The 69,515-nt window shown below is 38.1% G+C and overlaps 1 protein-coding gene across 1 annotated transcript; it reads left to right on the top strand.

Annotated features, from left to right (window-relative positions):
* Window positions 1-13,512: 13,512 nt before the first annotated feature.
* Window positions 13,513-60,586, top strand: ENPEP (glutamyl aminopeptidase). Its single transcript, XM_026698213.2, has 20 exons — window positions 13,513-14,471; window positions 20,022-20,163; window positions 23,496-23,627; window positions 26,512-26,632; window positions 26,841-26,995; window positions 28,473-28,586; window positions 32,806-32,940; window positions 35,327-35,392; window positions 40,549-40,614; window positions 41,146-41,297; window positions 42,075-42,154; window positions 46,012-46,151; window positions 46,263-46,318; window positions 47,515-47,665; window positions 50,186-50,259; window positions 53,009-53,110; window positions 53,218-53,388; window positions 54,465-54,605; window positions 55,963-56,044; window positions 58,014-60,586. Exons 1-20 carry the CDS (start codon window positions 13,840-13,842, stop codon window positions 58,155-58,157), a joined length of 2,856 nt encoding a protein of 951 aa, XP_026553998.1. The 5' UTR covers window positions 13,513-13,839; the 3' UTR covers window positions 58,158-60,586.
* Window positions 60,587-69,515: the final 8,929 nt, after the last annotated feature.

The raw sequence follows: 69,515 nt of genomic DNA on the forward strand, positions 1-69,515 counted from the left end.
CACTGGGTCTCATACAACACTGAATTAAAAACAATAAATATATAAAACAATAATGATTAAAAATATAAAAAAGCAGAAGACCCAAGCAGAAGATTTATAACTTTGTTATCTGCAGTAAAGGAACCACATCAAAATGTCACCAATTTTGACCCTCTGATGACATAGCCAAGTCATTTTGGAACATTAACAGGGATGGAGCCAACCTTACTTCTGGGGGAGAAGGCTCAATAAAACAGGAGCTCACAGAAGGACCATCTCTGTGTTGTGGTTCTCTGGCAATCGGTGCAGACGGCAGTGGAATCAGAACAGTGGGGGAGAACAGGAGTCTGGAGAGGACTCAGACAAGGATCTTGTGTTTGATGCAGAGATGGGGCTAGGATCATCTGGGAATGGTGTGCTTCCTCCAGAACTTCGGAGTCCAGCAGTAGCAAGGCAGAGGACCCAAGGCAGCCTGTTTCCGGTGTGTGTGTGTGTGCGTGCGCAGAGCTGCTAGAAGGTGAGAGCAGCTGAAACAAAATGGGCGACTCAGGAGTAAGGCTTGGAGGTGATTGCCCCTCCCATAAGGTATAAAGGTCAGGCAAAGATGATGAAACCTTTGCAAAGTAGTTGGTTCGGTTCAGATTCATTCTTGAAGCTCTTTGTACTTGGTTGTTTTTTTTTCTAGTTCACTTGATACTTCTGTTATTGGCAGCAGTACACAGAAAAGAAAGGTGTGTGCTTATCTCAAGGAACTGTTTGAGATTAATTCCGGATGGGAATGAAAACAATTCCCAGTGTTGCAATAAAATAAGTCTTGTTTTTAAAATAAGCATGTGCATAGTTATGGTCTAGGAAGCCTTGGTCAGAACACTCTGTGACCTGCCATATTAATTCCCTAACAGAAGGGACCAGTAGCATACCTTCGGTACCAGATCTGATGGGATGGGCAGATTGGGGAGAGTCTGTCCTTCATATAACCTGGATCCAAGTCATGGAGAGCTTTAAATGTTAAAACCAGTATTTGAAATTGAACCTGAAAGCTAAGTGACAATCAATGTAGCTCATGGAGTACAAGTGGTAATCTGCTCCTACCTGTGCTGTGCATCCTGTACCAGCTGAAGGTTCCAGATATTCTTCAAGGACAGCCCCATGTAGAGTGCATTAAAGTAATTCAATCAGGAAGTTACCAGGGCATGACTGATAGTGAGCAGGTCACCCAAATCTAGGAGTGGGCACAACACAAAGTTCTGCAAGGTTCTCCTAACTGCCCGCAGCTCTTCGAGCAGGAGTCATGAGTCCAGGAGGACCCACACATGGTGCACCAGTCATGAGTTAGAAAATACAATCCCACTCAAAATATTTAGATCTGGCAATTAGAAGCAGCAGTCAAAAGCCAGGACTCTTCCTATATCCAGGCCCATCAAACCCCAAGATCAGGAACTTCCTAGTGTCCTCACCAGTCATCCTTGGGAAGAGAACCAAGGTACCCCAAGCCAGGCATCTCGAGTTTCACTAGTTTCAGGACTATCAGGGTACACAGCAAGCACCTTCCCACATTTGTACAACACACACACACACACACCCCACATGTTCACAGATACCCTTCCCCTGCTGCTTCAACCAGCAAGTAGAGGAATTCCTTCAAATTCATCCTTGACCAATTTCTCCTTAAGGTGTCACACAGAGGAAGGAGAAAGAGGGAGGAATCAATCCTCATTTTCAGTGGGAAATCCACAGTCCAACACTCAAAGAGAGTTAATAATTAAACAGCCCATGTGTGGCGTATCCTTTAGCCTGCTTTTCAGCCCATTCTTCCAGGATACAGCCTGAAAGGTCCTATAGACCTGCTTGAAAGACCCTGACCAGGTCTTTTAAGCAGCAGATCCCCCAAGATCAGCCTAACAAGTCAGAAAATGATCTTCCTTAAAAAAAAGAGAGAGAGAGAGACAAATCCACAGATGCAGAAAACACAGTCAGCTCGGGAGATGTGGCCAATGCCACAAGACAGCAAGCGCAACCATTTTCACTCCACTCCCTTGGCCCGAATAAATCCAAATTGTTCCAACAAATCCAAAAGCCTGGCTTTCATTTAGCTGACACCCCCCCAAAATAAATCCCTCCAATACAGAGGATAGCAGCTGCACAGCTCCCACTCCTTTTGACCTTAGTTTCCTGATTCCTGGTGATGATAATCCCCTGTTTAGTATATAGGTATCTATTCCTAATCATGATAATCCCAAAACAATGAAAAAGGTGCCATGACATCATGACACAAACTAGGCTTTTTCAAATTTGCAATGTGATGGCACATGCAAGTGTATAAGGGGTGGCGCTTGCATTCACTATCTCTCTGCCATGGATGCCTATGAGTGAGATCTCCATCTTTTATTGGATGGTGAAAGTTCATAGAGTGGTTTGTCATAAGCATATACGTCAAAACAGGGAAGTCAAACTCAATAATTCTTCATTTACTCAAATTTCACTGGAAAAAAAAGCAACAGAAAGCCATTGTTTGAGGGGACCTGGGTATTGATTGAGAAAAAGATTACATTTTTTGCTTGTTCCATATGATAAATTGTTGAGTAATTGAGTAAATTGTTGAGTAATTGAGTAAGTGGACATGCATAAGCATACCAACATGCCTACTGTTCCTGTCCTATTGGTTTTTTTCTTATATGTATCCATTTCATGTATTCATAACTATGTTTATTCTTATACCTGTTACCTTTTAATCACTTGAATTAATTAATTAATTAATTAATTAATTAATAAGACGATTGTCTCTTTGGTAGCAATGATTTAACTGGAGCCTGTACTGGAGCATCCTCCTGGATGCCCTCCAGATACACGAGATGTTATTTTCTGTCATTCAACATTGCTGTTCAATACACAAGGTCCCCAGGTTGGGAAAGGTTATGCTGGAGTTTCCTGTTTTTTGCTGTGAAGTTATTTGCTTAGCTGATTCATTGCCTTTTCCTGGAGATGATATAACTCGTTATTTGGGGAATGAAAAAGGGTTGGGACAGAAATGAAAATAATAAGTATGATGAAAGGACAGCCCAAAAGGAAATGCAATACATACAATACCTGCATCACTGAAACCATTTCATTTAACTCTTCATTTGCCTTTCAGTTGCTTTATTTCCCTATGTCAAAATATCATTACGGAATTGCACCTGTTACAACTGATAAAAAATATTAGTGGGTGTGTGAAAGCAGCTGGATTAACAAGAATATGAATAGGATAAAGCTGTGTTAAAAGATTAGAGGAGCCTAAATTTACTAAAATCCACAGAGAAAACTCCACAAACTTAGCTCATAATTAAATCTCTGTAGAGTGCCATGGGCTTACAAGACAACAACATTCAGAATAAAAGAAATTCTTCTTAGGGGGAGAGAGAGAGAGAGAGAGAGAGAGAGAGAGAGAGAGATTGTTCCAAGTATTGTGTATTATAACATACTACAATATTTTTTTTATATTAGAGTCAGTGCTTCAAGTTCAAGTAAGGAAAGTAAAATGAATGAAGATGAACTTTTTCCTTTTCTTTTAACTCATAGTTAAAATCTGGTATGAAACCTTCTGTGGAATGCAAGAAGATATTCATAATGTTGTCAAGATTCAGTTAGATCCACCCGAAATAGACATAATTGTTCCTTATGAATACTTTTTTCCCATCTGTATAAAACCCATTCGTTTTACATAATGTCCTAATAGAAATAATAGCAGTAATAAAAAAAAACAAAAGCTCTTATCTCATTAACAGAGTTTCACATAATGCAAATAACAATCCAGAGAGAAGGTTACACGATTGAAGGAATGAAGGAATGAATGGGTTGTGGGGAGGGAAGGGTGAAAAGTAAAGAGGTTAGAAGCAGCAGGCAGGCAGGCAGGCAGGCAGGCAGGCAGGCAGGCAGGCAGGCAGGCAGGCAGGCAGTTTTCCAATGCTCCCTACCAGTGTCCCACAAGGAAACTCAATGGGGAAGCCAGCAGGATGTTGGAAATCATTCCAACTCCCACTGCTTTTTTTTGCTGGCCAGTATCTCTGAAACAATGACCCAATGGGACACAGGTTGTTCTAGTAAAAATCTAACAATGCTTACTTATATATTGGATCATTACAATTTTGAAAGAATCTTCAGAGGCTCATGCCTGCTTGTTTCACATGTTGGATCAACATACTGCTTTTTATAGCTAAATTATACACTAGTTGTTCATATGCAATCTGTTACTGAATAGCTGGATCTGCCATGTTTTCTGTGTACTATAAACGTCTCCAAAATATCTGGTTGACTATCACTGGAAGAAAAGTGGATGGATTAATTTTCCAATGAAGCTGGATCATCACACTGTTAATTCAGTGAACTTCTTCAAACATAACATGTCTTTGTAAAATATATTGTCAAGCTCAAGTTACAGCATTAAATCAATTTGCCAGCATTCAGTATGAAAACTAGAGTGGCTTTCATTTCATGCATATAGCTTAAAATCTTTCTATTTCCATAATGACATTGGTTACAAGTGAGAATGATGGCAAACACAACCTGTTAAGTAATCCCGTGTTCTCCATAAGTCAGCAATGTTTACACACTAGGCAGCTCTCAGAATTAATTATCATTTGACAGCATTAGAAGCCAAGATGAAGAAGTCAGGGTTTTTTCTTCTTCTGCAGGAAATGAAGAGCCAGAACAGTATTTACTATAATAATAGTTTGGTCTCTTAATTTTTTTCAGGGCAATCACTCTACATTTCTTTTCCATTTTTACAGGTGTTTACATGTTTTCCTGCATCATTGAGAAAAGTGAAATAGCCAATTAGTTAGGGCACTTGCTATATGTGCCTGGAAGTGACAGATCTGAAATTACTTGCAGTTTGTATGTTTTGGAGCATTTAAGCAAAGTCAACATTTATAATGGTTAAGATCTATTTATGTCAAAAAACAAGCACATACACAGACAAGTCTGGTTTATATAGAATGCAAAACCATAATAAAGTTCACTGTGGTTTATTTGGCAAATTATAACTAAAGAAGTCATGGCTTAGAATGAAGTTAGAAAACCATAATAAACACAATCAGATTCCAGAATGAATGGAATATTGATTTTTATCAGCTATCTATGTAGTGTTAGGACTACTTTATTTCAGTGGTCACCAGCTAGTGGGCTGAGGACCACTGGTGGTCCATGAGAAAATTTTGATGGTCTGCAGAGAAATGTCACCCCCAAAGCATTCCACAAAGCAATTAATCCAGGCTGTGCAGCAACACAAGGCTGTGCCACCCACATGACCCATTGGAACAGAAGCCTTGTGTCACTTGCATTGCAAACAACATGAAGTAGTGAGGGGAGGGGGGAAAGGGTGGAGGGGGGGAACAGGGGTGGGTTTCTACCAGTTGGCATCTATTCACTAGAACTGGTTGTCAACATTCTAAGCAGTTTGGAGAACCGGTTGTTAGAAGAAATTACTGGCCTAATCCTGTAAAGGAAGGCAGGAAGGAAACATTCTGGTGTTGCTTACAGAAACTGTCTCTCCATTAACCCTTATTACATTCTTGACAGGACTAGACTTCCTGTCTCAGGAACTTCTCTGGAGTTTTTCCCCACTCCTTTGCTGGTACTTTGCTTGTGTGGAGTGACCATTCAAAGTTACAATAGCACTGAAAAAAGTGACTTATGACCATTTTTCACACTTACGACTATTGCAGCATCCCCACAGTCATGAGAGGCCAGGCAAGGAGATGCATGCCTCGATGTGAGTGATATTGAGTTGGCCACACCCAGCCAATAACATGACCACCAATCCATGTCCACCCAGTCACATGACCACCAAGCCACACCCACCACCTAAGCCATGCCCATAGAACCGGTGGTTAAAAAATTTGAATCCCACCCCTGGGGGGGAACTTGCTTCACTCACCCCACATGCCTTGTCTGGCCACTGGGATGCTTCTTTCCACTTCTTCCTTCTTCTGCTTTTAGCTACATGCAAGGAAAGCAGCAAAAGTCTTTCTTTCTCTCCCCCAAACTCTGCCAGAAATGAGTCTTTGGGACCCTGCAAGGCATCCTGCTCTAAGAGGCTGTGCTGGCAAAGACTCATTTCTGGCGGAGTTTGGGGGAGAGAAAGAAAGACTTTTGCTGCTTTCCTTGCATGCAGCCAAAAGCTCTCTCTCTCTCTCTCTCTCTCCCCCCCCCCTCTCTCCCTCTGAGAATGAAGCTGGAGATGGTAAAGAATGATTGATCGGTAGGAAAATGGTGTGGGGGATTTTCCTGCAAACTTTTTGGAGAGGGTGGGGATGTGTGAGGGACCTGTGTGTGTGTGTGTGTGTGTGTGTGTGTGTGTGTGTGTGTGAGAGAGAGAGAGAGAGAGAGAGAGAGAGAGAAAGAGAGAGAGAGAGATAGGCTGCTCCTACCTTTCTAGGTTTATGGCTTTTAATCCAATTGCATTCTTTCTTACTGGAAGAAGTTAATCACAAATCTCATTGAAGACTTTTTAAAAAGTAAATGAAAATACATGCTTGGGTTTCCTGTCATTATTCCACTAAGATTATAATTCATACAATCCTTACTTGAGAAGAGATGTAAAAGAAAATTGGCATGGATTTCAATGAAGTTGATGGAATCCTTCAAAATAGATTCCACCATATGTACAGACAGAAATTCTATCATTCTTGTCTCATAAATCTATGCCCTGCCAATCCCAATGTGTATTTTCTTTGTTTTACCTTTATGCTATCTGTTCCTGAATAGTCTAGACAGCAAACAATCTGATCATAAAATAATCTTCTTTCAAAAAAACCCAAATATACATTTAAGACATTTATTTGAGAAAGATGAGACCAAACATGAGTATATATTTGAGAAAAGTAACTTTTAAAAAGTACGTATAAATATACTTTCAAAACTTACATATTAGAGATAAGATAAAGTTTTCTTCAAGCTGAACTCAGTTCTTGGTGAACTCTTGGAACTGTCTCCATAGCTTCTTGGCAGCAATACAAAAATTATTTGCTTGGGATGTTTTTTTTTTTTAATTTCTCAGTTTAGCCTACAACCTTCATATTCCCCGGAGAAGTCCCAGCCACATATTATCCCTGTATGACCAAGGTTTTAAGCCCAGAAAAGGCCAGTCAGATGCTGCCACCCACAGAGTTCCATATTAAACGCAATATATTAGGGAAAGTTGCAAATAACAACAAAGAATGCTTTCTCAGAACTCAGAAGTTAAAAGTGCAAAAATGTAAATTAAAAAAAGGATAACAAAATTTATATCACTTCCACAAATAGTCTCTTCAGTTGGTATCAAAGTCATCCAGCTGCCTTCCATGATTAAGACAGAACTAGCATGCGGGTTTCTGCACTACTCAAGTAATGTTTAACTGTTTGGCCAAATTGATTCTCCTGACCATGTATAATCCCAAATAAATTCTATTAGGTTCATTGCTCCCCGATAGAAATGTGGTATTGAATCAATTGAACCTAACAGAATTTATTTTTGATTATAGATATTCAGGAGAGTCAGTTTAGCCAAACAGTTAAAGCATTAATTGAGTAGTGTAAAACCCCATGTGCTAGTTCTTTTTTCTTTCTTTACATTTTTATTAGTTTATCAAAACATAAATACAAAGAGAAATTCAAAAAAGTAATAGAAATCTAGGAAGGGGGGGGGAAGAGGAATTGTTATATTGCCGTTTTGCTTCCCAACAGCACAAATCTTCTAGCATTGTGGTTCAGAACTACTGGAAACTTCTACATTCTTCTTCCTGTTTGAGGTTAAAATGAAATGAAGGAAAATACATTTTGTTTATATGTGGTAAGGGAGCTATTAAGGAATTAACAACAATGCTGCGTCAAAGACCAAAAATATTCCATTATTATATTGCACATGCAGGTCTGCTTACAAATACCAATTTCATCTATCAGTCTGGTCTTGACAAGTTAATTTTATTTAACGCAGCCTCCAAGTGAGCAGGTACTGTATGTAGTAGAATGCCATAACACTTCTTTTTAGACAGACCTAAAAAAATAAAACCCACAATCTAATAATGTTCAATATAATTGGGACTGACCTAATTTGAATTTAAATTCTTGTCATCTGCCACTTGGGGTAGTGTCCTGAGAAATAGTATGGTTTTTATGGTTTTTATGGTTTTTATATTGCTAGAGTTGTGGATGGAATCCAAATATATGCCAAATAATTGAAGGAGCAGTTGGACCTCTTCCAGCTTCAATGATTCTAAGTCATTAGATTAAGTTATCACAATTACTAAGATGATTGAGTGTATTTTGGCACCATAAGTGGTTTTAAGGACTTACATAATTCTGTATACTTGCATAATAGAAGTTTCTTTTGCTTTTCTTTACTCTTCTTACTAATTTTTCTCTGCTTGGAAAGGGACCTCTTCCAGTCTACTGTATTAGTCAAAAGCCTTCTACAGCAGTTGCTTAACGATGAATGTGGTTAACTCCAGACGTTCTGGAGTAGCTGTAGATGTTGCTGCTATAATTGCATCTTTGTTTTTGAGGGAGAGATATCATTGCATATAGCTCTGATTTTACTCAAGCTTAGTTTGCCCACACAATTCCTCTAGTCTTCTTAATGCCATAAATGACACAGCGCCCTTGTGAATTGTTACTCAGTTTATTAAAGATTTCTATATGTGCACTGGTATGGCAAAAGATAAAAAAGTAGTTTACACCTGCGGTCAGACGTTCAACTGCATTAAAAGCTTTGTTAGTTGGCACTTGTCAGACTATGCTACTGACCATAGAAGGTTCTGTGCCACTGATTTTATGTTTATTGGAATGAAGCTTAAAGGATTTGAACATAAGGAGATTACCTATGCCTGATGAGTCCAATTAGGACAAATGGTTCACACAGTACCTCTTCTTGCTCAGTAGCAATTTTTGGTATCTGTCAAAACTACAAAAACTCCCTCAGAGAGTGAGGGAGGGTGAGGCTTCTAGTATGAGGTCTTGTAGCTCTCTAGTCTGAGAGTGCATAAGGCATCCAAAATACTTAATACAGGTAAAAATCTCTCTGTCTCATCAGTAAAATTAGAGGGTAAAATAATAGAATCAGAATATCTTCAAGAACAAAACTGGGACGATTTGGACAATTCCAAACTTTTCTGGTCTAGTAGTTTTTCATAACAAAAATGTTTCAGTTGTTATTGTTTGGTTATTTGCTTGGAATAAAGGACCTATAAAGGACCTGGCTCAGGACCTATTTCAAATTAAGGAAGTTATTCTGGATTTTTCCTGCACTTATATGAGGATACAGTTTGTTTATTTATTCCTTGTAATTGGTATCCTTTGTTTGATGCTTAGGTTCACAGGCAAACATGGGCACACTTACAAATTATTTAAATAATTTACTATAGAGAAATACAAATAGCCTTTCTTAAAATTTCAGATTGATAGTGTTCAGTGATGGGTTTAAATCCCTCCCAGAAAAGATACAGTCTATTAAAATTATTTGAAATACTGAATTTGATGACAAGAGAACCAGGGATGGGAAATCCAGCTAAATGTTAAAAGAATTTTCTTAAATATGTTTTCTCTACAACATTGGAGTACAAAGAACAGAATATTTTATAGAGCAATTGTATCAATTGCTAAGAATTTTCCAATTACTAATTGCCAATATAACCACCTTTGTGTCAAAGGTTTTATCTATCAATGTAAATAACTTTCTTGTCATTAATAAATATGTGTATTTTTGATGTGCTGTTTTTCACCTTCTTACTTCCACCAGCTAACACCCACAATGAGCTGAGAATGTTTAAGATGAAAAAGTGTGATGAAAAGTTATAGTTTGCACAGTACTTGTGTTGAGTCAATAGGCATGTGATGCTCAGCTTCAATGATTCTCAGTCATTAGATTAAGTTATCACAATTACTAATATGATTGAGTGTATTTTGGCACCATAAGTGGTTTTAAGGACTTACATAATTCTGCATACTTGCATAATAGAAGTTTATTTTGCTTTTCTTTACTCTTCTTACTCATTTTTCTCTGCTTGGAAAGGGAAACAAAATTCTTATCTGTCATGAAAGTCCTTACTAATGGCAAACCAACACTGCTAGAGACAATTGAATGTCTTCTGTGTACTATTCAGGTCCTACTTGTTTGTTGTAGAGGTTCTGTGCTCTTGTTCATCATCAATTGCACTTCAACTGTTGCTTCCAAAGTAGTAAATCCGAAATGAAAAGAATTCAACCATTTCTCCTTTTGGTACAGTAAAGCCATCTTCCCCAGTTTGAGGTTCTCCAAAGCTGTTGAGGTTAAATTGCTTAAGATTTCAAGGAAGTATATTTGGAGGAAATCAGATTGAAGAAGACAGTACACCTTTGTGTTAAGATGACTCTTTTCATTGTGTTTTTAAATCTTTATTTTTCCTCCAGATTATTGTTAAGTATCAACAATACTTAAAGCCACAAAATGAAAGCAAAAACTTTCATTTTTAAAAATGAAATCAAGCTAACCTCTGTCCCTTTCTGCTGCCTGTTACTCAATCTTTATAAAATTATAATGTTATTACAATTGTATATAGTGTGGTTGCATCACATAACTTTTATAGTCAAAGGAGAGGGGAAAGGAATAGGAAGGGGAAAATTTGGATATCAGTCTCAGGTTCAGCCTTAACATATTTATTACTTTTGAAAATTAAAAAAACATTCTCCATAACTCTATTCTTGCTTTTTGGTGCACACTTTTGTAATAGATCTATTTTGCCTCAATTTGAAGAGTTATTCTGGGACATTTTATGACTAGAGAATCCAAACTTTACCCATATTTTGATAGCTTGTCCCGAGGACTGTAGAAATTGCTGATTCCTGTTCAGGTTTTGTTGTGTACTACATAATAGAATGGATTATTTTTTCAAACACATATTCATAAGCTGTAGCCTCATTCTTGCTTGCTTGACTTTAAATCGATTCTCAGGCCAATATTATACAGCTAAGTTCAGATATGTTTAGGTATACCCATCATGCTATTCCTTTTCAGAGTAAGCATTATGTGGGGGAGTGTAGAAAAAGAAACAATAAGGCAAAGAAATGAGTGTATGATATAAGAAAATGAAGAGCTGAAATTGCTTCACACCAATCCCATTAACTGTATTTGCTGAACAGTCCTTGAACCCTTCTTTCTAACATGTGTACACACAGCTTCACTAAATGCCTTTTATTCTGTTAAGTCACTCCATTTCTATTTTTTTAGGAGCTAATTTTCCTCCTCCAGCCACAACTTTCTCAAAGGCCTTGCTGTCAATCCATTCATTCATTCATGTATACACAACTGATCTCTTTACTACTCTGTAGTCCCTATTCAGAGTAAAGTCAGGGCTATTGGAAGGAGCTGAGCATTTACTGGCTGAATGCCCTTCCCAATGCCATGTGGAATGCACAGCAGAGATGTTGTCTTTGTGCTCTCGGAGAGAAAAAACTGCCACTACCTAGGATGGAACTCTCAATTGTCTGAGTGTCTTTACCAATAGGCTACCACAGCGTTCTACTTCCTTCACGCACTGTTGCATGTAAATGTTTAGGCACCATTTGTCAAGCTGTACCTTTCAATGAACTCATAAGAGGACAATAGCTGTCCTCTACATAGTACAGGTAATCTTTGACTTACAACAGTTCATTTAGCGACAATTCAAAGTTACAACGGCATTGAAAAAAGTGACTTATGACCATTTTTCACACTTGTGCCTGTTGCATCATCCCCATAGTCACGTGATTTATATTTGGATGCTTGACAACTGACTCTTTATGATGGTTGTAGAATCTCAAGGTCATGGGATTACCTTTTGAGATCTTCTGACAAGCAAAGTCAATGGGGAAACCAGATTCACTTAACAACCGTGGTACTAATTAGGAACTGCAATGATTCCATTAACAAAAAAACAAACAAAAAAACAATTACTACCTACCTGCCTTCAATCGAGGACCTGTGAGTCAAAAAGAGGGCTGTGAAAATATTTACAGACCCCTCACATCCCGGACATAAACTGTTTCAACTCCTTCCCTCAAAACGACACTATAGAGCACTGCACACCAGAACAACTAGACAGAAGAACAGTTTTTTCCTGAAAGCCATCACTCTGCTAAACAAATAATTCCCTCAACACTGTTCAACTATTTACAAAGTCTGCACTACTATTACTGTTAATCTTCTCATCACTCCTTATCACCCATCCCCTCCCACGTGTGACTGTATGACTGTAACTTTGTCGCTTGTATCCTTATGATCTATATTGACTGTTTCCTAGTATGATTTGTACCTTATGACTATCATTAAGTGTCGTACCTTATGATTCTTGACTCTTGACAAATGTATCTTTTCTTCTATTTATACTGAGAATATTTGCACCAAGACAAATTCCTTGTGTGTGCAAGCACACTTGGCCAATAAAGAATTCTATTCTATTCTATTCTATTCTATTCAAATGTGGCAAGAAAAATCTTCAAATGGGGGAAAACTCACTTAACAAATTTCTCACTTAGCAACATAATTTTTGGGCTCAATTGTTGTTGTAAATAGAGGACTATCTGTAGTATTAAACATGACATCTTTCTGCAAAATTACTATTTATGAAAAGTGGTATACAGTTGCAAAGTGATTTCATTTAGTAACAGATCCCCAGATCCATATTCCTGCAAAATGTTTTGATTCAGACATTCCTTCTTGACGTAAGAAGGACGGACCTAAATGTGCAACCCAGCTGCCCCATCCCTCCAGTCCTGAGGTTATTCTTGGCACATTCGCTGGAATGCAAGAATAGGTTCTTGGAAGTGCATAGTTTTCAAAGATTGCAAAAACTATTCATGCCTGGGATAAGAACCATGAATTTGAATGTCAAATTTCTTTTTCATGCATTTGCTCTGATATTTGTAACATGCAGACCAGCCCACAGAAACCATCTTTGCTCCAAGTTATCCCAATTATCTCTCTGAACAAACAGAGTGAACCAGAAATAGCTAAATCAGATGTGTATGTCCACTGCCGCCTGTTTGCTCGGTATGCAAATTAGAGTGGATTCTTGGGGATTACATTTGGCTTTCTGTAGGGGGGGCGGGTGGGGGGGAGAGCTGACATTTACTGTTTGAAACGGACAGTGAAAGAGAAAGAAGAAAAGAAAAGAAGCTGCTTTAATATTCTTTGTGTAACCACACGGAATCACAGTGTAAGGGAACTGAAAGTAAAGCTCATCTATTTGGAAAACCCAGATAGAAACTTTTTAAGAAGTGGAAAGGACTTTTTTTTGGTTTTCAAAATCAAGAACGTGGACTCTCCCCCCCACCCCCCCTTCCACAAATACGTGAGGTGGAAGTCCGGGGAGAATCCTGCTCATAAAAGAAACGGGATGAGAATAAAGGTAGAGACAAAGGTTGAGATTTTTTTATCAGTGACACCTCTCGAGCAGTGCACTGTCTTTTAAAAATCTGCTGACAGAGCTTGGCATTTGATCATCTTCAACTGCTGATTAACACAGCACTGTTTTATATTTAACTCTGACCAGAGCAGGAGGAGTTGGGGGTGGGGTTATGCTGCTTATAAGGCAAACGGGAGCAGCTATAAAGGTCTTCTGCATGCGTTTCCTCTTTCTTCTCTCCTGAACCGATTCCTGCTTTACCGGTCATTTTTCTTGGGAAAAATCAAACTTTTTGTTTGTTTGTTATCTGTGTAAAAAGGAACGGAGGGGAGGGAGGGAGGGAGGAGAGAGGCAAGCAAAAGCAGATGAAGAGGAAGAAACAGCTTATTGAATACAGCGTTCAGCCAGAGAGAGAGAGAAGAGAGCGAGCAAGTCACTGCACTCTTGCTCAATGTGTCTGTTTTACGTTTGGTAAGCACAGTGGGAGATGCAAGGAATGGACATCGAAGACAAGTCATCCAAAATGCATTGCATGAAAGGCAAGCACGTGGCCATCATTTGTGGAGTAGTAACAGCTGTGGGCTTAATTTTGGGACTCGGATTAGGTTTAGGATTAAAACCTGAGGCCTGCTCAGAAGACAATGGGCAAGTGTCAACAAAACCACCTACCTCCATTACTCCAGGGGTTACACCACCTTTAGAGACCAGTGTGTTTTGCAGTGCCAAAAATGATGAAAACGGACCCTGGACGAATTTCAGGCTGCCCAACTATGTTCACCCAGTTCATTACGACTTAGACTTGACTACTGAGATGGAAGATGAGGTGTACACCGGAATGGTAAAAATCTCCATCAGCTTGGAAAAACAGACAACCAAGCATTTGTGGCTTCACCTGAGAGAAACAAAGATCACAGAAATACCTGAACTCAGGACATCCTCGGGCCAGGACATTGCGATAAAGCGTTGTTTTGGATATGAACCACATGAATATGTGGTGATAGAGGCAGAAAAAGACTTACATCCTGGCAACTATTTTCTGAGTATGAAGTTCAAAGGCTATTTGAATGGTTCCCTGGTTGGATTTTACAGCACAAGCTATAAGGAGAATGGAAAGATCAAGTAAATGTCTCTTTTAACATTTTTGCACTATTAATTTTTGCACAAGGCTCTCCTCTCTTTCTCTCTCCATCTTACACCTTCTCTTTCCTGTGGTCTTTCATGTTTGTGCATATATATATATATATATATATATATATATATATATATATATATATATATATATATTTTTCTAAGCTTTCACGGTACTTACATGTATGGTATTCAGCTTTGTTCAGGTATTTCACGGGTACTTACATGTATTGTATTCAGCTTTGTTCAGGTATTTCCCCACGTCATTATAGTTGTGCTTTCAAAGTTGTAGCAACGTTTCAGCAGAATCTCATCTTCCATCATCAGGCTTTTGTATAGTGTACACACACACACACACACACACACACACACACACACAAATTAATATCAAGGAATGGAATAATGGGATAATGATAGCTACAACACAGAGATGGTGGTTCTGGGAATATAGTTTATTTTTGCTTATGGATTTACTACATATTTACAGAATGCAAAGGGAACAAAATAAGCACATATCTCTTGGGCTTTTGTTCTATAAAGTTCTTTATCTTATCATATTTTTATGTTGTTAGACAGAATGTTCCAAGACAGGAAACATATGTCTGGTAGTTTAATTTAAATTATTATGATATTATAAGTAATATTCATTATTTATACAATGATGGTCTTTCTATATCCAGGAAGCCTTGCTTTTTTTTTTCTTTTAATGCATAATTTCTTCTGTTTGTTGCCTCTAAGGTATGTTTATGTATAATTGGTTGACAGCATCCAGATTAAGAGCTGATTACTGTTAGATAAGTAGAAATATATTAGTGGAAGGCTAGATAAGAATCTGGTTGTTGCTTCTCGTCCTCCTAATCACAACTTCAAAGTGCAGTGATCTTTGAAATAGGACTTTGGTAGTGGGGTGTCCATTGGGTGTGACAAAAAATCTTAAGCTGTGGAAAATCTCAACATCTCAGTCCGTATACAGAAATCATTTTTATTGGTTTTAAAATAATAACAAAAAGAAAAGGAACAAAATGCAAAGATTTTTTTGGAAACAATGTTCTTTATGCTGTAAATTTCTACAGTTATTGCTTTTTTAACAAGTAAAAAAATGCAACAAAGAAAAAAAGGAAAAAATATACAATATGTTATATCATAACAGCAAACAGTTACAATTCTATATAGGTAGTCCTCTACTTACAACTACAATTGAGCCCAAAATTTCTGTTGTCAATTGAGAGACTTGTTAAGTCAATTTTGCCCCATTTTACAACCTTTCTTGATGCAGTCTTTAAGTGAATCACTGCAGTTAGTAATACGGTTGTTAATGGGGCTTACCCATTGACTTTGCTTGTCTGAAGGTTACAAAAGGTGATCACATGACCTCGGGACAATGCAGTGGTCATAAATATGAGTCAACTGACACGCGACTGAATTTTGATCATGTGACTATGGGGATGCTGCAAAAGTTATAAGTGTGAAAAATAGCAGTAGCATTCATGCTTATATACTGCTTTACAGTGCTTTACAGCCCTCCCTAAGCAGTTTGCAGAGTCAGCCTATTGCCTCCAACAATCTGGCTCCTCATTTTACCCACCTCGGAAGGATGGAAGGCTGAGTCAACCTTGAGCCTGGTGAGATTTGAACTGCCAAATTGCAGGCAGCTGCCAGTCAGCAGAAATAGCCTGCAGTACTGCACTCTACCCACTGCATCACCCCAGCTCTTGTCGTGGTCATAAGTCACTTTTTCAATGCTGTTGTGACTGTGAATTATCACTAAATGAACTGTAATAATTCGAAGACTACGTGTACTTAGCTAGTACAAATATCATTCAAGTATACATATATTTCTAATACATTTATATAACTGTCATGTTTTTAACCTACTGGATTTTGTAAACATGAGCTCCATGTTTCATTATACTTGTCCACAAAAAGTCTTATAGGCACTCCAATCAGAGGTGGCAAATACAATTAGGTCTTCAATCCATGGAGTGTATAGGGACATGTGTTTCTCTTTCCAATGCTGCAGTAGCAGTCTTTTGGACATAATAAGGGCACAGACAATTCATTTAAACCCATTTTCAACCCAACTATTACCTGGTTGGTAAATTCCATGTACTAGGTATGTAGCTTAGGAGAATATTATTCTCTGAATTTTTTTAGCTTTTGTATCTGTGCTCAAGTCATTAAGGCTTTGAGAAATACTCAGATTTTGAAATAAGGCTTGCTTTCTTACGCTCCAGAGGGCTGAGCTACAATCAATGAGTGGAAATTGCAACATTAGGGAAACTTCAAGGAAGAGCTGTTAGATGATGAAACAGAGCACTCCAGGGAGGACCTATTTAAGCAAAAGCTGGACAGCCATATGTTAAAGATTCTGTGGTTGCAAGTTCCCTGCACTGAACATAATTCTATCTTGCAGGCTTTCATAACAGTCTGCATTTTCGGTACAAATTAACAGCATAGAGAACTTCGTTTCCAAAAATCTTACAAGCTATTGTTTAATTGGAAATTCGTTTCATCACCGTGAATGTTACTTGGGAAAGTACAATCAATATTAAACCAAAAGTTTGAAATTCTTCCATGCCTAGTCCAGCCTTTCCCAATCTCATAGTCTCCAGATGCATGACTACAACTCGCATCATCCAGTGCTATTTGGATTTATTGCCTGGAAGAGTTGACAGTTGTAGCCTGAGTGAGTTTCATCCTTCATTCCCATGTTTAGTCAGAATTGTAACTAGGAAACAGTGTGGATTGATGAAGCATTGTTAGTACTGATATAGTCATTCTTTGTATCTAAAGCCTACGGTAGAACAATCAGAAACAAATAGTTTTCCAAGGACTGATTCAGATATACACAATATTTATTGTTTTGTTTGGCCATGTTTGTATTGAGATGCTTGTAGAGGCTTCGAAACTAGGAATTTGTTTTCTTAATAAAATGAACTTTAATGAAGTATTCAGAAGAACAGGTCAGGCTGAAAATTGTGTAAGTGCATGGTGCCACAAGAGCTACAAAGACCGTACTGTGGATTGTCTTCTGACTTTTGAAATGCTGTAGAAATGCCTTAAATTGAAGTCTTAGTCCTATATGTTTCTAGGTAGTTAGTGAGCACTATCTGGTTCCATCCACAAACTCTTTCAGTTTCAAGTACAAGCCATAAACCAGTCTGTATTTTGTGCAATGGATAGAGATTTGAAAATCAGAAGAAACTCTGAACTCTATGACTACAAGAAGAGATTAGAGTAGATGAAGATATGAGTCAGGATTGTGGGCACAGAATTGCCAGTGCAGAATGTTAACTAAAAAACAAAAAAGCAGGATTGCTTTCATTATACTCACTCAGCGTATTTGTGGCCAAGTCTCTCTTGCATGTGACAATTAATGGACTATATTAAGAGACAGTAGAAGTGGGAACATCTGTTTTATATTCATCTGCTAAATAGATGAAAAGGAGTTGAAAAGCAAGCCTTATCCATTTGTTGATCTTAGTCTTCCTTTCAAAACCATTAAGGGATATGTACTTAGTAAGAGCACCAGTAAAGAATCCTTTTACCCGAACAAAGCTGTCATACACTTGAAAGTTAAATAATGTAAAACGTGCTTTCACCATGTTTTGGTATGTACTAATGGGTACTTTGGAATATAATTCTTGTCTACATCAGCCTTCTCTAATCTAGCACCCATGAAATGTATTGAGGCTACAGCTTTCATTATCTGCTTGCTGGGAATTCTAGGAATTGTAGGGTAGGGAAAGCCTGGGCAATATTATTTGGAAGGGGTAGTTTAGAACTTCAGCTGTTCCCCAAACCAACTGATAAGAGACACTACCTACTAGTCAAATGTAGCTACTTGGGAATTGAAAGGAATGTACAGCCTCATATATTTCTTCCATATTCAAAATATCTATTTGTTTTCAGTATTACGTGTTATTTAATTCATATGTACACATAGCAAAGAATAAATTGAAAAGTATGATTGATGTGATGGCTTGTGATAAAAGGCATCAGCAACAAGGACATGGAAGTTATTTGAAACAGAATGAAAATAATGGTATTATAGAGAGCCCCCAAAGTATGTGGAATTGTATTAATAGCAAGCATAAAAAGAATGGTTTTTGGAATGATGAAGTGAAAGAGGCTGTGGATAATGAACAATTTCAGCAATAGTACTTAGACTTATATACCACTTCATAGTGCTTTATAGCTTTCTCAGAGTAGTTTTAGAGAATGATTGCTGAATAAAAAAAATAAGAATAAGAGAAAGATAGGTTTGAACAGCAATCAGCATTTTTCAGAGGAAGTTCTATTTTACCTTTCCAGTATCTACAACATTACTCTGTCCTTGGAAATGGCACAGCATTTTTATGGTCTGTCTCTACTGTGATTATCTACTCCAAATATAATTTCTAATTCATTTTCTAACAGGTCATCATTGTTGGGACCATAGCGATAAAGGTAGTGTTCATGTTGGTGCCTGAATTTCCAAATGCATTGTTGTATTTTATCAGTAAATGATGAAAATCCTAGCTACATGTTCTAATCAAAGTTTTAAGTCCAGTTTTTAAATTTTAAAGAATTTAAAGAACTGAAGGATCAAGTCAGGGACTCTGACAACTTGATTCTTAATGAAAACTTACAAAGTTTTCAGAGAAATTATAGTCTATGATTTTTTTCTTTATTATTTTTTCTATATTTGTTCGGACCTTCCTTACTTCCTTACTTTTATATAGTTGACAGTATTTCTAAACATGTGGTTGAAAAGTTATCAACATTTTGAATTAATTTAAGAGACAAATGTGGTTGTAAGTTCACATTAATCAATTGCTACAATTGGCGATTGTGCACCATATACACAATGCAGTTAATAAAGCATAATTACCTTTACATGAAAATGGTTAATATTAATTTTTGAAACCATTTTAGTGGCAGTTTACCTTGGTCGCTTAAATTATCTACATATCAATTAATATAAGAAACGTCATCATACCGACTTGTTTCAGTATTTTCTGGGTGAACTTCTGCAGCCCAATATTCCAGGTTATTCAAGAATACTGTTAGATTGTATTTCTTGAGCAATGGACAAAGTTATACCAGGATACTCAGAGGGATGAATGATATTATTATGAATATACTAGTTCCTGGTTGTTTTGACAAGTTGCTAAAACTAATTCTAAAGACACACACACACACACACACAAACACACACACAAACACACACACACACACACACACACACACACACTGAAGGCACTTGAAAGACCTTAGCACCTGTTTTTTGAGTGCAATCTTGTTTGTTATATGCGTTGATCAATCAATCAGTCTCTCCATCCATCCATTCATTCTCCAACTATTACAATCAATATGTGTTGAAAGTTTAGTAATATTACTTTTATAGACTTAACTCGTTGTCTAATTTGGACATGTGACATAGATATCTGATATCCTTTTTTATTCAAATGAAATAAGATTATCCCCATTCTTCTTACAAATTATTCCAACTATCCACAAGTAATGATTTAATTCAATCATGTTCATTCTTTTCCAAAGATACATAGCAGCAACTGATCATGAGCCAACTGATGCACGAAAATCATTTCCTTGCTTTGATGAACCTAACAAAAAAGCAACATATAGTATATCAATTACTCATGAGCATGTTTATGAAGCCATATCAAACATGCCAGTAGAGGTATGTATATAGACTGTTTTGGTTTTTTTTTTAAATATCTGCCAGCCTGCCCGCCTGCCTGCCTATCTGTAAATATAGCTTGCAACTTGGATCAATGTGTTAGCATACCCTTTCCCAATCTGACTCATCTATCTGTATGTACATATGGTTCCCAGGGAAATAAATAATCAGACTATATGCATACATGCGGCCTACATGTAGATGTGGGTATGTCTGTGGTTCTAATCGTAACTGCTGTGTCTCTGTGAGTGCATTTATGCTTTCCTTCTGTTTTATTTATGTGTTTGTGTATATACACTTACAATAAGAAGTAGATATGGGCTATACATTTTTACTATGCTTCTGTTCTGACCAAGGCTTCCAAATTGTAATTACGCACACACGTCTTTTCAAAACAAGACTTATTTTATTGCAACGCTGGTAATTGTTTTCATTCCCAGCCGGAATTAATCTCAAACAGTCCCCCGAGGTAAGCACACACCTTTCAGTTCTGTGAAGTGCTGTAAATAACAGAAGTATCAAATGAACTGGGGAAAAACCAAAGTACAAAGAGCTGCCAGAATGACTCTGAACCAAATGAACTATTTTGCAAAGGTTTCATCATCTTTGCCTGATCATTATACCTTATGGGAAGGGCAATCACCTCCAAGCCTTACTCCTGAATCCCCCCTTTTGTTCCAGCTGCTCTCGCCTTCTAGCAGCTCTGTGCACACGCGCACTGGGAACAGGCTCCCCTGGATCCTCTGCCTCGCTGCTGCCAGACTCCGAAGGCTCCAAAGGCAGCACCCCACTCCCAGATGGTCCTGGCCCTATCTCTGCATCGGACGTGGGACCCTAATCCGAGTCCTCTCCAGACTCCCTGTCTGGTCCCTGTTCTTCCCAACTGTCTGATTCTGCTGCCATCTGCACTGGCTGCCAGCAAACCACAACAGTTCCATGAATATTTTAGAGGTGAAGAGTTGGCAGCATTCTGAACAACTGCCTGTTTGGTTTTCCCAGAGACATTTTGGAAGAAATGTTTCCAAAACCATTTTTCTCTCTGGATTCCCTTGCTCAGTGTTTCTCAGATTTGAGGAATTCTGGGTGTTGAAATCCATACATCTTAAAACTGGACAGCTTGAGAAATGCTGCCCTAGACATTTTGGATCCAATGGTCACTTTCAAACTTGGTATTTCTTTTCTTGGCTTTTCCCACAGCCAAATTTGACTCCTCTGTGTACAGTTTTCAAAGAATTGTCACACTGGTGGAGACAGTTCTGAACCACTTCCCAATGTATTAGAAAGAATAGAAAAGAATGACACAATATATTTTTCATATTAGTATTAAAGCACAATTTCCTTTGAATAACATGATGTCTGGAAATTCCACAGTGTAAAAGGGTAGGATCTAATAGACAACTGTGTGTGACTAATTTATTTATTTCAATTGTATTATTTCAGTTATGCTTATGTATTGCATTGTGGCCAATTCATACTTGCTGTATAGCTTCCAGATGTCCCCTTCTCAATAAATACCAATGGGTATTTCTGGTATAATCTTCTATGAATAGGGAACTTCCTCTTTCTCACACACAAAACATCAAAAGAGTATACATTAATTAGTGCTGATTTTAATGCCTTGAGAGTCTATTTACCTGGAAATAAGAGCATTTGAGCTCAATGGAATCTGCTTATCAGCAGGCATGCTTAATTAAGCGTGGTTGGGTTCCTATTTCTTGAAACAAAAAAGTTATGGTTTGCATATAGAAATGTTTTTGAAGAAAATTGAAATGAAGTTACTTTGAAGACTTGATTCAATTTATGGTAAGCTAAACGTTTCCTAACCACTTTTGGAAATGTGTTTATTAACCATCTTCAAACTATTAAGAGACCTTTGAAATGACAAGTTTGAAAATTCTCCATCGGGTGAGTTTATCTGCAATTCTGAACAAAAGAAAGATAAGACATAAGGCTTTTAAAGATTTAAGCCTAAATTTAAATTTTGAAATAAACAGCAAAAAGCTAAGTAAGATTTTGAGCTAAAACAGTCATAAATGGATTAAGAGTCCAGTTAATTTATTTTTAATATAAGATTTTAGAATTAACTTTAAAAAATAAACAACTTTCTGTGGGAAACAGATTTGTTTTGGCTATCCTGGCTATTGTAAGTCATAACACAAGATAAGTGATGACATTAGAAATGAGATCCTAGAAAGGACTTAAGATTTAAGCAGGATAAAAAAAATACAAGCCTGTTCTTGATGTTAATTGATGATAGAACTTGTTATAATATGACACAAAATGTTATAATATTGGAAACATTAATGGGGGCTCAAGACAGGAATTAGTAATTGCAATATTGACACTGTTTGTCTGCTTTTGTGGATAGACTGTTCCTAAAATATGTAATGAAGGAATTATCTGACAAGTCAGAGAATGTATGGAAACTCAAATGATAAGCCAAGAGAATACTTTAGAAAGGGTGCTTTACTGGATATGCAAAAGAAACTGGCTAAAGGGTTTACTAGGTTTACAAAAAAGGTTGTTAAAATCTTGATGAAGCCCATGTAACAGAATAAAGACAAGTAAAATTTTACACCAATATTTGATTGAATTAAAGTTTCAATCTGTTGAAGTAAACTACTTCTTAATAATAAAGGAAAGAATATACAGTTGGTTGAATAATCAAGGTTAAAATAAGACTTTATTTCTTTTCCTCCTTCCTTCTTTCTCTCTCTCTCTCTCCCTCCCTCCCTCCCTCCCCCCTCTCATCATTTACGGCTTTTTTAAGGACTCAATGAATGAATTGATGTGTTTATAAGTAAGGAATTATATATGTGATGAAGAGATATCTGTTTAACCTTATACTGGGTGAAAAGTTATTAAATTTGTTTATACTTGTGATGAAGGTTGTAAGTCATTTCTTTATATTTTTCTTAGTTTTCTTTTTCTTTTTTTGTGCACTTTTTATTCTTGCCTTCCATTCTTTTTCTCTAAGTTTAGCTTGTGCTGGTTTCATTATATTCGGAAGAAGACAAAATTATTGCAAGATAGTAAGAGCAATCAAGTAGGAAAAATCTGCTCAGCAATATTCCAGCAATAAAAAAAGAGATAATTTTGGCTCATCATAAATGGGATGCAGAAATCCAGAGGACAACAAGATGGTAACAAAGAGATGCAGAAAACTGGATTAAATACAGTTCTTATAGTCCAAGAACTTTAACAGTAAAAAATATTGAGTTTCTGGATTTCATTCTGTACATAAAAGAATCATAACAGACAATTGTTTACTCTACAGAAATGCTTCATTTGTAAGCATTTCATTTATTTTTTCTCATATCTTTATTCTCCAGGAAAGAGTTTCATTAGATAGCAAATGGACAAAGACAATATTCAAGAAATCTGTGCAGATGAGTACTTACTTGGTGGCTTGGGCTGTGCACCAGTTTAAATATGAAGAAAGAAAGTCATCTCGTGGAATTCCAGTAAGTTCTATATTATTTTTGCAATTTCTCAAGGATGTTTTGCTTTGCAGAATGAAAAGCAAACTATAGCTTTTACCAAAAGTAATTTTCCTGTGGTTGGGTTTCTCTGTCTGCAAAAAGAGACATCCTATCATTTTCTGCTTAATTGTGCTATTTCACAAAGTTCTCTTACATCACGTTATAAAGCTTTAGTAAAGACTTTGTAATTTTGAAGCTTGCCTTCCTTCTAATTATGTAATTAGGTTACATTCTGAAAAGATACTTGAAGTTATATTTTTTATCTAAGGATCTGAATGAAATCATGTATTCAGAGTAAGTGTGAAATAAAATTTCATCCAAACATAACACATTGTGGAGAATGTTGCCATACTCATCCACCAGTTTTGAAAAAAAGCCACTCCCTTCTGCGAACAATCAAGCACACTACAACGTACAAGATATGTGTAGTGGTTTGACACAGCAGGTGGCAGCATTTAGCCAAGTTTGGCTAATCATCAACCCACTACCCATCCCCATTCTCCACTTCTACTAAGTTAGGTATATCAAACTCAAGGCCCAGGGGCCAGATCTGGCCCATGGGGTGCTTAGATCTTGCCTGCGAGGCCACCCTGGAAAGATCAAAGGACTGGCCCGCAGTGCTTCTGCCAAAAAAAACAGAGCTTGGGAAGGCTGCAATGGGCCCTCTGGAGCTCCGTTTTTGCTGGCAGTGGGTTGCAGGAGGCCGTCGCAGCCAAAAACACAACTTGGGAACCTGTTTTCGCTGGCAAAGCGCTCGGGCCTACAACATAAGTGACATTGAGCTGGTCACACCCACCCCGCCTCCCCAAGGTCAAACAAAACCCTGATGCAGCCCTCAGTGAAATCAAGTTTGACACCCCTGTACTAAGCAGACTCTGCCCTGGTTATTTGGATCGAGAAAGCCATTAGAAAGGCTAGGTTGGAAAATTGACAAATATCTCAGAAGAAGGCAAACCATTCTTATATTGGCAATAAATATACAGGGATGGTCTCCGGTACACAACTGAGCTCCACTGAAAGGGAATATTTATTTTAAATGCTCTGCATGCTTTCCAAAGGGAACCATTCAAAGTCCTCATTTTAAGCTTTCTATGACTGAGGTCCAGATATTTTCATCACCCACATTTGGGAAACACAGCTTCTCCCTGTTGGCACTTACTCCTGCAGCCTTCCAGAAAGAAACTGCAATGGAACTCTTTGATGGGGTCTTGAAGTTATTGTTTGCCTCCTGATCAAGCTTGATTACAATAATAAGGTTATTGTTACTGATGTTTTATTATCCTACTAATATTGTTGCTTGCATTTTTAGAATAGAATATAGAATATTTTTTTATCGGCCAAGTTTGTTTGGACACAAAAGGAATTTGTCTCCAGTGCACAAGCTCTTAGTGTACATATAAACAATAAAGTGATAAATCATAAATTATCATGAACAATAAGATGCAAACAACAAAGTGATAAGTCATAAGATACCAATAGGAGAGGTAATAGGAAAGATGATTATAGGATAGATAATAGAGTTAATAGGATAATATTAGTATTAATATATAATAGGAACCTTTAAATCAGAATTTATTTATTTTTTTGTTTTATTTATTGTATTGTAGGCCACCAGAAGTTAGTATGAATTGGTAGCACACCTTTTGCTATTTCTAGCAGTTATTTATCAAGGCTGTGAGGGGCTACCATCTGAAAGAAAAACACATAGTAACTTCCCTTTCAAATAAAATTTGATTCCATGTGACCTCATGGTCAAATGGAAGCTATTGCTTTTAAGCTGTTGTTTAAAACCTTGGTATCTATTAATAGATGTGTGTATAAGTGATGCATGCTGGTCATAGAAATTATAGAATAAGAGAGTTGGAAAAGTCCACTCCCTGCTTCAGTAGGAGATCCAGACAAATTCCAGACAAATGGCTGTCCAATCTCGTCTTTAAAAAAAGAACCCATGACTTCTGCAGGCAAGCCATTCCACTGATTAATTGTTCTTACTATCAGGATGTTTCTCTCTAATACTAGGCTGAATTTCTCTTTAATAAACTTTCATCTGTTACTTCTTGTCCTGCTTTCCGGTGGGTTGAGGAATTGGTCAACCACCTCTTCTCTGTGACAGCCCCTCAAATATTGCATATCATGCTATGCCTAATCCTTCTCTTTGCTAGACTAGACATAACTAGTTCTTCCATACGCATTTTGCTTTTCATGTGGGAGTTGAAAAATTGACTAGAAATTTCAAAGAATCAAATTTCAATGAAATAATAAGAAAAACCTAATATGTGGCTCTGCTTTGGAAGCTCTTTCAATATTAAAATAGAGATTTACATACAGAATGGATCAGATAAGATGACCTTCACAATCCCATGATTCTTTATTCCAGACTTTAATGAATAAACATTTGCCACTTGAGACTGTTTTCAATTCACTTCAGATTCACAGTTTGTTCAAAAATTTGAATCCCACCTCTGCCTCTGTAAGTAGTTTACAGAGATAGCATATTGCCCTCAATAGTGTGGGTTCTCATTTTACTGATCCCAGAAGGATGGATGACTGAGTCAACTTTGAGCCAGTGGGAATCGAGTTGCCAAATTTGATGTACTTTCCTTAGCCGTCAGCAAAATTAGCCTGCAGTACTGCAATTTAACCACTGTGCCGCCATGGCTCTAAATCAGGGGTGTCCAACCTTGGCAACTTTAAGACTTGTGGCTGAGGAATTCTGGAAGTTGAAGTCCACAAGTCTTAAAGTTGCCAAGGTTGGACACCCCTGCTCTAAATCATATTAGGAAGGTTAGTATTTAGAAGAAGTAACTGAAGACATATGGTATCAAGGTGGAATCTCTCTGACAACATCTTCTACATTGTTTTACAGCTCCGCATTTATGCCCAGCCACTCCAGATAAAAACAGCCAGCTATGCAGCAAACGTAACCAAAGTTGTATTTGATTACTTTGAAGAGTACTTTAGCATGAACTATTCTCTTCCAAAACTGGGTAAATTTCTGTTCTTCATTTTTAATTAATGTTAACGTTTTGTTTTCAGTTTATATGTTCTTTGAAAATTGTAGCTAAGATTAAGTTTAAATAATTGCCTTTTTGTTGCTCACAGTTGTGTTTTATGATTATACAAAAAGGGAGGTGCAAAATGACATCATCTGACAGAGTTTGAATACTAAGTAAACATCTCTCTTGTTCCATTTAGACAAAATAGCAATTCCAGATTTTGGCACTGGGGCCATGGAGAACTGGGGGCTGATCACTTATAGAGAAACTAATCTTCTTTATGATTCAGAAGAATCTGCTGCTTCAAACAAGCAAAGAGTGGCAGCTGTGATTGCCCATGAACTTGTCCATCAGGTATAGTTTGTTTGTTTGTTTATTAAATTTATAGGCCTTGCTTCTCACTATGCAAAGCACCTCTGGAGATTTACTGAATATTGTTGTCAACAAAAAACCAAAGTACATTATTATATTCAAGGAATTACAATGTGCTTATCGTATAAATCATTTTTGACAGTAATTTTATCTATATCCTTCTGAGCTATAAAATAATTAGGTTAATTTGATGTTTTGGATACATTTTACAAACAGGTTTTATCTCATCCTTTATCAATATTTTATTTTTGGATGGGGCTCTTAGCAGCTGCTTCAGCATAAAGGTGTAGCTATTCTTTAGTCTCTGTGTTTATCTATCTATCTATCTATCTATCTATCTATCTATCTATCTATCTATCTATCTATCTATCTATCTATCTATCTATCTATCCGGGTATTTTCCCCACGTCATTATAGTTGTGCTTTTAAAGTTGTAGCAATGTTTCGGCAGAATCTCATCTGCCCTCATCAGGCTTCTGTATAGTGTTCGTCTGTGAGTCAGACTTTTACAGTTGTTGTTCAGACGAACACAATACAGAAGCCTGATGATGGCAGATGAGATTCTGCCGAAACGTTGCTACAACTTTAAAAGCACAACTATAATGATGTGGGAAAATACCCAAACAAAGCTGAATACTATATATATATAGTATGCTAAAGAGTTGTGCTCTTTGTAAGAACTCTTATTCTCTTGCCCCTTCTTCTTACAAAGAAAGGGAAAAGAAAATGTGTGAAAAAATTACACTGATTTCAATATCTCAACTTAGCAGCAGAATTTCTTAATTTCATTTCAATATCTCAGCTTAAGCAGCAGAATTTCTTCACCAAGATGGGACAACTGCTTCCAACAATATTTACAATACTAGCACTCATTAAAATTAAAGTAAAATATCATGTGTAACATGTACCATTTTCAGATAAATGTGCTCTAGGAGACCTCATCAGACTTTTAAAGGATGACATTGTGTTTTCAAAATTACAGTCTCTTTCAATACTTTATCTAAAATATTTTTACCCACTTTTTGACAACAAGCTTTCAAAGTAGAATATTTCAGCTAAGTGTTTATTATCATTTTTAAATGAAAATGCATTTCGAAAAGAAACTAGTTGGAATCATGCAAACATAAAGCTTCAATAATAAAGCACCATAATTATAGCTGCTCAACATATGAGCAAGTTATAATGGTTTAGTTTGGTATTTGAGAAGAGAAAGCAGGAAATTTTCATTTCAAATGATAGAATTTTGCCACCAAGAATGTCCAGTCCTCAGTTATTACCCATCTAAACACAAAACTGAAGCTCTTAGAAAAAGAGCCACAGTTTGTGTTGCCTTTGCATTATTTTCCAGCAAAAAGATAAAATCTCTTGTGCAATATCTAAATAGTCCATTTATGGACGGTACATTTCTCTTCCTATTTTTTAATGCTGTTTGTTTTTCTTTCCTTTTTACTTATTATAGTGGTTTGGAAATATTGTGACCATGGATTGGTGGGATGACTTATGGCTAAATGAAGGATTTGCCAGTTTCTTTGAATTTATGGGTGTAAATGCTAAAGAAAAAAATTGGCAAATGGTAAGAATTCTTGTCTTTGTATAATTATAGAATATGAACAAAGGAAGTATTACTCAGGTTTATGGATATTTTTTAGCCCAAGGATGTTGTTTGAAATTTTTCCCCTAAAATGCAAGAAGGGCTGTTTAGAATAAATTTTGAAGCCCCGTGTTCTGCACCCCCCCCAACCACTGTATTTTTAATGAATTTATTATTAGTATAATCAGAGGTGGTATTCAGCAGGTTCTGACCAGTTCTGGAATGGAAATTTTGAATAGTTTGGAGAACCGGCAAATCCCACTTCTAACTGGCCTCGCCGCATCTGCCTCCCGCGTCCCAGCTGATCAGCTGGTTCTTCTTTTGTTGCCCTGCACAGAACAGAGCTGGAAAGCAGCTTAGGGGGGGTGGGGAAGGAACGGGGATTTTGCAGTATCCTTCCCCTGCCACACCCACCAAGCCACACCCATCAAGCCATATCATGCCCACCAAGCCACGCCCACAGAACCAGTAGTAAAAGAATTTGAATCCCACCACTGAGTATAATGCTGATCTTAGAATACTGATCATTGTTAAAAATCATCTTATATTAGAGAATACTTCTGCTTCTCAATCATCCGTCCAGGATTATAGGAAACAGGCATTTTCACAGAGTTGTTGAATCACCAGCATGGACTTGGAGAATAATGTAGGACAGACTGCTGGGCTGTGGGCTGGATGCGTCATATGCTGGCCACACCCATACCCATTTTAGCAAAGGGGGAAAAAGTCACAATATGTCACATGATGCCACCGTGATGTCGCAAGTTTGATACCCCTGTTGTAGGTGATAGGATGATAGAATCAGTCTGTGGAGGGAAAAGCGGGATTAGCTGAGAATTCCTACATAGCCACAAGAGAACTAAGTGGAATCCCTCCCCCCACCTGAAGTGCTGTAGTACTGTTTACCCTTATCTAACTTTAAGCAGGTTGCCAACATTTAGTTGAGAAGATTCCTGTGCACAAGATTTTAGCTATAAATCAGTTTAATTGAGTCATCACATGTGGACCTGGTTTTTCACTCCTGCCAAATAGTTGTAATAGGCTTCCCCAGTCTATGTGTCCTCCAACTATATGGACTCCATCTTCAGAATTCTTATAAGCAGTGATGGGATTCAATGTCTTTTACTGCAGGTTCCTTGGGTGTGGCTTGGTGGGTGTGCTTTGGTGGGCGTGTCAGAGAAAAATACTGCAAAATTCCATTCCCTCCCCACCCCACCAACCTGCTTTCCAGCTCCATTTCCTGTGCAGGGCAACAAAAGAAGACCCAGCCAATCAGCTGGGACTTGGGAGGCAGAGAATAGATGCGGGCAGGCCAATCAGAAGCAGCCCTTCTGGTTGGTGAATTCTGGGAGTTGAAGTCTACAAGACTAAAAAGTGGCTAAGGCTGAATGCCTCTGATTTAGAAGCTTCAATCTATACATTTTCCTCCTTGTCAAACTTGATGGTAGAAAAACAGCTTAACCAAATATTATTTATTTTATAATATATAATGATGATATATATGATAGATATGCCAGTTCTCTGAACTACTCAAAATTACCACTACTGGTTCTCCAGCATTGGTCAGAACCTGCTGAACACCACCTCTGCTTATAAGTGACCATATTTACTAAGGAATTTTGAGACTTTAAAGTATCAAGGCTACTCTAAAATATCTATAGAAGCATTCCTTTCTAATAATTTAAACAAGATACACCTGCTAAATATTAAGTATGGCTCCTCCACAGGTGATAGGTATTAGCTGACCTTATTTCAAAAGCAAGGCAGCATAAGATTTGGTTAGTACTTGATTGAGAAGATACTCAGGATTTCAGGCATGCAGGATAAATCAAACATCCTGGAAGAAATACTGTTGAATTGCTGCCAAATAAACTGAATGGTTTTGTCTTTTTTTTAACAGGAGTTGGGCTTCGCTGAGGTATTTTTATTTTTAGCGGGATAGGTTTCATTAAGTTATTTAGCTTTGAGATATGAAATTTATAACTGGGGTGTCCAACTTAAGGCTTGTGGACTTCGACTTCCAGAATTTCCTGGCAGCCCTTCTGGTTGGTGAATTCTGGGAGTTGAAGTCTACAAGACTAAAAGTGGCTAAGGCTGAATGCCTCTGATTTAGAAGCTTCAATCTATACATTTTCCTCCCTGTCAAACTTGATGGTAGAAAAACAGCTTAACCAAATATTAATTATTTTATAATATATAATGATGATAGATATGATAGATATACACTGCTCAAAAAAATAAAAATAAAGGGAACACTTAAACAACACAATGTAACTCCAAGTCAATCACACCTGTGAAACCAAACTCCCTACTTAGGTAGCAACACTGATTGATGATCAATTTCACATGCTGTTATGCAAATGGAATAGACAACAGGTGGAAAGCATAGGCAGTTAGCAAGACATCCCCAATAAAGGAGTGGTTCTGCAGGTGGTGACCACAGACCACGTCTCAGTTCCTATGTTTTCTGACTGATGGTTTGGTCACTTTTAAATGCTGACGGTGCTGTCACTCTAGTGGTAGCATGAGATGGAGTCTACAATCCACACAAGTGGCTCGGGTAGTGCAGCTCATCCAGGATGGCACATCAATGTGAGCTGTGGCAAGAAGGTTTACTGTGTCTGTCAGTGTAGTGTCCAGAGCATGGAGGTGCTACCAGGAGACAGGCCAGTACATCAGGAGATGTGGAGGAGGCTGTAGGTGGGCAACAAGCCATCATCAGGACTGCTACCTCCGCCTTTGTGCAAGGAAGGATAGGAGGAGCACTGCCAGAGCCCTGAAAAATGACCTCCAGCGGGCCACAAATGTGCATGTGGCTGCTCAAATGGTCAAAAACAGACTCCACGAGGGTGGTATGAGGGCCCAACGTCCACAGGTGGGGGTTGTGCTTACAACCCAACACCGTGCAGGATGTTTGGCATTTGCCAGAGAACGCCTTGGCAAATTCACCACTGGCACCCTGTGCTCTTCACAGATAAAAGCAGGTTCACACTGAGCACATGTGACAGACATGACAGGGTCTGGAGACACCGTAGAGAATGTTCTTCTGCCTGCAACATCCTCCAGCATGACCGGTTTGGCAGTGGGTCAGTAATGGTGTGGGGTGGCATTTCTTTAGGGGGCCGCACAGTCCTCCATGTGCTCACCAGAGGTAGCCTGACTGCCATTAGGTACCAAGAAGAGATCCTCAGACCCCTTGTGAGACCATATGCTGGTGCGGTTGGCCCTGGGTTCCTCCTAATGCAAGACAATGCTAAACCTCATGAGGCTGGAGTTCCTGCTGTGTCAGCAGTTCCTGCAAGATGAAGGCATTGATGCTATGGACTGGCCCGCCCGTTCCCCAGACCTGAATCCAATTGAGCACATCTGGGACATCATGTCTCGCTCCATCCACCAATGCCACGTTGCACCACAGACTGTCCAGGAATTGGGGGATGCTTTAATCCACGTGTGGGAGGAGATTCCCTCAGGAGACTATCCGCCACCTCATCAGGAGCATGCCCAGGCATCGTAGGGAGGTCATACAGGCACGTGGAAGCCACACACACTACTGAGCCTCATTTTGACTTGTTTTAAGGACATCAAAGTTGGATCAGCCTGTAGTGTTTTTTTCCACTTTAATTTTGAGTGTAATTCCAAATCCAGACCTCCATGGGTTGCTAAATTTGATTTCCATTGATAATTTTTGTGTGATTTTGTTGTCAGCACATTCAACTATGTAATGAACAAAGTATTTAATAAGAATATTTCATTCATTCAGATCTAGGATGACTTATTTTTGTGTTCCCTTTATTTTTTTGAGCAGTGTATATTTATATAATGCTTAGGTAAAATTCTAAAGAATCAAGAAAGTGAGCTACACTAACTACATCTTTTTGACTATTTATTTGCTCTCTATCCTGTTAATTAGCATTCAATTCAAAACTCCTTTTATCCTATTATAGGTGAGATTGACATTTGGCATTATTTTATTTATGCTAATCATTTTTCAGGTATTAGCCTGATTTAGCTAATTAAATAAATCATTTTGAGCAATGGGTTCTTTTTTCTCTGGTGGGACCGGACAACCTGGTCTGCCCAATTATGAGATGGAGCATACCATTTATTTATTATCTCCCTTTATTTCTTTGTCGGTAGAACATAAATTTAATATTTTGGGGAATAATGACTTTTCTTCCCCCAACTCTTTTTTTCTCCACAGCTGGACCAAATTTTAATTGATGACCTATTCCCAGTGCTGAAGGATGATTCTTTGGTTTCATCTCACCCTATTACCGTGAATGTGTCTTCTCCTGATGAAATAACATCTGTGTTTGATGGCATATCCTACAGCAAAGTAAGAACTTCCCCCATAGAACTGGGATTTGAGCTTATTTTTTGATCTTGGAGAAAAAAAAAAAAGGAGATGAACGTTGTGGGATATATATTTTCCACTTCTGTTATATGTGTATATCTGTACTATGTGGTGTTACAGTTCAGAGGCAGAAAAGATGGAGAACTTGGTTTCCTTGAATAGCAGAGGAGCAGATTGCAGGTAGTCCTCAACTTACAATCACAATTGGGACCAGAATTTCTTGTTGCCAAGGCCTAAATTTTGATCACATGACCATGTGGATGCTGTGACAATTGTAAATTCAAGTACTGGTTGTAACTCACTTGTTTCAGTGCTATTGTAACTGTATAGAAAGTATTTGAGGCGATAATTAGACAATTGTGATATCCTGCACTGTAATTTTCATCACTTAGTGGTTTGCAAGAACACAGCTGCCCAAGTCAATATCTATTATATGAAGTGATACACAGGAAATGGTTTTGGTTAAATAAATTAATCATTATCTTTGCCCTAGTAATGACTTGTGGGTATTGTTCCTACCTATAGATTTTTTTATAGTGTACTCTGGGTATTTCTACAGTAGGGCTGTCAAACTCGCGGCCAGTGGGCCAGATGGTTACGTGCTGGCCACTCCCGCACCCGGTTTAGCGAAGGGGGGAAAAGTCATGATACATCACATGACGATGCCATCATGACATGAATTTGACACCCCTGCTCTACACTGTATCAATAATGAATGATACTTAGATGAAAGTGGCCTTGTCTCTCTGCAATAGCCATGCATTCCTATCACTATTGCCTTATATAATTCAGGGAAAGTTGCTATTTAAATGGATTTTCACTTTTATAGTCAGCCTCTTGAATACGTATTTGGGACTTTCATAGTCAAACTCAAGTTATGGAAAAAAGAGAGAAGGAAATGGTCTGAAATTTACAACTGATAATCCCAGCTATGAAATTTATGTGATGCAGACTTCACCTTTGCTTGCAGAGTGGTACTGTTATGGTCCAAATCATATAAGATTTACTCATGACCAGGCATGAATTGCCAATTGTGTTTGCTGGATCACCACATATTTTTAAAGGCTGTAATCACACATCTGGATTGAATTGTGGCAAATAAAGTTTGCTTGCAATCTATTTATAAATTAGGAAGATGTCTTGTATCAAATCAGAGTGTTACTCTACTTCTGTCAATGTTGTCTTGGTTGATTATGAACAGATCTCCAGACTCTCCAACTTAGCAGTGCCAGTGATTGAACTTGGGACCATCAGTATGCAAAGCATGTATTTGCTATTGAACTCTGACACTTTTCTCACTGGATTGCTTCAAGTTGGAATGGGAATGGGAAAACAAATAATAATAACTGTGTAAGTTGGCACAAATCACATGAATTGGCATGCCAAATGGAGCTGGCAAAAATTTATCAGATAATATCTTCATTTGGCTCTAATAAATCCTCAGTTTTCCAGATGTTTTCTTCCCATTTCTGTTTTCTGTCTCTCTTTCTGAGGGTGTACTTTAGTTTCTTTTTGTGGTGCCTGTGCTTACTGAATGGTTGTGAGGTATCAAGAAGGGTACTTCTCTTATTTTCTGTTCTATATCTTTCTGTGATCCTGAAGTTTCCTTGCCTATCCCCACTTCCCAATCTTCTAAAGTGCCGTAGAAGTATGTTCCTCACCTTATCTGAGGTCTAATTGAAATGTTGGAAGTCAGGGAACTTGTACATGGCTGGAAAGATTATTGTACCAGGGAAAGACAGGTCATTAATCTGTACACAGACATATGCTTACTAGGTTATAATAATTTTGTCCATCAGTGAGAATTGTATTAAAATGTTCTCCCTAGAACTGAAATCCAAGTTGAAGTGATCTTCATCACAGTATTAGTATGCACAAGTAACTATTGAAATGTTTCTAAAGAAATCTATGTGTGTGTGCTACCTTTTATCGGCACTTATCTAGCGAAGTCTGGAAACTAGAAACTTCAACAAACCAGAACTTTTAGATATGTTGGTTTTTATCAATATTCCCCAAAATGTAAAAAAAAAAAATCATTGTGAAGCCACAAAAACCCAACAAGGGCTTGAATTCAGTAATTTGGGACTGAATATTTTTATATGATATCTGCTTATATAAAGATAAGATTTCAACAAATGGTAGGCAATGTTTATTTGTTTAATTCTTGGTTATAAAGAGTTTACTACAATACAAAGAATATCTAATATTATGCTTGTATTTCTGGATTGCACAGAAATAGGGAGAGTATACATCATCAGTGTGTTTTATTCAGGCAAGCTTGAACAGTTTGTTTACTTTTTTAACACCTTGAATATAAATTGGTATATGAAGTACTATTTATCAATATTATCAAATCTCTACTATCTAGGGAGCGTCAATTCTCAGAATGCTTGAAGATTGGATCTCACCAGAAAACTTCAGAGCTGGATGTCAGGTATACATTCAGATTAAATTAAACCCCAAATGGTTAATAACTTGAGGCTGTATATATTTCTCTGGGAGAAATTATTGGATTTCAGTTGTGACTTTGAGGAGTTTGTGTGAATTAGGAGTTAGGACAATATTCCCTAACCTAGTACCTTTCATTGAGTTTGGATTAAAGAATCCAGAATTCTTTTCTTTTAATAATAATTTGATTTACAATAAAAAATATTTACAATAAAAGGCATCCCCACAAAACTGTAAACATCTAACATTATTATGTGATTTATATACATTAACTATATTATATATTTATATGCAGCACAAGTCAATTCCGCTTCACTCAAAGCGGCCTAGGCAAGCCAGAAGGTTGGACAACAATGTTTTTGTCCCTTTCAGCACTCCATACTTCTGTCACCATATGGTCTTCTAAAAACTTCATGGTTCCTTTTTTCTACTTGTCTCTTTGTTTAGCACAGTCAACCAATCAGCTTCCTTAACAAATTGAAATGTTCTTCTTTCCCATGGACATATCTGTTTATTTAATTCAAATATGTGTTTTAAATACTTTACATGAGGTGATATATTCCAAACTTTAGTCCCTTGTTCAAGTTTCTTATTCCAAAATCTCAGTAAGCTTTTTGCATTTAATTCTTTTCAAATCTTTGTAATTGCTTCCTTCTTTTTATTTAATCTTTCCCAGATTGAAAATACATTCACCCAGATAACTTTGGATGCTTGTTACACTTCAGATATGTTCAGGGGTGGGATTCAAAATTTTTAACAACCAGCTCTGTGGGCATGGCTTAGGTGGTGGGAGTGGCTTGGTGGTCATGTGACTGGGTGGACATGGCTTGGTGGTCATGTTAATGGCTGGGCATGGCCAACTCAATATCACTCATATCGAGGCACGTATCTCCTTGCCTGACCTCTCATGACTGTGGCCTCTCATGACTGATGCTGTAACAGTCGTAAGTGTGAAAAATGGTCATAAGTCACTTTTTTCAGTGCCATTGTAACTTTGAATGGTCACTCCACACAAGCAAAGTACCAGCAAAGGAGGGGGAAAAAACTCCTGACTTCCTGTTCCTGAGACAGGAAGTCTATTCCTGCCAAGAATGTAATAAGCATTAACAGAGAGGCAGTTTCTGTAAGCAACACCAGAATGTTTCCCTCCTGCCTTCCTTACAGGATTAGGCCAGTAATTTTTTCTAACAACTGCTTCTCCAAACTGCTTAGAATGTTAACAACCAGTTCTAGTGAATAGGTGCGAACTGGTAGAATCCCACAGAATATGTTCCATTTAAACATGCTTTAGGAATTGGATCAGGCAGTCCCAGTTTAATTTTAACATGGTTCATGCATGGCTGTGAGAGTGATATCTTCTTCTGTGGCTCCTGCTACTCTATTCAGAAGTCAGCCTCAGGGTCCCACTGAACTCTGTGGACTTCCTCCTGAAAACCTGCCCCTTCCCCAGAATACATGTGGGTAATCTCACGACTTTACTTTGTCTAAAACAGAGGTCTCCAAACTTGGCAACTTTAAGACTTGTGGACTTCAATTCCCAGAATTCTGGGAGTTGAAGTCCACAAGTCTTAAAAGTTGCCAAGTTTGGGGACCCCCGGTCTAAAGAAACTATATTAGCTCAGATATACTTGTCAGTCTTTGTTCCTGCATGATCCCCATTGTTCATGGACAGGTGTTAGTTGCCCTCTTTCCACCCTGAAGACATTATTCATCTTTATCTCAAAATACACTTTGAGGATATATTTATCTCAATGTACAATACATGCATATACACAACACACACACACACACAAACACCACACACCTCTTTCTGCCTTAAAAGTGTTGGTTGAATAAAAGGTTGGTTTAAAAGAAAGAAGACATATCATGGTTCTACATGCTGCCAGCCTACGTTATAAAAGGGGATCTATTAAGTAGAGCTAGACTTTCAATTCAATGTGTGGAGTGTGAATGATGTGTCTTTGTGTTTATTTTCATGGTCATGATACACACTGAAGATGGTGTTTGATTTCATTGCACAAGGTGCAGTGACAATTGCACAAGGTGCAGTGACAAACTAAACTAGAACTGAGATCAAAGCAATTAAGATTTCAGAGCCCATAATAACGTCATAATTGCTGGTTGAGAAATAATGATTGTACAAGCAGTTCTCTACCTTCTACCCTTGATCAGGATGCAATTGGTTAGCATATTTGATCTGTACTTTTGATTCAAGGTAGGAATAGTCATACAAACTTCATGAAAGCATCAAAGTGCAGAGTGAGACAAACAGTGCCATCTATTGTTCTAATGCAGAAAATTCAAATATGTAGGAAGAGAGAAGAAAAATGTGATTTATCATACCATACTTCAAAACAAGAGATGACTTCTGGGTTACATGTAACAACTACAACTATACAACTACAACTACACACACACACACGCACATATATATATATATATATATACACATACATATATATGCTTCAAAAGAGCTTCCACATTGCTGCTATGAAAACATTTCTAGAAACTGTGTCCATGGTTGACTTCCATGAGAAGAAATCCAACTGCTCCAGTTTTTCCTGCCACATCTTCCACACCTTCTGAGATAGGCTAGGCTGAGGGATAGTGACTAACCCAACATTTTTGATGAGCTTCTGTGGCTGAGAGGGGCTTGAATTTTGCTACTTCTTCTTTTTTATCATCTTATCCATTACTAAACCATATGCACTCTGACAAAGGGAAATACATAGTTTTGATTTATAACTTTCAATCTCAGCATGACCACTCACAGCACAACGGTTACAACTTTCAACCACAGCACAACCAAGATAGTGTCTAGTATCAAATCTAACATGCAATGTTCTTCATCTCTCTGTTGGATGTATTGGAATAGCCACGTCCTCCATCCACCCTACGAAGTGAAGAGAAACTAGTACCAAAGGTTCATTTTTTTTCAAAAGTCCTCTGAACTTTTATTGGTTTAGAACCGAACCTAGAAGAACTGAATAAGCATCTTGGATGAGAAGCAAAATGTTTTCAAAAGGAAAAAAACCCAAGAAAGTCCAGTTACCTTTTGAAAAAAAGCACCTCTGAGACAACCACGATGACCCTGGATGATTGAGAATTTCCATAGACAAGGGAAAAGGAAGGTTTTACTGATTTTCTTGCACTAAGTTATTAATCTGAAGAAGAAATAGAGGTAGTCCTCAACTTATAACCACAACTTAGCCCAAAATTTCAGTTGCTAAGTGAGACATTTTTAAAGCAAGTTTTCACCCATTTTTCCACCTTTTTTGCCATAGTTGTTAAGTGAATGCAGTCATTAAGCTAGTAACTCAGTGAATCTGGCTTCCCCATTGACTTTGCTTGTCAGAAGTTTGCAAAAGGGGATCATATGATCCCGGGACAATGCAACTGGTCGTAAATACGAACCAGTTGCCAAGTATCTGAATTTTGATCATGCAGTGGTTGTAAGTGCAAAAAATGGTCATAAGTCACTTTTTTTTCAGTGATATTGTAACATCGAGCAATCCCTAGATAAGTTGTAAGGCGAGGACTAGCGATAGTGATAGAATCTCCTTTGCTTGGGTAAAAGCTGCCACATGATGGAATATGTACCTTTAATCAACCTTTCCATTTTTACCAAACCAGGCATGGTGCATCCATAAAGAGCATCCCACTCAGCAGAAGTTATCCCCATGCACAGTTCTTGTCAAGCTTGCCTCTTTTGTTTAAAAGCTGACCTTGGGTAGAAATTCAACAAGAAGGCCAAAAAAAAAAACACAAAAAAATTAAGTTTGAAACAAAAGTGCTGGGTTGGGATGTTGTGTGTAGAGAGGAGGCAGAGAACACTTAAAAGACAATTCAGCAAAAACACAGCTGTTCTCTGACAATAAAATCCACACTCTGAATCTTGCATGTCTGCAGGATCGGCTGGTTGGTCCCTGAAAGCAAGTTTCAATGCTTTTGAAAGGACAAATCTATTCTTTATCCAGCAGTGACACTGAGAGTCAGCAGTTTTTAGCCTGACAAATGCATTGGGCTATGCATCAGGGCAAAGAGCTGAGAAAGAATGAGAGAGAATTCTAGTTGTGTTCTTTTTTCTTTTTTCAGTTGTTGGTTTACCAAAATCTACTACAGTCGTGTGCTTAGATTATAAATTCCTGTCTTGTTTAATGGATGAGGGACTTATTTTGGGATGTGTGTTCTTGAATAATTGAAATAGAAGGTGAAGCAGAGTATTATGAGAGCAGTCCCACTTTACCTAAATAGCTTTCACTATTATAGAAATAATTAAGGCCAATGAAAGTTGCATTTCTAACTATGTTTTAAATCAAGGACATTTTTAAAATTCAAGGGTTTTTTTTTCCCTTCACCTTGGGGACTTTAATGAAAAAAAAAGTATGGACATAAATAATTTATTTTGCATCCTGCAAACTGGGTTTTTAGAAACACAGCATTGTACACCCATATCTTATATATCAGAGTGGAAACTTATTTATTTATTTATTTATTTATTTATGTCAATCGATTATAAGATAACAGGTATAAGTATAAACATAGTTATGAATACATGAAATGGATACTTATAAGAAAAATAAAAAGAAACAATAGGACAGGGACGGTAGGCACATTGGTGCGCTATGCACACCCCTTACAGACCTCTTAGGAAAGGGGTGAGGCCAATAGTAGACAGTCTAAGGTTAAAGTTTTGGGGGTTTGGGGAAGAAACCAGGTAGAGTATTCCAGACATTGACCACTCTGTTGCTAAAGTCGTATTTCCTACAATCAAGTTTGATGCAGTTTACCTTGAGTTTGTATCTATTGTGTGCTCTTGTATTGTTATGGTTGAAGCTGAAGTATTCATTGACAGGTAGGACTTGCAGCCCTCTGGATCTTCTTGGGTGTTTAGTGGGATGTGATGAATTGCCCTGGAGCTTTAAAATCAGAACTGGATTTTTTTAGAAAACAAATGAGCACTGGCGACTTATTTGGCTACCTTTGTGATGGGCTTTATTTGTGATCAAAGAGTGATCTGGAGAATGACAAGTTAAAGAAAGATGTTCTTATAGCAATCACTATAACTTGTTGTAAATATTATGGTAAATGCTAATGTTCAGAATTTGTAACCTTATGCAATCACTTTCTCTTCTCCCACAGAAATACCTAACAGACCACCATTTTAAAAATGCAAAAACAGACGATTTCTGGAAAGCAATGGAAGAGGTATGTTCTCTTTCTCTCCAGTAAGTTTATACTTTTCACTAACAGCATCTGAGCTTGCATGAGGGAAGAAATAATAATTTAGCATTAATCATGCTTCTTATGTTGTTGTGATGGCACAATTAGGAAAAGACAAGAAGAGCACAAATAAATTAAACAAGTATGAATTAATGAGTCTAATAGCAATTTGCAACTGCCAAATTTATCTGGCTAGATTTGTAAAGAAACTGAAATAGCAAAGCAAGACTCAGAGAAAAAGTATCAAAGATTGAACCTCAATTATGTTGTATCCATTATGTTGTGGTACTAACCAAATACAAGGTTTGATTGGAAGACCAAATGATTATCTTAAAAATATGCTGAGAAGCCAATCAAAGGAAACAAAATGTGCATTAGCACAAGATATGCCACTACAACTCCATCTACAATTTAATATCTGTTGCAAATAAATGAACTGCTCAAAACCCTCCTGGAAAATTGATATCATCTCTACTTTTGGTGTTGAAGACTCTCTCAGCATGTTGTTGTTTTTAGGTAAGTGGGAAGCCTGTCAAAGAAGTGATGGACACATGGACCAGGCAGATGGGTTATCCTGTGCTGAAAGTTAATTCAAGCTCAACAGTCACACAGCAACGTTTTCTATTGGATCCCAAAGCAGATCCCTCCAAGCCATCTTCTCAATTGAGGTATCTTCTGTTTAACAGTTTGATATGATATTGCTAGACTGGGAAAGTTTGCTTTCTCAATGGTCTTCACCAAGTTCTTCTCACATAGATAATTGATATTATAATAAAATAGTAAAATGAGCCATGGTGGTGCAGTGATTAGAATGCTGTACTGCAGAGTACTCCTGCTGACTGCCGGCTGACTGCAATTTGGCAGGTCAAATGTCATCAGGCTCAAGGTTGACTCAGCCTTCCATCCTTCCGAGGTGGGTAAAATGAGGACCCAGATTGTTGGGGGCAATATGCTGACTCTGTAAAAAAACAGGGGCCATGTGAAGCACTGTGAAGTGTCCCAAACATGCTTTTTCAAGAGGTAACTGGACTTTCTGTTTTTTTTCTTTGAAGATGTTTTGTTTCTCATCTAAGAAGCTTCTTCAGCTCTGGAACTGTTGCTAATTTCTATAGCTGAGCAGGTATAGAATACAGGTAGTCCTCGACTTACAACCACAATTGAGCCCAAAATTTCTGTTGCTTAGCAAGATGGCTGTTAAATGACGTTTGCCCCATTTATGACTTTTCTGGCCACAGTTGTTAAGTGAATCACTACAATTGTTAATAACATGATTGTAAAGTGAATCTGGCTTCCTCTTTGAGTGTGGTTGGCAGAAGGTTACAAAAAGTGATCACTTGACTCCAGGACACTACAACTGTCATAAATATGAATCAGTTGCCAAGCGTCCAAATTTTGATCATTATAAAAATTCTTTAAAAAAATATGTCTCCTTTCTGAATTTTCAGTTACAAGTGGAATATTCCAGTGAAATGGGAAGCAGGGAATACATCAAGTATAACATTCTACAATAAATCAGAATCAGCAGGTAATCAAAACTAACGGAGGGTAACTATCCACAAAGTAAATTTTTTCTTAAGTCACATCCATGGAGGGCTGATACCAAAGTGGTTTGACATTGCTTTCCTCTGAATTGTTTTCTCAAGTTCCAGTCTCTCCTTCGTGATGTCCTGTTTAGGTATAACCAGGCCAAATCCAACTTGGTTTCCAAGCCTAGAAAAATCAGAGTAAGTGGCATTAACTTGATAGGAGTTTTTTTTTGAAAGAGCAAGGTTGCCCAAGAAAATGTACCACTTGAATTACGAAGAAGAAAGATTGTTCTTTTCACAGTTCCTTCTCAGATGATAGCAAATGTCACAACTCTACAGCCTTTAAAAATCTTTGACTGAAAATTTTTGAGATATAATTGATAACTGTCTATGCAGTCAGATACCCTATCCATCTCTCAATGAATTGCTTTGCAATATGTAGGATAACCAGTTAAGGTGACAAATCACTCCAAAATTCAAAAGACCAGGGACTCCCCTTAGGCATAATGAAGGACTGGAGAAGGTAGTCACTATAATCATTGTCCATGCTGGCCTGTAGACTCAGTTGGCTGCTTCATTATTCTTGGTAGAGTTGACCATTTCTTACATGTCTTAATAATGCCGTGTGCCTTATATAGGACTTGTTATGTGTCTAGTTTAAAATTTTCAGTGAATACAGAACAACACAACTGTCCTGAATATGGAATACAGAATTTAGCAGTCATGCTAGTCTCCAAATAGTACTAGAAATACTACACAGATTAATCATTTATTTATGGAAGGATGACAAAGCTCAGCTTATAATCCTTAAGATTCTGTATGGCTTGGATCTATGCTACTTTGCGGCTTGTTGTTAATGATTATTCTTTCTACAACAAGATTATGTGAGAAAATTCACCTTATAAGGATGTCTGGCCCTGTAAGATAAAGGGCTTCAATCCTCTGGGTTACACAACCAATTTCTTGCTTTGGGGCATTGCTGCTATAACTATTGATCTTCCATGAAGCACCTTGCTTAGTTCCCCTCCACCCTTAATTATGGTCTTTGATACAAATGGGCCCCACACTGCCTGTTCTTAGTACAGAAGTACTTTTTTATTAAAAAAAATAAAATGATCAAATACAAAACATATTTATACTTCAAATATTAACTCCATTGTCTCTTTAAAAGGGGAAAGGGAGAAATGGGCTTGATAAAACAGATACTTCCAAAATGCTTAAATGTGGCGGAGGAGGAGACATTACAAAACAAGATGCATATTCCAGTGACACCACAAGATGGCGCTGATCTGCTACAAATGGCTAGTTTCATACTCCGCTCAATCTTGCACTGTTCCAAATTCAACATGGAAAAATAAAGTCATGCTTATCAACTTTATTCAAAATATATAGCTGGGAAACGTATATACTAATCCACACATACATCAGAATTGTTTAATACAGATTTCCTATGTAATATTTTTACCTATTTCTGCAGAAACAAATTGAATTTTGATGAAAAGTCCTTTCCTTTCCTTCATCTTTCTGCTGTCTGTCTGTCTTGAAATTATATGCATGCCCTACTCACAAGTGCCTCCTGGTAGTTACAACAATCATCAATTCAATTCAATCAATCAATTAATCAGAATAGAGCTGAAAGGGACATTGGAGGTCTTCTAGTCCAACCCCCTGCTCAAGCAGGAGATCCTATACCATCTCAGACAAGTGACTGTCCAGTCTCTCCTTAAAAACCTCCAGTGTTGAAGCACCCACAACTTCTGAAGGCCAGCTGTTCCACTGTCCTCACTGTTAGGAAATTGCTCCTTAATTCCAGGTTGCTTCTCTCCTTGATTAGTTGCCATTCATTATTTCTTGTCTTGCCTTCTGGTCCTCTGGAAAATAGGTCTACACCCTTTTCTTTATGGCAGCCCCTCAAATACTGGAATACTGCTATCGTGTCTCCTCTAGTCCTTTTCTTTAGACTGGCCATACCCAATTCCTGCAAACATTCTCTACTATCCAGATGAAGCAGCTTCTTTTTTTCTCTTTATTCTTAAGGATTCAAATCCTCCTAAATATAGCAAAGAGAGAGAAATTGGGGCATGTAAGTGACAGAAAAAAATACCTCCCTCAATGCTGATTCTGCTTAACATGGAAAATGTGTATTCCCAGTTTGACAAGCTAGGAATGCAGGCTGGCATAACAACATGCTTATAGTGTTCATTTATCTCTTTATAGCTGTTTCAGAAACCTTACTCTAAAAAAATATTTATTGCTTTTACTGTTTGATTTTATCTGTGGTTCTGACTTTGTTTTTGCTGGGAATGTGGGGGGGGAAGGGGCACAATTGTTTTCCTGTCTACTTGATGGTCACAATTGTTTTCATGTCTGTGGTCACAGAGTGGAAAAATAACAACTATTACTCACACCCTAAACTGGTTAGGTCAACTCTATCCACTCAAATGCCTCTCTGATGCAGGGAAAGAGGGAAACATCTTTACTTGCATTCTATGCAGTGTGAAAAGTGCAGGTCAGGAAAAACCGCTTAGACTAGGTGGTTGCACCCCATTTCTCCATCACTGTGTTGAATGGTCCGGGGTGGAATTCTGTTCCCTTCCCCTGATAGAATATAGTCCACCCTCTCTGTGCATGCATGGGCTCAAAATATAATATGATTTTTAGTCCAATTTGGCTGCTGCAGGAGGTGTTGCAAAATAATCCCTGGTTTTTGGCCACGAAGATGGCTAATCTGAAAATGAGAAATTACTGATGCACCACCATATTGATTTGTGGATGAATTACATACTTTCTGACTTAAAGTGAATGCATTCTGGTTGTTATTCTTTGTTTTAATAAACCACACCATGGTCAAATTACATACTACCTACCCTATGAACTTAGCAGCCAACCATTTTCTTTTTTTAAATGTCTGTCATATAATATCAGTTTACCTGTACTTCAATAATCAGCAAAATTAAATCCTTTTCTTTCCAGCCACATTTTAGGCTAATTCAACATGCTATTCAATGACTGAACAGTGATGACTCAACTTGTACAACATGCAAAAAACATGGGCTGAATTCTAATAAAGAACAATAGCTATCAAAGGCTTCTTTTGGTTTAGGCTAGTAGATTGTGTGAACCCAGTCTTCTTAGTCTAAAGAAAGGACTCTTCCTTCACAGTGTTTGAATGCTCTACACCAGGGGTATCAAGCTTGTGGCCCACAGGCCGGATGCGTCACACACTAGCCATGGCCACGCCTGGTTTAGCGAAGGGGAAAAAAGTCACGATCCGTCACATGATGATACCATGATCACGTGGGTTTGACACCCCTGCTCTACACAGTAAAGATGGAGTAGGGTTGGAGGTAACTGCATTGGAGTTCTGCTGGAAAAACAATGTTAGAAGATAAACAATAACTAGATGTGGTTTCTAATTCTGTGAAAACTCCCATAAATCTCTACAATTCAGTTGATCAGCTGCCCACATCCAGAGACTCAAAATAGATGAGATGTGAGATGAACCTTGTAGAGGCTGAATAAGTAGGGGCTTGTAATAATTAGACACATTGCAAATGGGTTTTAGCTTTTTCACTTTTGCTGAGATCCTGGTGAGAATTATAGAAGATTTTACTGTTTCCTCTTGTTTCTTGGAAAGAAAGTGGTGAAGTCAGCAAAAATGTTAAACTCCTCCTAATAATTCTCTCTGGATATCTCTCTCTCTCTCTCTTCATTTTAAAAAATAGTCCTTCTAAATAAAGTCAATGTTGTATCAGTTTTGGCTGTTCCTAAAGTTTGTCTTTTGGGAAGATATTTTATACCATTGTAACACATTTATAACTTATTCTCTACTTTTTTGTTTTTGATACCACCACAGGAATTACTATTCTACGACCCAGTGATCTTCCTCCCAATTCTTTCTTGAAAATAAACAAGAATCATGTTGGTTTTTATCGTGTAAATTATGAACCCCAAGTCTGGCGTGATTTAGCTGATACTTTGATGAAAGACCCCCAGGTCAGTCTGCTGAAATTAATTGTTGGTTCAGTTTTGGAGATGATGATTCACTATATTTTATTTTTATCCATCTGATGTCAACTACTTCTTCTTTTTTCTCTCCACTCTTAGAATTTTAGTCTAGCTGATCGTGCTGGTTTTATAGATGATGCTTTTGCGTTGGCCAGGTAGGTCTTATAATTAAATTAATGAAACACAGTTTGTTTAATGCTGTATTAAAATTAGCTAATTAACAGAATATTACCTCAAGAAACATATGTGAACTGCCACCTGCAAATACAATATATTACAATTCATCTTCTTGTTGCTAAGGTGCACATTTACTTTGTGGTAATATCCAGTGGACATGGAGGAACTTACTACAGAGTAATTACAAATGTCCTTTCATTCCTTCGTTTGTTCTCTCACTGTCATATTTAATTCCCAAGCTTTTTTTGGGGAAACAGACACCATTATTTATTATTGGATTTTGCAGTATAGATACTCCATGAATTTTAGAATCAGTGAATCTGGAAAGTAAGTACTTACTGAGATTGAATTTGGAATACTATTATTAGTCAGATCTTCAAAATTTTGTGCCGCTGCTCTCTGTACAAACATACCAAAATGTATAGTACATACTGTAAGCTACATGTGACTTTATTCTTATTGCAGAACTCTTAATCTATTTTATATAAACTGATGATTGGATCATCAAACACTATGTACTGGCTTATGGATCACCTGAACATAGCCTCGTGGTGGCAGCTTTACCCCTGCCTCTGTGACTATGGGATGAAATATGGGATAGAAAGATTAATATCATTTACTATTCTGTCTTATGATTCACTTGCTGAATATAAAGGCAGATAGAATAACTGTACAAATTCTTCCATACAAAGTTTCTTTTATTATATTAGGTATCCTCAAGGTGACTCACAGTTATGTCAAGATGCATCTAAGGTCCAATTCTTTGCATAGTTGAATTGTGGTGTAGAAAGATAATAAGGTCTCAGCCCATGATGATTGAAGCAGCCACATGGTAATAGATTCAGGCAAGAGTGAGGGAGCCTCCCCCAACCCAACAAGGGTCAATTTAGTGACCATTCAGGATTACACATGTGACCACATGACATGGACTACATTTCCCAGGATTCCTTAACTATATTTACCATGATGCATTCCTTTAAGGGGGCAGCTCTCAAATCCTAGCTAACTATCCCAAATCCCATTAACTCTAAACTGTCTGGACAGCACATGGATAGAATAACAACTAACGAATAACAACAACAACTAAATAACTAATTAATAAATAAGTGACAGTCCATCGGATTTAATTCCTAAGAGGTTTCTTCATTTTCTTTGCTCTTCATTTCCCCCTTAGAGCTGGACTTCTGAAGTATGCTGATGCATTAAATCTTACAAAATATCTGGTAGATGAGAAAGAATATATACCATGGCAAAGGGCTGTAGTAGCAGTATCCTATATTGGACACATGATTGAAGACGATAAGACACTCTATCCCAAATTTCAGGTAAAGTTCCCGTGAAATTGAATATACCATGAAAACAACAATAGTCCTCACATTAATTTGCCTTCTGCAGTAATGCTGAAGAACTGACTTCATCAATATGGAGTCATGGTTTTGTTTTTTGTTTTTTGAAGTCTTACTGCATTTCTGAAATCAACTGTGGGCTACTGGGGGTTTGCAGAGATTTGGGAGAGCCCCTGTCTAAGATTCTGTGCAGTTTAAATCCCACTCTTGGCTGGCCTTACCCACCCACCCTGTCCCCTCTAGGAGTACCCACATGGCCCATTTTGGATACAGGTAAGTGCAGGGCATGCATGGGGGCTCTAGGAGGCCGAAAATGGGCCCATTTCCAGCTTCCAGAGAGTCTGCAGAGCCCGGGGAAGGTGAAAACAGCCTCTTCCTGGAGGCTCGAGGAAAACTTCCGGAGTCCGGGGAGGGCAAAAATGCCCCCCCACACCATGGTGCAGGAGGCCGACTAGGCCACACCCACTATGGTCATGCCCACCCAGCAATCGGACAGAGAACCCTTTGCTAAAATTTTTGAAGTCCACCCCTGTCTGAAATGTATATTACAAGTTAAATAAAGTGTCACGCTATGGAAGGTTCCTGTTCAGAAGGTCTATCTGTCCCAAATTTATCAAATTTTAGAAGTGTTTGTGGTACTTATACCAATCTAGACATGCCTTCTAAACCCATCAGGTTTTCTCTCTTATGAATGGAGTGTGTAATTATGGAGTGTGGATACTTGAAATATGAAAGGCAGGGAAGCAAGATTACCTTTATGTTGCCTGTGTGTTAGTCTCACTCTCCCCCACTATCACTTCTATAAGCCCCACAGGAGAAAAAAAAAAGACTTGTATGATACCACATCAGAGTCACAAAACAGCATGTAAGCTTTTCAGTTCTGAAGCGTTTTGGAGAACTCTTCCTCAGCAGGAAAAAGGAGGAAGAGGACTTGCTTTCTTTTTGAACTCTGTGCCTCCATGTAGATATAATCTGGGGCAAAGCAGGGACAGGTGGCCAGTGAATAAATTGATTTGTATCAAGGAATTTCAAATTTGCATTGATATTTCTACAAAGGCTCTCAGTCTGAAATGGGTGATATCGGGGGTGGGTTTCTACCGGTTCTGTCTACCTCTGTAGAACTGGTTGCTCTGAAGAGCAGCAGACATAAAACCAGTTGTATGTCTGCTGATGTTTTTGTCCACCTGCCCACCTGAGCTCTTACCTGATCTTTATTTCCTGAGTTTTCAACCTCAGCTGCCAAACGAGGCACAGCTGCAGTTAAAAAAGCAGGAAACGAGGGCTGTTTCAAAGGCTACTTCTCTGCACGCAGCGTACTGATGACGATTTACAGGCATGCAGTTCGCAGCATGCAAGGAAGCACATCATAAATCATTGAACCTCATAAATCCCGAACTGGTAGTTAACCCTGTCATATTCCACCCCTGGGTGATATTGATAGAAATGGAGAAATAGGAGGGTAGGATCTCCCATTTTTAAAAATAAATAAATAAATTCATGGCCTTGATATTTGAAAGCAAAAATAGAAAGAAGATACACAACTGAACTAGGAATAATTTTACAGGAGAGAGAAGAGGGAGGGAAGAATGACGGGAGGGAGGGAAGGGGAGGAAGGAAGGAAGGATATTTTCTTGAAAATATAAAAACCTAAGCTGGTTTGTGGAGAATATAAAAATGTGTATGCTATTCTATAATTTTAGACTTAAGAATGAGTTAATTACTTCAGTTTTGGAATTCTAGAATGTTGCCTTTTCTATGATGCTAGGGTTATTCCCACATATAAATAACCAGTTGTTAGAGAGATTTAATATCACATCCTCTCAAGGAAACAGCAATCTGATTTCATTGGAACAATGTTGTTTACCCAACAGAATGCAGACATTTGTGACAAGAGTAGTGGAGTTGAAACGCATTCAATGGGAAGGCTATCTGGCTAGACACAATGACAGCAGGATAAACAATAACCTGCTTTGCTTCCTGACGCCTGGCCTCTTCTAGTGACTTTCCAGTCTCTGTCAAAAGTCCACTTACAGCAAAGTCTCTAGTTTTATGGCCTCGGATTAGCCCATAAAATAACCTTATTTTAACTACTCATTCTCATCTATTCAAAATAATGTTCTTTTTGATGAACTGCCATAGAGATAACAGAAACTCATCCATTTCAACCATAATCAAATTCCTACAATAATATTTAATATACTGTAGAGCAGGGCTCTCCAACCTTGGCAACTTTAAGACTTATGGACTTCAACTCTCAGAATTCCTCAGCTTTGCTGGCTGAGGAATTCTGGGGGTTGAAATCCACAAGTTGCCAAGTTTGGAAATTCCTGCTGTAGAGAATACTAATGTTGATAGTACAGAAATCAAAATCAACTGTTTATTGCTGATGTTCTGCTTAATGCTGATGACCTCAAGATGTTTCCCCAATAGAATTAGACTATTTAAATCTGATTAATATGTAGAGATTCCAACACGAACCATTATTGCTTCTGTTTTCAGAGGTTTTTTGGAAACCTGGTGAAGCCCATTGCAAGTGAACTGAAATGGGAGACTGATGAGGACCATATCAAGAGGTGAAGCATTTGTTTCAACTGCCTTATATGCAAACTTGCTTTGGAGCATTGTATGTTGTGTATTATCTTTCAAATGACCCTTAGATGTCCCGCTCCACTGATGTTTATCAGCCCTTCCTTTATTTGTAGGATCAAAGTTACAGACAAATGAAATCTTGTTCATAATGAGATTTAATCATCTTATTTATGTTAGAGGAAGACAGCCACCCTTGTTAGTTGTTAAACAGACAAAAAAAACCCTAAACAGCTGTACTAATCAGCTTTTTAATCTGCATTTGCATGAGACAGAGAGAAAGAATGTGAGTTGGGGGAAGGTTTAAAGATAGTCTTAAAGCTTAGTGCTTCCAGATAAGGAGTACTATGTTTTTAAAATATGAGACATTACCCTGTCCTGTTTGGACACTGTTTCTTTCATTGATAATTTCCTTGTGTTGTCTAGTCTTGCTTCCACATCTTTTCACTGTAAAAAGAGTGTAGCACAATTGGAGTAACTGTACCATTCTCTTTGACTGATAGTTCTATCAGCCTTCCCCCAATTTCATCATCAACATTGACCCAAAACCTGTCTCCCATAGTGTTTGATCCACCCTAGGACAATATGATAGGGCATGCAATAATCTAACATTTCTCTTGAAGGAATATGATGCAATAATCAAATCAGTATCCTCCAGTGTCAAAAGTTCCTTTATGTGGTAAACATTTTGTTCATTTTCCAAAGTATCTGCATGATCAGATGAATCACACAGCAAATATTGGATTGTTTTCAAGCTTTCCATTGACAGCATAGCGTATGTCTATTGACTTCTGCTCCCATTTCTTTCTCGTCTTGACCTTCATATGCCTAGCAAGAGATCTGTAACTGGGATCTGGCTTTTTGTTTACTTGAATAGTAGAACTCTCACTATGAGCTTGCTTTATTCAGGTCCTAGACTGTATAAGCTGGTTTATTTACAGGTAGTTCTTGACTTACAACAGTTCCTTTAGTGACTGTTCAAAGTTACAACAGCACTGAAAAAAGAGACTTGGGAGCATTTTTCAAACTTATAACCTTGCAGCATCTTCAGGGTCAGATGATTTACATTTGGATGATTGACAACTGACTCATATTTATGACAGTTGCAGTGTCCTGGGATCTCCTTTTGAGACCTTCTGACAAGCAAAGCCCATGGGGAAGCCAGATTCACTTAACAACCATGTTACTAACTTAACAACTGCAGCGATTCACTTAACAGACATGGCAGGAAAAGTCATAAAATGGGGCAAAGCTCACAACAAATTTCTCAGCTACATGAATGTTGGGCTCAGTTGTGGTGGTCAGTCAAGAGCTGCCTGTATATATAATCTAATTTGAATATACCTTCCCTTTAGAACTCCTGTAGAACAAATAATTAGCTTGAATGCCCGAAAAAAAGCTTCTCTAAGTACTGTATAAAATAACTAGAGCAGGGGTGTCAAACTTGATTTCATTGAGGGCTCTGTGAGGGTCGTGTTTGACCTTGAGGGGCTGGGGTGGGCGTGGCCAGGGTGGGCGTGGCCAGCTTGATGTCACTCATGTCAGCGGTGCCTGTGGTGGCCGAAGAACTCTGCCAGTGAAAACGGGCTCCCAATCTCTGTTTTTGACTGGGATGGTCTCCTGCAACCCCTGCCAGTGAAAACAGAGGTTCTCCCAAGTTCTATTTTTTGCTGGCAGAGGGCTGCAGAAAGCCGTCCCAGCCAAAAACGGAGATTGGGAGCCCGTTTTCGCTGGCAGAGGCATTGCTGGCCAGTCCTTTGCTGTTTCCAGGGCAGCCCCACGGGCCAGATCTAAGCACCCCTTAGGCCAGAGGTCTCCAAACATATCAACTTTAAGATTTGTGGACTTCAACTCCCAGAATTCTGGGAGTTGAAGTCCACAAGTCTTACAGTTGCCAAGTTTGGGGACCCCTGCCTTAGGCCTTGAGTTTGACTCCCCTGATCTAGAGGAACAAAGACTATGGGGGGGGGGGTTTCCACCCTCATACAACAGTTCCTATCTTATACTCTACCCCTGCTTTTCAGACCCTATTTCTCATTTTTAGAAATGGATTGCCATGTGTCCTATATAATACTGCTGTTTGAGGGTTGAATGTGTGTAGATTTAATATATTTTCGTATATATAATTTAATACTGCGGAAAAAACAATTACTACCAATGTGTCTCCAATTGAGTACCTATATACTGCACGAGTCAAAAAGAGGGCTGTGAAAATATTTACAGACCCCTCACATCCCGGACATAAACTGTTTCAACTTCTTCCCTCAAAACTATGCTATAGAGCACTGCACACAGAACAACTAGTCACAAGGACAGTTTTTTCCTGAAAGCCATCACTCTGCTAAACAAATAATTCCCTCAACACTGTCCAACTATTATAGTCTGCACTACTATTACTGTTAATCTTCTCATCACTCCTTATCACTCATCCCCTCCCATTTGTGGCTGTATGACTAACTTTGTCGCTTGTATCCTTACAGTTTATATTGACTGTTTCCTAGTATGATTTGATTGCTTATTGTACCCTATGACTATCATTAAGTGTTGTACTTGATGATTCTTGATTCTTGACAAATGTATCTTTCCTTTTATGTACACTGAGAGCATTTGCACCAAGACAAATTCCTTGTGTGTCCAATCACACTTGGCCAATAAAGAATTCTACTCTATTCTATACATAAACTATAGCATATTTCAAGCAAATAAAACATAGTTTTCCTTTGTCCTTTTCTCCAGCCTCCTTCGTACAACTGTTTTGGAATTTGCATGCAATATGGATGACCCAGAAGCTTTGGGAAATGCCTCTTCAAAGTTTAAGATTTGGATGACTGGATCAAGGTGACTATTCATACTTACAGAATGTGCAGATGCAGATGGTGTCCCTAAGCAAAGTGGCATGGAAGATAGGCCTCTTTCACTAACAGTATCATTCTCTTCTATGTTAGACTAGATGTAAATATCCGTCTCCTGGTGTACCGTTTTGGGATGCAGCAATCAGGTGATGAGCAAGCCTGGAATTATATGTTTCAGAAGTACACAACCGCAACATTAGCTCAAGAAAAGGAGAAACTTCTCTATGGCCTGGCATCAGTGAAAAACATCACTCTGCTGAACAGGTTTATTTAAATTATCTTTAACTTTCTATATTAGAAGTATTCATTTGCTGTTCTTAAACCCTGGTTCTCAAAACAACAACAAAAAGATTGGGGGAGGAACACGAAGCAGAGATTCTGAGCATTCTTAGTAGGCATAAAAGTTTAGCAAGAAGAAAGTGATTCTTAAAAGAATCCATGATTAATTTCCCAATAGATATAATGCAAACATCCTTTTACCAATGTTTTTACACTGGGGGCATGGGTTATGGTTTCATATACACAGGGTTGCCTAAAGCAGTAGTTTTGAACTACTGTGTTTTGTTGCCTGTGAACTAAGTTCCATGAAATTGATCAGGGGATTCTTTAATCAACAAGCACCATAAGCACATAATCTTGCAAACTGGAACTGAAAGAGCATGCTAGCTGTCAGCCGTGGAAGCCATATTTCATTTGGAAGCTTTGAGGTTGCCACATTTAGCGCCTGGGAATTTGGCAGGGGGGAATTTCATAGAGAATAGAAGATTAGACTCAACAACATTCTTTCTCAGAAGTCAAGGACATGTTATCCTGCACCTGGAGAGGAGTGCCTGGAGGAATGTCTCCAGTTGGGACGACGTTTGATTGAGCCATATGAGGGACTGGTGGGTGGAGGGGATGGATCTTTGAATTTCTTTTTGGAAGGGAAAACTGGGAAATCTCAGATTTGGGTTTTCCCAGATATGCCGATATAACAACTCTAATAAAACGGAACTTTGAGGAAATGCTTGTCTCAGAGTTTAGTGGGTTGGAGTTCATTTGTTGGAATGCTGATACTGTTTTGTGACAAAAGTCACAAGTGAATTAAGACAGTACCTGAATCATAGCCAATGCAATATTTAATTCAGAAATCTATCAGGGAGGTCTAGTCTAAAGCTTCTATCCTAGTCAACATGCTCCTTTCATCTTTCTTGACTGATGTCTGGAAGAATTCTGAAGTTTGTTTGTTTTAAGTTTCTTACTTCATGTAAATGAGGTTGAGAAAAGCAGTTTAAATCTCATTTTCTATGCAATCCTAATGAACTGCTAATCATTAGATGTAATTGCTTGTTGGTTTCTAGATTCTTAAATTGCATCAAGAATACAACTCTTATAAGAAGTCAAGATGTGTTCACTGTCTTGAGATACATCTCCTTTAATAGTTATGGCAAAACCATGGCTTGGGATTGGGTACGGCTCAACTGGGAATATTTGGTCAAACGGTAAGTACTGTTCACTCTCTTTTGGAATCCACCTTGATTTTGATTGGGAAAAAAAACCCTAAACAGAAGGATATCAGATTTTAACACCTCCATGTGCCATCAAAGCTGGAAGATAAATTCCCTCCATTTTATTGTTTTCTGTTTTATGAAAACAGCACACCTTTATGTTGTTATTGGCACAAATAATGTTTATACAGAACTTTCTCAAGACGTTTGGTGCCTCTTCTCACATCACATAATTAAGAAACAATGTAGATCAGAAATCTCCAAACTTGGCAACTTTAAGACTTGTGGACGTCAACTCACATAGCTGGCTGGAGAATTCTGGAAGTTGAAGTCCACAAGTCTTAAAGTTGCCAAGTTTGGGGACCCCGATGTAGATGAAGCTGAAAGGGTATTGAATCTCCAAGGCCTGATATTTGTGGTGACCCATGCTGGAACAGAAAACTGAAGAAGTCCAGAGGTCATATGTCCCCTATTCACATTCTGGGTTTAAAAAAATGTGCTTATATCTATGATTGGAATAGCCTCTGGACTCTCCTACTCTGATAGTCTATGGAAATGTAAAAGGTGAATTAAAACAAAGGACAGAAAAGGTCAATCAAAGCAGGAACAAGCCAGAGTATTTTCTCTTGTGGCAGCAAATCGTTGGACGAAATTGTTGGCTGCATCCCAGGTTCTAGCTTGAAGGAGACTCTTCCATTGCTCATATGGAAATACGATGCCCCTGCCAATCATATATTTTCTTCAATTTTGAGGCTGGACACAAGGTCTTCTGGAATGCCCTGCAGTAGGTTATGGAACTCAAGGGAGGCTTGTTTAATAGCAGGTTCTGTCCAATCAACTCAAAGAGTAAGCATGACATTATTTTGCTTAGAGATTGCTCTGGGGAAGGGAGCAATTTCGATTTCCTACATAGCCATGAACACGGCAATGGGAAATTAACGTGTCTACTTCCTGCAGTATAGAGGATCCCAATTAGGTTTAGTCCCTGAAGTGGCCATTAAGCTGAGAGACAATGATGATTCTGTTTCCACTAAGTGTTTTGTCTTGAAAACCAATATGTAGTAGCCATCACATTTTGCCTACATAAATAAGGATGTATAAAGAGTCGTGGTGGCTCAGTGGTTAGAATGCAGTATTGCAGGTTAATTTTGCCAAATGCCAGCAGTTCAATTTCAACTGTCTCAAGCTTGATTCCATCCTTCCAAGGTCAGATAAAATGAGGACCCAGATTGTTGGGGGCAATATGCTGACTCTGTAAACCACTTAGAGAGGGCTGTAAAGCATTATGAAGCATATACATAAGTCTAAGTGCTATGGCTATTGCCAAATATGAATATGTTCTTTTTCACAGATACACTCTTAATGATAGAAATCTTGGCCGTCTAATATCAAGAATATCAGGGACATTTAACACAGAGCTCCAGCTTTGGCAGGTAAGACACAATGTAGTTATCTACTGCTCAGCTGTCCAATTTTCTAGATATGAAAAATGCCAAGGTGCTATTTCCCATTCCTCTTCTAGATGCATCTATTTAATAAGATGGATGTTGATAGAGAAGAGGGGTTTCTTGATTGTGGCACAGGCAACCCATAAAAGTTTGCTGAGTTCTGATGTTATAGTCTTCAGGGCCTGTGTATTCTCCTGACACTTCAAAATAAAATTGGGCAGGTATATAAGCGTTAACTAGAATGAAAAAACCAGAACAAGAACTTGGTAATGGAAATCTAAAAGGAATATTGCTCCTATCATTTTTTTGATGGCAAACAAAATACTGAAATACATACAGCAGCACTTTTCAGCTCATAGCTAGCACAGAAGGCCACTGTTTCCCCAAAGGACTGCCTGAGCCATAGAAGCCAATCAACTCCAACTCCCCACCTCCACCAAACATAACAAAGTAAAATAAAACAATAACAAATCAAGGGAAAAATGTAATATCCAGCCACAAGCTTTCAAGTCTGTTGCAACCCTCAAAAGTTAATAAAAAAGAAAAAAGAAAGAATTTGTAGTCCTTGCTGGCAATAAAGTTTCCTAATCCATCCTAAATGTATTTATTTGCAGGACTTATATGGCCACCTAGCTCATGTGCAACTTTTGTTTGTTTTCCCCATTTGTCAGAGAGGGTCTTGTTCTTTTCCACTCTTTCTAGTTCTCCTGTAAATAGTCTCTATGAAAGTTGTATGACTCAGTTTAAGGTTGGAAGCAATTTAGAATGAAATCGTACATGGAAACAAAATTTGGACTTGTACATACCGCAGTACTAGCACAATCCAAACCAAGCAACTCATTAGCTGTTCTTAAGAAAGAAAAGAAATATGGGAAGTTATAACCAAGAATGCTCACAGAATACATAGTTAGTCCTTCCCTAATAATGTCACATGAAATGTGTCACCAATGATCTAAACTGGAATAGTCTGTGAATAGTCTATCTGCTCTGAAACATTTCCTGGTTGAGAAATATTATCCTTTTTTTTAAAGTAGGAATGTTAGCAACTAAGTAACTCCTTTTTTAAAAAAAAATCAGAACAAAATATAATTTGTAGAAAAGCTAGACCACTACAAGGGGATGAGTCCTGCCAAATTTAGAAATCAATTTCAAAAAGACTTTTAAGTTTTGCTACTTTAAAATAAAGTTTTAAGTTGTATAAGATCCTTGTTATAGGGGAGAGTGATATTGCAGGAAAATGGCACTTCCATGAAGAATATCTTTGGACAATTTAAAACAGCCAGATAGCAGAGGAGTTAATGATGGTAACATCTGATAATGCACACCTTTTGCATCTGATGTTCAAAATCATCAGTATCTAAAAGATTGGCTCATTGGTCTTTTCCTATCAGCTAGTTAAGACAACACATCAAACGTTGTCAAACAATGTGTAAGGGTGAAAGTCTAGTAAAAATCAGATGGTGTGAATGATAAAACAGAAGCTGTCTTTGGCTTCAAGAATTCTTCAGATTTCTGCTGATAGGATGACATGAGTCACTTGAACCAGAATGATTGGAAGGGTGACTTTGAGTTGAGGCTATAGATATTGGTCACTAAATTCGGTCTCCTCCTTCTCCCCACCTTGGTATTTCTTTCAACCAGTAAATTTTACCTCTAAATTGTTTGCTCTATGTCATGTAAATTATAATCTATTTTGAATTACTCTGATCTACTTCAGAATTCATGTTCCATTCCAAACCCAATGCATAGTGTTAAACTAGATGCATAACAACCCAACCAGGTATAACCAAGCTCAAAGCCTATTTACAAAATATATTTGATAATTAAGTATTGACTTGTAGATCTATGAAAAATTCTGCAAACTGGAGATACACGAAACTGTTTGATCTGTCAAACAATGAGAAACCAGTTCTATCTCTGTCATTAATATTTGCACATGTTTTATCTCCTTAAGATGGAAAATTTCTTTGAGAGATACCCTGATGCTGGAGCAGGAGAAGCATCAAGAAAACAAGCTTTGGAAACTACAAAGAGCAACATTGAATGGCTAAAACAATACCGAGATGACATAGCAACCTGGCTTGAAAATGCAAAGTAGCCGAACTTTATATAATTATGTCTTAGTCCTAATGAAAATTCTTAGGATTTTTTTTTAAATCTCACCAACATGGTAATTTTCAGAAATACTACATTTAGATTTTGACAGATCTGGCAACTTTGAAATAACTTAATTTATTGAAATATATATTGAAAATAGCTAGCTAGTCATTCTTAAATGTTCCTATAAATGTTTCTAATCTCTAATCTTCATTTGTTCACATTTTAATCGAACAAAATGTAAAATTATCATTTGCACAAATTATAGGATCTCCATTACCTTTACCAGTATTACTGCTGTTTGTACTTAACTACATATTGGCCACTCTGAAAAAGAATATTTTATACAGAAATATTTATTATTCCATGTGTTCAGGAGGCCCTTCCAAATAAAACTTCATAGAATCCATTCCAAAGGGAGGGATTTGCCTCTATTCAGGAAAAAAAACCCTAGATAATATGTATATATTCTGTTAGAAAATAAAAGCACAATCCAACGTTGCAGGGAGGACAGGAGAAAATTTTGAGAGACCGACAGACTAAAGTTATTATTCTAAAGTGACTGAGAAACCCAGAGCTTTGATAAAGATTATATCTATGGCAGGAGGAAAATGCATATTCAGAAAGTTCAGGTAAAGAATCTTTGGCAGCAGGCCTGATCTAAGAAGTCTCAACTTGAACCCTGAAAAGCTGTTATCACTCAAAAGAGAAGTGTTTGGCCTTGTCCTACAGCATCGGCCTCTATTTTTTTTTTTTTAATGTCCAGCTCTCACCTCCATATTATCATAATCTTATAGGCAAACACTAAGATCTCTCACACATTTGGACAATCTTGAATAGTTTCAGCCATTTGATTGTGGATTTTAACAATGAAAAAGGCTATGATAAAATGTTATAAACAAATAATTTAATCTTTCTGAAATGGGCACGATATAAAGTAGCTGAGCACAGCTGAGAAAAACAGCTAGAAATTAATTAGCCCAAAATCAAGGCACATGTCTGACACCAAACAGTCATCCAGCAGAGCAAATTAAGACCTTGAAATATCTGGATATTGTTTTCCATGGGACAGGCAACCATAAATCCCATGCCTGCTTTAAGTCCCATTATGTCAACTTAAATGTACACAAACAGCATCAACTTTACAGTCTTTCCACTTCTCCAAAGGAACTCAAATATATCTGCAGCAATTCAAGTTTTCTCAGCTAAGATCTGAGACCAGCGTCTCTTTGGAGTTCAGTTGGGCAACTACAGGTTATTTCTTTCTCTTGAAAGACTTCAATTCTAGCTTCTGAGATCTATTTCATTCCAAGTGGGGTATTTTGCCATGAAGCTGGCCTACTTAAAATAGAAAACTTGTGGGTCAAACTTGCTTTCCCCCACCGATTTGGCCCCTTTAATCATGACTTTCACTTTTTCTGGTGCCAGGCAATACTTACTCAATTGCAGTCCTATGGCTTGACCTGGGCAACTTTCACCCCAAAAGGCCGTGAACATGCATTAGCCAATCTTAAACAATGGGCCATTGAATCAGAACTGCAATCAGATTCATCGGTTCTACACGGAAAAATATTTTTGACCTACAATATTCTGCATATTTTCTCTGACCAGTTAGATACCTAAGCTTCATAATGGTTCCAAAATTTAGAAAGGCTTATCCTTGATTAAATGTAATGCCCTTCTCTTAAGACCTATTACTGAAGAAAGATCTAAAGCATCCTTTTGTGTCCATGAGGTGGAAGAATAATTGAGGCAATGGAACATGTTATTTTATATTGTCCTCTCTATGCAGGAATTATTTCCATTCTTCACTAAACACCCTGGTTGTTCTATCATTCTTAAGTTGTTTCTACCTGATCAATCTGATTTTACTTCACTGACCACAGCCAAGAATTGCTCTATAGCCATGATGGCGAACCTATGGCACGAGTGCCACAGGTGGCACGCAGAGCCCTCTCTGCAAGCACTCGAGCCATCGCCACAGCTTAGCTCCAGCATGTATGCGTGCGCACCTCCCACTGGCCAACTGATTTTCAGGTCTCTGCTGTGCATGCACGGGTTGTGGGTTGCATGAGGGAGATCCCTCCCGTGCCCCAGTTTTACTCCAAGGAGGCCTACTAGACCCAAAGCCAGGCAAGGGGGGGGGGTCACACATGCATGCATGGGGGGAGTTGCATGCGCATTATGGGTGCACTGCATTATGGATGCAAGCATGCGCGCATGATGTCACGTGCACACTTTTGGCACACGACAACAAAAAGGTTAGCCATCACTGCTCTATAGTTTGTACAGTACACTGTAATTATCTCCTCTCTTCTTTTGAATATTTTAGAATGTTATGCCTTCCTCTTTTACTTTAAGTTTGATTTTTTTTGTTTTATTCGCTGTTCTGTGACATTGATTGATAATAAATATTGATTGATAATTTAATCAGAAGTTTTTATGCTTTTATATAAGTAAGGTAATACAGCTGAGGGTTGTATTTCCAATCCCTGAAATAATCAGTTGTGTAGCAAAACTATCAGCCTCACAAGACAGATCAGACCAGAAAAAAAACAGCTACACAAGAAGATTAGAATTATACTTCATTGAGTAAGATTTTGTAACAGATGAAATAAAAAAAGGTACGATTTTACAGTAAAGGCCCATCATATTTAATAACAGAAGCCTGATTGTTCCTGAACTCCCTTCCTCCTTATGGCCAACGAATTGGGGAGAAGCTTTCCTGCGTTGCTTCCAAATATCACCTTGCTTTCCAAGACTTAAATCATGTTTCAGCCCCCTTTGCTCGTGTATCAGTTCTTGCATATTTCTGTCAAAGTCATCTCTGTTAGTCTACTTAAGTAGAGTATTCTGAATCATTGTAATGTAGTTTGTTGTCTGCAGATGTAGGAGGATAATCTGGCCACACACACACACACACACACATACACACAAATCTCAAAATTTGTTTATCTCTTCTAAATAGAGTTTTAGGTTGTACAGCTAAGTTTTTCCATTCTATTCATTACATCACACTGAATCATGGAAAAAAGATGGGTTTAATCGCCTGCAGTGGTTCATTTTGCATGGCTTCAAGTGCTCACTGGTACCTAGAATCAATATGGGGAATATGTAGGCATGAATACGTCTGCAAATTTGAACTTGCTCAGTTTATTAGTTACCCAGTTTTAAATTTAATTCATCTTATGTTTTCATTTTGTTTGCAAATTCTCTGTAAAAACCTGCCTCAAATTTTATACAGTTTTGGCAATTATTCTTCTAAGATACATAATTTTGTGTGCACTTTTTCTGCAATATAGAGATAAATACAATCTTCACAAATCCAGGAGCATGCATTTTTGTAATTTTAATAAGCATCCATACTATTGCATATATTTCTGCCCTAGGCTCGTATTTTGTATACATGTTTTTGCTTTGGGAAATTACAATTTCAAAAACCTGAGAATATCAAAATGTATTTTGATAAATATTTAAATGTAGACATAACACAAAGAAAAATTGTATTTATTCCTACTTTTTATTCCACACTTGCTGAAAGAACAAACATATTAAGTAGTTCTAATATTACAAATCAAAATAGTAAATTATATTCATACCATTGCAAGTATGCAAGCTTACATTTTATCATTATGTATTAACAGCAGCCTCTATTGGTAAAGAAAGGTCATTGCAAAGAATTAACATTTTAAGCTGCTTTATTGTTTAATCCATAGGAACATTTGGCACATATTGGGGGACATGACATTCTTGATATTGTGGACCACACTTAAAAAATGAGCACAGTTCTGAAAAAAAAAAATATTAATGGCGTATATTGTGCATTTCAGTGTCACATGAAAAATACAATTTGATTTTTAATGTTGAAAGGAACCCTGGGTGCTACATAAAAGATTTTTTTTTTGTGGGGGGGAGGAAAATAGCCTTGAGATTATTACAAAGCCTTGTTTTAAATAAACATTGCCCAGCTATCTTTTATTCTTCACAGTATTATGGTATTTACTATAGTTTCATTTTGCTGTCCTAACTTTCATTTCAGAAGACTATTACCACAGGCTAATTTTATTTATTAGCATTTTCTCCCTGAGTAATAAAAACTGAAAACAATATACAATATAATCCAGTGTTTGCTGTTTAGAAGATTCAGCTTTCTTTTGTGATTGATTTTAAAATTTTCTATTATGGAGCCAATCTTTGACAAAGAGAGACAAAAACTATTTTGGGGTTTTTCAAGGTTCTGTAACAGAGATGGTATTCAGCAGGTTCTGACCAATCCTGGAGAACCAGTAGCGAAAATTTTGAGTAGTTCAGAGAACCAGCAAATCCCACTTCTGACTGGCCCTGCCCCCTCTATTCTCTGCCTCCTGAGTCCCAGCTGATAGGCTGGGTCTTCTTTTGTTGCCCTGCACAGGAGAATGGCGCTGGAAAGCAGGTTAGTGGGGTGGGGAGGGAATGGGATTTTGCAGTAACCTCCCCCAGGAGTAGGGTGGAAATGGAGATTTTACAGTATACTTTCCCTTCCAAGCCCACCAAGCCACACCCACCAAACCATGCCCACAGAACCGGTAGTAACATATTTTGACTCCCACCACTGTTCTGCAAAAATGTGATGCGTAGGTTCTATGAAAGACAAACTGTAATCACCCAAATGCAGCCAGTTTTCTGTCTCTGCAACTTTATTCCTGGATCAGATGTTCCATTTTTTTAAAAAAAACAAAACAAAACCTAACAGGTTCCAAAGCCTGAAAATGTTTGAAAACCCCTGGTCTAAATGTTGCAATGGAGCAGCTTTCTCAAAACATATATCAGCTCCCACACAAGGAGAGAGACAATTCTGGCCTCATTCAAGTCATATCACAAGGTCTAAAATTAAAAATAGGACGTTAGGTGTCCTTGTCCATTTTGGTGCTCATGAATTGTTGGCCAAACACACAACTTCCCCAGAAGGCACTTGCAGAGCAGAGTCAGAATTATAGCTCAATATATCTGCAGGACAGAAAGCTGAGAAAGGCAGTTAGAGGTCATCAGCCCTAGTGATAATGTCATCCAGCCATTGCTGTTCACTACACAATCTGAGTGCATGGATGTATAACTTCACAGAAGTAATTTGATGATACTAGAGAACAGTTGTATCAATAGCCTGCAATGCTAAATCTACTCCTGAAAAAAAGCTGCCTTTTTGTTTTCTTTTTCTACTTAGGATTCCTCCCCATAAGGCAACTATTCAGCATGTTGCTTAGACTAAGTTAATGGAAGACAGGTTGAGGCTGCCGACATTCTAATGGACCTCTTCACATGACCATCTTCCTTCCATAAATTAGATAAACTGCACCAAGTGATCCTTAATTTTGCTTTTCACCCAGCAACCATTCTGTCAAACTGCAACCAAAATAATACAGAATGGCCGGGGTGGGGAAGGGGGAGGAACTGTGTTAAACCCTCTTAAAAACATTAGCGTATGAGGGGGTCAAATTCACATCATCACAACATTGTCATATGATGTATCATGACTTTTGCCCCTTCACTAAACTGGGTGTGGACATGGCCAGCGTGTGACGCATCTGTCTCGTGAGCCAGGAGTTTGACAGCCCTGCTCTAGAAATTACTCCCAAAACATGTGGGGCTTTTGCAGCTTTGGGACACAGGCTGCCATTCCAGGGGGATTCCCCAAACTGTGGCTGGAAAAGGCAAGATGGTGTCTGTAGTGGTGTTATTCAAGTCCCACCTGTTTATCATGTGCAACACATACCCAAAACAGGTGGAGCTTGAACCACAACTGTGTGGCAATCATCCTGGGTTTTTTTAAGCCTAATCTATGACCATCCCTACACCCCTAGGCAGGGGTGGGCTGCTGGGCAGTGGTGGAGACCTTACTACCAGGTCTGTGGGCGTCGCTTGGTGGGCGTGGGAGGGGAAGGATACTGTAAAATCTCCAGTATTTGGAGATTGGTATTTGGTGGTTCTCCGAACTACTCAAAATTTCTGCTACCGGTTCTCCACAACTGGTCAGAACCTGCTGAATTCGACCTCTGCTGCTGAGGGATTGAAGGGGGTCTGGAGAACCCCTAGCTAAGATTCTGTGCAGTTCGGAGACCCACCAAATCCCACTCCTGGCTGGCCCCGCCCACCCCACCCTGCTCCTCCCAGGAGTCCCCATGTGGCCCATTTTCTATGCAGGTAAGTGCAGAGCTCGCCTGGAGGTTTGGGGAGGGTGAAAAAATGGTCTCTCAAAGTTCGGGAAGGCTGGAAATGGCCCTGTTTCCAGCTTCCAGAGAGTCTCTGGAGCCTGGAAGACTGTTTTCGCCCTGAGGAGAGCCCGGGGAGGGCAAAAACGCCCCCTGTCATGGTGCAGGAGGCTGAATAGGCCATGCCCACCATGACTATGCTCACCCAACAACCGGCAGATAACCTTTTGCTAAATTTTTTGAAGCCCACCCCTGCCCCTAGGGTACTATATTTGGGCTGCAAAGTTCCTGCCAGTCAGTAAATATTTGTTTACTGTATCTCTTTGCTGCCATCTGGTGCCCACCTGAATCTTTTATAGATAAGAACTGGTATCTCAATAGAAACAATGAATAATATTCCACTCCTAAGGATTGTAATGTTGACATGTACTCTAGGGGCTTTGAAAGAAATGATGAATTGAAGCGCTTGCAAATGTTAACGGCAATGAAACACATAGAGTTTTCCACTAAATGGTCTAGGATACAATACTGTTCATGCAGTTATTATATCTGATGCAAGAAATAAAGAGGCAAAAAATGGCCTTTTCTAGATGTTAAAAGTAATTCCTTCCAACACGAATAGCAGCAAGAAAGACAAATGCTTTACAAATATAATAATGCTGGATAATCGTGTAATTTGTCTTCAAAGATATCAAATGATTTTTACCAGTTCTTCAGATGTAGCTTAAAAAAAAAATAGGAAAAAAAGCCTTAAGCAACAGAGCTAGGATGTCTCTTAATTAAAAAAGAAAAGGAAAAAAAAACTACAGTTGAACTTGTTTAATGAAAAATGCCCTAAAGATTCTCTGATTCATGTAATGATTTTTTTTACTTCAACCAATAGCCAATTAAACCATTTAATATAATTAAAGCAACTCATGAAAATTTTCTTGCAAAACCAAATAATACATTGTGTGTGTGTGTGTGTGTATAACCCTAACCCTAACCCTACACAGGAGGCTAATGGAAAAGAAAGCAAAACACAAACGACCCAGGAGATTACAATGCAGGACCCAGGATACCACAATAAAAGAACTCGCAAGCCCATCACACAACCCATTACCCAAGCCGTTAAAACATGAGAGGCTAATGGAAAAAAGATCACTACAAAACAAACGACCCAGGAGATTACAGCACAAGATCCAGGATATTTCCACAACAAAACTCACAAGGCCATCACACAGCCCATTTTACCAACATCAACTCCATCAACCAATCAAGAGGCAGCAGCACAGCCAACCAGCCCAGCACACCAGCCCCCACCACCAGTATTTATAGAGAGACGGCAGCTCCGATCACACACTGCTTGCACTGGCACGAAGCCGAAAGCACCAACCTGAGACATATATACATATACATATGCATATGCATATGTGTATACGTACACACACACACACACACACACACACACACACACACACACACACACACACACACATATATATATATATAAGTGACCCAAATGACAAAGAAGGAGAACAATAGTAGCATGTGAATATCATAATTCTCTCAGAGGTGCCTATGGTAAAGACCACTATAACTGTGAAACTTCAAAGATAATCTTCAATTTGACAAAAGTTCAAATGATGCACCATCTGCAAAGCAATATATATTCCAAGGTTCTAAGAGATGAAAGCCACCAGTTTGCCTCATCTACCTCTGCTTCATGGTTTCAGCAGGTTTGGGGAGATGGTTCATATTTGTGTCAAAGTGGTCTAGCATGATGCACCCCAGATGTGCACCCAAGAATTACCAGTCTCTTTGGAATTGGTAAAGAGGCAAACAGCATGCCTTTTGTAGTAAGGAGAAGTGAGTGGTCAGGAGGAAGCAAGCTGGAAATCTTCTGCAACATTAGCCAAAGGGAGAAGACAAATAATCCATGCAAACACCGTTCATCTCTTTCTTTGGTAAGCTTTGCAGAGCAAGGCTTACTCCAGACTTCTCTCCAATAGCTTCATGCATGGAAGTTGGATGATTTCAGGGCATATTGTGGGCCACCCCAAAGTTAGCAAACCTGGAAGTACTTGAACCAGCCCTGAAAGAAAAGGTTCAGGCAAAGTATCTCCTGTAGCATTGGCCTGAAGGGTGTTCAGGGCCACTGAATATATTGAGTCAAATCAGATAGGCCCTTACTTTAAACCAGAAGCCTCCAACCTTGGCTACTTTACAACTTGTGGACTTCAACTCCCAGAATTCCTCAGTCATCGTATATGGAATTCTGAGGAATTCTGGGAGTTGAAGTCCACAAGTTGTAAAGTTGCTAAGGTTGGAGGTCCCTACTTTAAACAATGTGAATAGTGTCACTACACTTCATTCCATAGACTCCTTGTGCTGAAGCAATTGTAAGTCATTTCACACAGACCTAACACCTCCAGTAGACAAACCATGGTATAATCAATATGGGTTTTTCTTACAAGACACAAAGACCAGTTTTAAAAATTCTTCTCCATTTTAAAAATGCTTCGTGGGAGAAGACAATGATATTTGACTAAAGTCCTCTTCAGTTCATCGGGCTCAGGAAGAGCTACATTTGGCCTAAAATAGGCAAATTTAAAGTGAAGCATCTAAAGCTTTATTAATGCCAATGAAAGTATTGGGCCACTGCAATAAAGCAAATATTGCAATACATGTAGATCTTGACTTATGACTGGAATTGAACCCAGAATTATGGTTGCAAGTCAGGCCCATCATTAAGTGGGTTGCCATATGATTGTGCCTGATTTTATTACCTTTGTTGAAGCAATAATAAAGCAAACACTGCAGTCATTCAGAAAACACTGCAGTTGTTATGTCTGCAATGAATGTTTCTGGAAGTAAAGGTCGATTTCAGTGGGAGAGGTCATAAATTGGGGCCACGTGATCACAAGAATCCTGCAAAAAGCCATTAATGCAGGCCAACTGCTGACTGCCCAAATTTCTATCATGTGACTACAGAGGGGCAGCAGTGGTGGGATTCAAAAAATTTTACTACTGCTTCTGTGGGCGTGGCTTGGTGGCATGGCAGGGGAAGGTTACTGCAAAATCTCCATTCCCTCCCCACCCCACTAACCTGCTTTCCAGTTCTGTTCTCCTGTGCAGGGCAACAAAAGAAGACCCAGCCAATTAGCTGGGACTCGGGAAGCAAAGAATAGATGGGGGCAAGGCCAGTCAGAGCTGGTATTTGCCAGTTCTCTGAACTACTCATAATTTCTGCTACCGGTTCTCCAGAACCGGTCAGAACCTGCTGAATACCACCTCTGGGGGCAGCTGTTGTAACTTCAAACCCAGGTCATAAGTAGCTCTGGAAAGGTCTGTTGTAATTTCAAATACTCGCTAAGTGATTGGTCATAAGTGGAAGACTACCTATAAAATGAGTCACACAAACTTTTAGCTTCCATATATGCATATAAAAGTTATGTTTACACTATACTACAGTCTATCAAATGTGTCTTAAAATGTATTGTGGCCTTAAAAATGTATATACTTTAATTTAAAAAGACTTTACAGTATTGCTAAAAAATGCTAAACATCATCCGAGTCTTCAGTGCGTTGCAATCTTTTTGCTGGTGGAGGCTCTTGACAAAAATGCAATATCTGTGAAATGCAATAAAAGCAAAGCACAATAAAATGAGGTACATCTCTAGTATATGCTGAACTCTTAAATTAGCACACAATTGGGCAGTTACATCCTCAGATGTCAGTTCTAGTGTGACATCACAAGAGGGAGCAATTCATTTTGGAATACTGTATTAGAATTAGTTTAGTTTATAGGAAAGCTTTCAGGACTTACAAATTAAAAAAATATTATTAAAATAGAGATTTGGGAATGGGAAGAGAGAGAACAGAGATGATTGGATTTCATTTCTCAAGAAGTTTGTCTAAAGGACCTTACTCTGACTGGAATTATATTTTAAACTTAATTTTAAGAGAGCTTTGTCTTGGTCGCATTATGGGTCAGGTTTGTATGAAAAGGTTGATTAAATAAAAATAGCCCACCTTGGAAAACAAAATAAATTCCAAATATCTGACCTTTTTTGCCAACAATAGACTGAAAGTATGTCAACATTTGCTTTCTAGCCTCTATTCAAATGTAAGGCATTTATGACTACTGTAAACATTCATTTAGGACTGTGGGTGAAGAGACAAGGCCACAGCTGAGGTAATATGTTGGTTTTACTGTTCAAAATCTTAAATGACTGCTTGTTTTGAGACAACGTTTTCAAGGCTAATAGTCTGATCCACAAGCCTGTTCTGGTAAAGTTTGAGTCTTGAGGTAATTTAATCACATCAAAGACAACTAAAACTAAATTGTCTGAATCTTGAATTTCCCATAATTCGGGTGATTCTGTACACTACATTTCCCGAAATTTTCAGAAACAGCCAATGTTAAGGTAATATTTTCCATTTAGACCCGACTTGTCCTCACAAATGGATCTGAAAATATTTACATGGGCTGATAGCATTAAGGAACTACATGTAACTCATTTTGTATGCCCCCATTTTCTAGACAAGATAATATATTAAAATCTTATGTGTGTAGAAGACACCAAAGGAATTCTTATTTCTTATTTTCTTTTTTATTTCACACTGCAAAGAACAGGAGAAAGGATTTGTCAGGGAAAAATATTAAGCAAATAGTTTAGTGGGGGGAAAAAGAAAATTGACCATGTTAAAATTTTGGTTGAAATGAGCTGCCCCTTCTCTAGCAATCTATTATGTGAAAAGAGTGACATTTTTTGGAAAAAGTAGAAATAAAGAGGAGGTGGAAGAGGAAATGGTAGCACCAGCACTAGTGGCAGCAGAAAGAGAGAGAGAAAAAATATTTGCCATGAGCAAATTCCTTCCTGAAAAAAAAGCAGCAATAAGCGTCTCTTTTTGTTGGCAACACCTTGATTTAGGAATAGTTCTAAGACTGTTCTATATAATAATGTGACCTGATTACAAAGTGAGCAGCTAAAATAAATTAGGGACATAAAATGTTGCTACAAACAATACTGATCCAGAAAGATCAACTGCTTGACTAAACGTAAGGCTTTTCCTTAGGTTCACAACTTTCTTATGTTGATGTTCTTGCTGGGGTAGTCTATAAATCTAAGATGTCAGACAACAAAAATTAAATATATGACAATTCGCTTTTTTGTTTTTCCCTTCAGGCA

This window comes from Pseudonaja textilis, chromosome 6 (genome assembly GCF_049901715.1).
Source record: "Pseudonaja textilis isolate UNSWEBS1 chromosome 6, rPseTex1.2, whole genome shotgun sequence".
Taxonomy (NCBI): Eukaryota; Metazoa; Chordata; class Lepidosauria; order Squamata; family Elapidae; genus Pseudonaja; species Pseudonaja textilis.

Excerpts from the sequence above, each read along its gene's own strand:
- ENPEP (XM_026698213.2), top strand. The coding sequence starts at position 13,840 with ATGCAAGGAATGGACATCGAAGACAAGTCATCCAAAATGCATTGCATG. Across the intron at positions 32,941-35,326 it reads ATGGCATATCCTACAGCAAA|GGAGCGTCAATTCTCAGAAT; the intron begins GTAAGAACTTCC and ends TCTACTATCTAG. Across the intron at positions 46,319-47,514 it reads GATGCTTTTGCGTTGGCCAG|AGCTGGACTTCTGAAGTATG; the intron begins GTAGGTCTTATA and ends TTTCCCCCTTAG.